The sequence below is a fragment of the Felis catus genome, chromosome D1, assembly GCF_018350175.1.
Source record: "Felis catus isolate Fca126 chromosome D1, F.catus_Fca126_mat1.0, whole genome shotgun sequence".
Classification (NCBI taxonomy): domain Eukaryota; kingdom Metazoa; phylum Chordata; class Mammalia; order Carnivora; family Felidae; genus Felis; species Felis catus.
The window spans coordinates 21,045,129-21,117,217 of record NC_058377.1 but is presented as its reverse complement, the minus strand read 5'-3'; the positions used below and the strand labels follow the sequence as shown (position 1 = coordinate 21,117,217).

The window sequence follows — 72,089 nt, the reverse complement described above, 5'->3', positions numbered from 1 at the left end:
CCCTGTCTTTTTTTTTTTTTTTTTTTTGAGAGCTCTAAGGGTGGAACAATCACGGCTTTACAGCTGGAAATGCTGACACACCATGATCTCAGTTCATTGAACCCTCACTTTAAGTTTTGACATGAATCTATAGAAAAGAAAACATCTGACCATAAACACCTCTTCTAAATTGAGGTTGTTAGAAATGGAAGAACTCGGGATCTAAATGTGTTTTTTCTCCTGACACCATCAGTCTTTCCACCAGATGCATCTGTAGTGGACTGTGACATCACCGTGGTCTCGTCAAATTCTGTCCCAGGGTTATTCACAGTTTTCCTGTTGATGTCACCAGGCTCTGAAAAATGTTTCTGCTCCTCCTTAGAAAGCAATGGAAAGCCAACCTGTCTCCCCGTCTTGCAACACCAACACCACCACCTAGGCACTAAGATACAAAGTCTGGGGAGTAAACACTTCGTGATGTGCACTGCTGTATCCTCAGTGCAGAAAACCATGCCTAGCACAGAGTAGGTTCTTAATAAATGCTTGATGAATGAAGCAGTGAACTGACTCACTCAATGATTGGTAAAATTGGATAACATTCAGTTATTTTGTCTTGTCTAAGGACTTACATGAAACCATCAGATATTAGTCCCCACGATCATAGAAGCATGATCATAGGGGCATCTGGGTGGCTCAGTCGGTTGAGTGTCCGACTTCAGCTCAGTTCATGATCTCACGGTTCGTGAGTTCAAGCCCCACATCAGGCTCCGTGCTGACAGCTCAGAGCCTGGATCCCGCTTTGGATTCTGTGTCTCCCTCTCTCTGCCCCTTCCCCACTCACACTCCATCTCTCTCTCGAAAATAAATAAACATTAAAAAAAATTTTTTTAATGAAAAAAGAAGCATGATCATATACTTGTTCCTGCTTGGCACTATTCTTCTGAATATTTAGAATTTCTCTGTTGACCTTCATGGCATCTGTACCCAGGAATAAGTTCTGCACTGTACTCTAATAGGTGACCAGACCCGAGATAAGAGCTGCACATAATCTATACTACCTCCCCCAAAGTCCTGGATGTTTTGTCAAGAGGAGTCATATATTACAGTGACTCCTCTTGACTGAAGGTGTCCAGGTCTAGGCTCATTTAGAATATCTAATCTTTTATAACCATTTTGAATCAAGCCCAAATCATTGGTTATAAAGGCAATAACAAGGGTGGAGTTTTTGAGTTGGTGGGCCAACATGATGAGTTGAAAGACAAACCAAGCAAATAATGTCCTATTTTTGTGCTTAATAGCTCCATGTTCCTATTCATCCTGAACTCTGAGACCATTTGTAAAGCAAGGACTCCAAGTTCTGCTCTCTCCTGGACATATGAGAAAGTAAAGAGGAGTAGAAAGAACAAGATGAAGATAGCACTTATTAACGTTACTGACAAGGAGGAGATTTGATCCTTTCACCATCTGTCTCTCCAGGATCTTCTGCCCAAATTTGCCTTTGATGTCACAGGGTAAACCTGGGTCAGGGATCTCCTCCCATTATCTGAGAATCCCTTTCTTCTTAGTGAAATAAACTCAGGTTAAATGACATAAAGCTGAAATGTACCTCTGTCTTCTTCAAAGATTTATTCCAAGACACTAATAGCTACATTGTTTTCTCTTACGTGGAAATGTAAATGCCCTTGGAGGCCCTTGGGATCCCATTCCTGAGTGAACTCTGATTCAAGGGGGTTGTTGAATAAAAGGAGTAATTAGAAGTAAATAAATGACCTAGTTGAAACAGAATATGTTCATGTTGCCTCTTGTGGGATTACTGCAAGGTGAACAAGATAGAATCTTATCTGTACTTTCTATTTCTGTGGTTGACCTAAGGAAGTGAGAGAAAAGCAGAGGGGTACAGCTCAATATTAGGACAAATATAGAAAGCATTTTCCCAGTTTCAGGGTATAGTAGTAGAATGAGAAGTAACGACTATATTATAGCTCAGGCTTTTAAATACCCAGTTTCAAGTACTTTCTCTTGAATTGTTCTCCATAGCTCTTCTCCTAACTTTCAGGTGTTGTTTTCTAGTATTTTGATTTAGAAATATAATTTCCACGATCAGACTCTCCAACAAGCAGCTCTGTCAATTGGCAAAGCTGGCTTCCCTCAACTAGGACTTGTTCTCCGCATGGGTTTTCTGGAATGGTATTAACATATTAAACAACAAATATTTATTAAGAGTTTTTACCACTATGCCCAAGACACGTTTGCAGAATCTGGAATTTCTCTTCTAGGAGGGGTAATCAAGAAACTTGCCACTTGAGACCAGATGCTTCAAATGTGAGAATTGTTCACCTTTCATGTACAAGAGCGTTACAGTTTTCAAAGAACTAAAAAAATAATAATAATAAAATAAAATAAATCAAATCAGCATAAATTGATGAAGGAGAGAAAGCAAAAGGAAAAGGGATCAGCAATGCTAAAATTTGGCTCTCTGAAAAGACAAAGAGAAGAGATACACATCTGTAAAGATGATCACTGGAAAAAACAGAAAAGGCACATATAAACTTTATTTTGGGGGCACCTGGGTGGCTCAGTGGGTTGAACGGTCAACTTTGGCTCAGGTCATGATCTCACGGTTCAGGGTTTGAGCCCCGTGGCGGGCTCTGTGTTGACAGCTCGGAGCCTGGAGCCTGCTTCGGATTCTGTGTCTCCCTCCCTCCCTCTGCCCCTTCCCCACTCATGTTCTGTGTGTGTGTCTCTCTCAAAAACAAATAAACTTTTAAAAATAAAAAATAAATAAAATGAACCTTTAAAATTATCAGTAGATTACGTTTACTGGTTAATTAATGAAATTTTAAAGTAACTATAATGATTAAATTTTGAAGAAAAGTCATCAATTCAGAGCAGTCTCTGTATTGGATGTCAATGTGGAAGCTGCTGGGGAGCAAGATCAGAAAGCCCCCCACTGTCCCTTGCAAGATGACCAGCCACTGGGGCTCTGTGCTGGTACACTGCATCCCTGCCCCTAGAGGCCCTGGCATCGTCTCAGCCCCTGTGCCCAAGAAGCTACTGATGATGGCCGGTATTGACGACTGCCACAGCTTGGCCAGGGGCTGCACTGCCATCCTGGGCAGCTTCACCAAGGTCACTTCCGATTCCATTTTCAAGACATACAGCTGTCTGACCCCTCACCTCTGGAAAGAGCCTGTATTCACCAAGTCTCCTTATCAGGAATTCACTGACCATCTTGTAAAGACCCACACCAGAGTCTCCGCATAGAGGACCCAGGCTCCAGCTGTGGCCACAACATAGTTTTATACAAGAAAAATAAAGTAAAGCCTGCTTAAAAAAAAATCATAAGAAGAATGGATCAATCCTAGTAGTTGTGGGGACAGATATAGAAGACAACCACAGGGCATTGTGCATATCAAAGGAGACCAAGAGAAGGGGTATCGAAGTGGAGGAGTGGACCTTCCTCCCCACCAATGCTATAGTGTTAAGTAAGTCCCTTCCCGCCCCACCAAAAAAAAAAAAAAAAAAGTCCCAAAGTTTAGAATCAATTCTGAGAAAATGAAGGATGAGGGCAGAAAGTTTAAAATAGACTGGGTTTGGGGCACCTGGGTGGCTCAGTCAGTTGAGCGTCTGACTCTTGGTCAGACTTCAGCTGGGGTCATGATCTTAGGGCAGTGGGATTGAGCCCCGCATTGGGATCTGGACTGAGTGTGGAGCCTGTTTAAGATTTTCTCTCTCTCTCTCTCTCCCTCTGCCCATCTCTCCGCTCACATGCGCGCTCTCTCTCTCTCTCTCTCTCTCTCTCTAAAAATTAATTTAAATAAATAAATAGACTGGGTTTGTAACTTGAACATAACAACTTCGCAACTTGAATATAACAAATGCGACTTGAATGTCACTGGCTTGAATGTAACTAGAATATTTTTCTAGCATTTGGTAGAAATGGAGGTTCAAGATAAAAATAAGCTTAGTTAAAGGAAAGTAAAGGAAGTGGCATTTTGCACATTGTATACAGAATGGCAAAAAAGGAAGGAAGGAAGGGAGGGAGGGAGGAAGTTAGTTTGTAGCATAAACTACAGTTTATCCTCCACATATCCTCTTAGTATGTTTGAAATCACCTTAAACTGTGGCTCCCCAAGAGAGCCACATCAGTGACATCAGTTATATGTGTATACCTAGTGATTCAAAGACCTGAGAACACGATGACTAGGAGTAGAATTACAAGGGAAGATAATAGATCTAATTAAGTTTAATAAACTTTGAAAATTGTCTGACCAGTGTGTTATTTCACTTACAACATTTTCACTGACCTAAAAGCTTATACCTCATTTCACAGGCTTGGGCAAACCGGCTTGGGTCTGTTGCTGACTCACTGGGTCCTCTCTAGATGGTCTCCATGGAAACCAAGGGTAGAAAAGAGCACACAGAGAGATAGCCTAGCAATTAATTTTAAACCTGCTGTTTCTTTTTCCTTAGATTCTTACAACAGACCTAATGCTTTTAGCATGGCTTCTGCCAAGTGAATATAAATATGTTATATAACACTATGCCATAAACATTTTAAATACTATAAAAATACCACACTATATTTAGTATAAAATAAAAATAATGTATAATATTATTATATATGTATACATACATTGTATATACATACAATATGATATATAAGAATAATTCACATTATTTTGTAATAAGATACTTATTATAAATATATAATACAATGTTAAATATTATATATTACTGATTTTTTTAGCTAAAGAAAAAAAAGAATAGCATTTTTCTTATTTTCTTGACATTTCTGTGCCTTACTTAGCCTCTCCTAAATTTTCCTCTAATGGTTACTCCATGCCCAAATTTTCAAATCCTATTGGCCAGTAAGACTCAGTTTATATGTTGCCCCCTCCTTCAGGCTCACCCTGATATTCCCACAACAAATTAACCTCTCTCATTTGAACCTACTTAATATTTAAGCTTTATTTTTCTTGACAGGTAATATATAATTTGTTTTATAGTTAATATATAAAATACATAAAGACCTCTGTCACATTGATTTTTTATTCTCCATCGTATCTGGTAAAGTACTTAACAGAGTCTCAAAGAATGTTTGCTAAATTAATACCTAATTGAATTAAAATAGGAGAAACTCTATTTAGGCTTCAGATCCCTGGATCTGATTCCCAATTTAGTACATTCATTTCCATGTGCTCATTTAACCACCTCAGTCTCTTTCCTCATTTTTGGGAGAAGTATTTATATAAGGATGCCTAAGTTCCCTTCCAGCTCAACAGTTCAATTTAATAATTATGATATACAACGAAGATATAATTATGATGCATTTAGACCACCTTTTGTTGTGTGGTCCAGTCTAAATTTTTCCCCATTAATTCTATTTGCCATTGGTTTCCAAGTAGATACACTTAACTCTGTAGACAATGAAATTGGCAGAGGACTGAGGCCCAGGCTACATAGGGATATCGTTAACGTGGGGATATCCAATTCAATATTACAAATAGTGATTGTCTTTCTGCTGTGCTCAGGCCTGTGCTGAACCACTGCATGGGACCAGAAGTATAAGACATAGGAGGCATACAGAGCCTGTTCTCCGGGCATCAGCAATCTATGGGGTGGATGAGACAAATACAGAGATCATTGTAAAAATTCATTCTAAGGCAGACAAGATCAATGGAAGATTTAAATCCTAAATCCATTAAATCCTATATCCCAATCCATTCCTTTGAGTGAAGTAACTCTAAATAGCAGAGCCCCTCACTTTGTTCTCACTGGTTGGTCCCGCGTTATTTTATGTATGTCATTTGGCCTCTCTGGGTCCTACTGTTTCATCATACATAAAATAACATAATTACCTTATGTGATACTTAAGGTCTCATCCATCTCTAGCCTCTTAAAGGGACGTTAAGACCATCTCTTTATCTTGCTAGTGATAGTTTGTTTATTGGATTTTTATGATACTTAGTTAAAACTAACAGATTTCAGGGGTGCCTGGATGGCTCAGTTGGTAAAGCATCTGCCTCTTGAATTCAGCTCAGGTCATGATCTCAAGGTCTGTGAGTTTGAGTCCTGAGTGGGGCTCTGTGCTGATAGCACGCGGGGCCTGCTTGGGATTCTGTCTCTCGCTCTCTGCCCCTCCCCCCGCCTCCTCTCTATCTCTCTCTTTCAAAATGAACAAAAATAAACTTAAAAAAAAACAGACTTTGGGGTGCCTGGGTGGCTCAGTCAATTGAGTGCCCGACTCTTGGTTTCAGCTCAGGTCATGGTCTCAAGGTTCGGGAGATTGAGCCCTGCATCAGACTCTGTCCTGACCGCATGAAACCTGCTTGGGGTTCTCTCTCTCCCTTTCTCTCTGTTCCTCCCCAACTTGTGCACACGCTCTCTCTCAAAATAAATACATAAACATTTAAAAACCACAGATTTCATTCAATCAGTATTTTATCAAAATTATCATTGTTCCCATTAATTATATGTGTGCGTGCAGATGTGTGTTTCTTTGTGTGTGTTTAAGGTAATGACATATTCCTTAGTGCCCTAAAAATAACTAAGAATGTAAAGTGCCCTAAATCCGATTTCAAAATCAGCAGGGCAGACATGCGAGATGATGAACCCTCACAGTGCACACTGATGGAAACAGTCAGCAAGGAGCCAGTTAATTCAAGCCGTGAGAACTGTCACAGTCGCTAAATTCAGCCTTCTGCATTCCCTCTTGAACTTCACTCAGAGTGTCAAATTGCTTACTCTGGCCCTGCTGTTCAGTCTAACTGCCTTGTTTTAATTCATGCTTTTCACCCTGCACTGGGCAAAGCCAGCTCTGAGCACTGAAATGTGATTGACAGATTCCACTGATGCTTCTTTAAGTAAGAAGATTCTGCACTTAGAATAGGTAGGCATTTAAAGCCTTGACATTAAAGAGTCCATGTTTTCACTGTCCGTGAAGACTGTTTAACTCATCCTAACTGGCAAGTGGCATTTTATCACTAACTCTCACAAGGAAGATAATGTCATATGATCTCTCTCTCTCTCTCAATCAATCATTTCAGTGATTTAGGAGGAATCAGCCTCATCTTGGAGATGCTAGAAAAACTGATGTGAATGGAGTTGTGCATGAGTACATGTTTAGCAAGGCGGCTGTGAGTTCTCTCTGTGTGTATGCATGTTATGTGTGTGGTGCTCACACTTAGTTTTTCCTTGGAATAATAATTGCAGAGGGGACCCAAGGCCATAAACACTCTAATAAGGCTTTTGCAGTTCCTAAGCCAGTTTCCTGTCTCATTAATTCACATTTCCCTATTACGTCACTCACAAGTGGGGAACAAAAATTAGAGGGCAAAAAAAAAAAAAAAAAAAAGCCGAAGTCATAATGAGCATGAGAAGCATCTCATAGGAATGACTTCCTTTGAGATTAATTAGCTAAAATGTTCTCGTCTCAATAATTCCCTTAGAGAAATCTTGTAGTTTGAGGTAAGCATAAGAAAAGTTTTGAAAATGTGTTTCTTTTCTGGAACTTTCCATTACCTACTTTGAGAAATAAAGACCATTTTCTGAGTTTCAAACAATGATGTTAATAGTCATGAACACAAAAAGGAAGTGTTTTTATCAGTCACAAAATGATACATTGTACGAAAGGGGCATTAGAGCTGAGCTGGGCTTGAACTGGATTGCCAGAGCTATGGTAACCAAGCACTACAGACTGGGTGGCTTAAACAACAGAAAATTTATCTTCTCACAGTTCTGAAGGATAGAAATCTAAGATCAAAGGGCTGGAAGTTTTGATTTCCACTGAGGGGACACAGAGGGATCAGTTCCTGCCTCTCTCCTTGGCTTGTAGATGGCCATCCTTCCACTGTCCCTTCCTGTGGTCACTCCTCTGCACGTATATCCCTGGGTGTCTCTGTGTCTCCAGCTTTTCTTGTGTCCTAAAGACACCAGTCACATTGGATTAGGGCTGACCCTAACAGCCTCATTAAACTGAGACACCTCTGTAGAGGTCCTAACTCCAAACACAGTCACATTTTGAGGTACTGGGGGGGTTAGCGCTGCAACATATTGAATTTTGGGAGAAGACAATTGAGCCCATAACGGAGAGGAGGCACAGTTAGCTAGCTGGAGTATGCATACACGACACATATGATTTTGACCGGGCTGCTCAAGCTCTCCGTCTCATTTTTCTGAACCGTAGAATAGGGATAATAACGAGCTGTCACTTCATAGGTTACTGTACAAATGAAATGAGTTGGGCATGCAGAGGACCCAGCCCGGTGCTTAGCTCACCACAAAGGCTCTATAAATCTCAGCTAATCACAGCAAGCTTTTACGTTTTCTTGGTATCTCAAACATTTCCTGATGGAAGTTTCAGTTCATCCTTTCCATTGTATGGTTATAATGTAGTAAGTCTATCAGCTTTCTTCTTTAATCTAAGTCCCATTTAATCCATTGGGGCGCCTGGGTGGCTCAGTTGGTGGAGCGTCAACTTCAGCTCAGATCATGGTCTCGTGGTTCGTGGGTTCGAACCCCGTGTCGGGCTCTGTGTTGACAGCTCAGAGCCCAGATCCTGCTTTGGATTCTGTGTCTCCCTCTCTCTCTGCCCCTCCCTTGCTCATGCTTTGTCTCTCTCTGTCTCAAAAATAAATAAAAACATTAAAAAAAATTAAGCTAATATAACCTTTGACCCTATATTTCTGGTTCTTTTAAATTGCTTCCACAGATTCCCAATTTCTGGGTAGTATTTAGAAGCAGCAGCGGCATTGCTGATATTTCCTGACTGCTTTGTATCTTGTTTACTTTTTTGGCAAATTGGGAACAGGATGTTTTGTTTCGTTTTGTTTTGTCTTCTTTCCTAAGTCTTTTGTTTATATCTGCCTACAATTTGTTAGCTATAGCCAAAGCCCAAATAGCTATTAGATTGAGATAAACTGTGTAATTCTGATATTAATTCCGTTATCTACAGCTTTTTTGAGATCATATACTCAAGGGTCAACAGTTCAGTGACTTCAAATGAACAAAAAATAATTGTGAGAACCAGAATTGGAAACAAAAACCTCATCAATTTTGCCTCAATCCAAAATATTACATAACTGAAAATTAATGTATGAAATGAGTGTATTACATTAAATTAAAATGCCATATTATGCACAGTATTGGCTTTTACCATGAACTTATTATATGCTAAGCCCTACACTAAGCCCTTTGCATGGATGACCATTGAATCTTTACAGTGACCTTCTGAGTTGGGTACTTATATCTTTCTCACATTACATTTGAAGAGGGCTTGCCTGACACCACACAAATGACAAGTGGCCAGCAGGGAAATTAAACCCTGATTTGCCTGGCTACAAAGCCCAGCACACTCTCAAACACTGTTCTTAAACACTGCTCTCTGCCATTAATAGTCTTGAAGAATTGTTTCCAAAGAAAAACCGTACACTGAACCCTGCTCTTTTATTTTATTTTTTTCCTATTTTTATTAAAAAAATTTTTTTCTTCAATATATGAAATTTATTGTCAAATTGGTTTCCATACAACACCCAGTGCTCATCCCAAAAGGTGTGAACCCTGCTCTTTTAAAGAAATGCATTTTTTAAGAGACAAAAAGGAGAAGGTAACATATTTATCATGTTCCAGATACAGTGTTAGGTGATTTAAAGACACATCCAAGTCAATCTTTACAATTCAGTGAAGTAGGCTTAAGTATCTCCACTTACCAATTAGAATCTAACAATTTAAGTTAGTTAAGTAACTTAAAAGACATGAAGTGCCTACATGGTAAGATAAAATTTAAACCATATCTGATTCCCTTACTTCTGTTGGCATAAACTGTTGCCATTTTTCTCAAAGTAGAACGTGAGTCTGTTCCTAGCAGATGCTTAATAACATCTAACAACATACATAGACTGAGGTCCTAGCCAATGACAAAATGTCATCTAGACTTCACACTTTGATTTATTAATGCAACAAATGAGGGGTTGGATAGTTCTGAACTGTAAGTAGCCATCTGTCTCCCTTTCTTCACCTCTCTCCATGTCGTTAGCTGTTAACCCTTTAGGGTCACATTGCCAATCTTTTTTTTTTCCACATGATGAAGTGATACTTTATGTCATAATCTAAAATTGAAACACAGAGAAATAGGAACTTCATTGTGTCTAAGATAAAGAAATTTCACAAAGAAAGTGATTATTCAGCTTGGGCTATGAAGGATGAGTAGAAGTTTTTTTAGCAGAGGAATCAGGGAAGGGCATCCCAAGATGGGAGAATATATTTATGAAGGCACAAAATTATGAATAAGTATATTTGAAATGTTTTTTGGAAGCTTCTTCAACATCTGTACAAGATTAATCATTTCTGTTTTCATTTTAGTAGTCTAGTTTATATTTTTCATTAAATATCTATTATATATTTTTTTCAATTTTTCATTTAAATTCGTCAGTTTACATACAGTGCAATATTGGTTTCAGGAGTAGAATTCAGTGGTTCACCACTTACATACAACACCCAGAGCTCATCATAACAAGTGCCCTCCTTAGTACCCATCACCCATCTAACCCATACCCCACCTCCCCCTTCCATCAACCCTCAGTTTGTTCTCTATAATTAAGAGCCTCTTTCGGTTTGTTTCCCTCTCCCTTTTTACTATATTTTATTTTAATCGTGTGTATATCTACCTCCCATGTTTAGCTATGAGCTTCTTAAGAATATGACTTAGAGATATTTATAATTCCAGTGCTTAGCATAGTAATTACTCAATACATATACGTTTAAACGAACAAGACAATAAATAAATAATGTAAAGAAGTGCCTTTAGGGGGTGACAAGGAAAGTTTAGCTAGAAAAGAGTGTGTATGAGAGAGAGAGATGTATATATTACTGGGTGAATGTATGGCTTTGAGGAGACTAAAGAGGTGGGTTGGATCTGATCGTTAATTCTACAGATACTTTACTAAGTTATTAAAACTTAACCTATAAGCAATAAACAATTGTTGGAGGTCCTAACAGAAGCATAGTAATATTGGGGCACCAGGGTGGTTCAGTCAGTTAAGTGTCTGACCTGTTCAGGTCATGATCTCACGGTCCGTGAGTTTGAGCCCTGCATCAGGCTGTGGGCACAGCTGACACTTTGGACCCTCCGTCCCTTCCTTCCTCTCTTCTTTCTCCCTCTCTCACTCAAAAATAAACATTATTATTTTTTTTTTTTAAAAAAGCAGGGTAGTATTGTGTGGTTTGCATTTTGGAAAGATGCTAGTTTAGAAGTGAAATAATTATGACCATAACATTTCTAGCACCTTGGTCCACATTCCCTCACCCCACTCCAGAGGCCACCTTCAGATAGTGCCCTTAGGTTTTGTGGACTCCCCGTGCCTTCTCCCTGGGAATAGTCTCTGGCCAAGGAACTTTATTCAGTCAACATACATGGGGCGGACCAGACACGTACGATAATTAATCCACCAACAAAAGTGGGGCAGGAATTGATATAAAAATACTCCAGATTCCTTTGCAACTCAGTAGGACAATTCAGAGGTTGCTAAACACCATTTTTCAGAGGATCTCTTGTGCTATTGAGCCACAGTTCCTCACAGTGGTAACCCATTCATTGACACTTGCTTGATTGACTGTCCTTTCCCTGTGTCACTTTCCCTCTCTTTTATCATGTTTTCTGGAATCATCTTCCAGATAAATTGTTTATCTTCAAACCTTTGTCTCAGGGTCCGCTATTGGGAAAATCCCAACTAAATACAATTTTTCATTTTCTCTTTTCCCTGATAGAAGGAAATCATAAAGGGAGGCTGGTGATGGTATCTTTGTGTCATATCTATATGTACTGAAAGGTATAAAGAACCCACCAAACATTGTGGCGGTTTAAAAGAAAAGCATTCTTATATTCTGGAAATTCACATTTAAGTTATAAGTAAAAAATAACAACAGAGAATAAATGTTGATATATTCATACAATGGAATTCTGCACCTTGGCGGTAATAAGTTAACTTCCCATGCAAAAACATTAATGTCAAAAGAGTGACATTTAAATGAAAAATAGCAAATTTCAGTAGAATTAAGTTAATATAAAGTTCAAATATTGCCATAGGCTGTTGAGAGACACAAATATAGGGGTGAAACCTAAAGAAAAACAAAGGAATAATAACCACAAAACTCAAGAGAGTGATGACTTCTGGAGGGAGTGAGGGTAAGGAATCAGGCTGGGGTCTACTGAGAACATTCAAAGCACTGACACTGTTCTCTGCCTTAAACTAGGTAGGACCCAGGTGTTCATTGTATCAGAGTTCCTTATACTTTACATATTTTTAATTATTTTCTAAATGCTTACTATTTAATAAAACCATGTTAAAAATACTTCCAACGAGATGATGATGTCTTTTTGATGTTGTCATTGATGATGATGTCATTTGATGTCACTAGGTTATTTCTCACCAATTTAGAAGTCCAATAACCACAGGCACTAATGTTCTTCTTACCCCAGATGAACTGGCAAAACATACATACTCTTTTAGCTTGAATAATTATTTTTGTAAAGGTAAAGCCAGTGTTTCTGACATACCAAAAATTGCAAGTCAAGTATTGAAAGCATTAATTTCTGACTTTTTTTTTTTTATTTCAGTCAATTTGATTTACAACACATCAGCAGGGTCCCAGGGAGAGCAAGGAACACACAGAACAGGGCTACTCCTGTGAACATGCCCTTGAACACCTGTCTTCACATCCCCCCAGGGCTGGGTAAGAGCCATCAGCTCAGCTCCACTGTTAATGTCCATACCATACGTGTCCGCTTGTGATGCCCACATCGTAGTTTCTCTCGCCAGGAACTGTAGGTAAAACAAAATACGTAAGTGAAATTCACGACGGGCATTGGTTATATGTAAAACAAATTTAGAAAGGAAAGTGACTGGAGACTACAATGGTGTGTTGCAAAAAGGGTTAGGATGAACAGGGACACCTTTCAAGAATCTAGAATCCACCTGGAGTCAGGTCTTGGATGCCACTCCTGGCCCATGCTTGGGTCCAGTGTTTCACATGACCTTGCTGCGGTAACCCACTTCTGCTCAAAACATTCTCTGGACCCTCTGCTTTAAAATTCTTGTTCTTCTCTGGCCTCGCTGCTCTTGGATCTTGATTCTCTGTCTTTGCCCCTGTGGATTAAATATTTTGCTAAGTGGCCTACCTGATTTGGGGTTTCTCAAATTGATATTTTTTCTCAAGTTCTCCTTACATTGTCCCTTCAATCATAGAATACAGAAAAGTCTCATTCCACCATCAAACCCTCCCTGGGCCTCCACACCCCAGGCTGGGCCCTGCTTAGGAGGAAAGGTGTTAGACATTACCTAGAGACACAAGAGCTGCCAGCATTATCAGGGGATGTTCTAATTAGTTGTAAATCTGTTTATTTTCTCTGGTGGACTCTGACTTCTTTCAGGTAGAATTGTGTCCTGTTCAGCTCTGCATTCCCCACCCCTGGCACAGAGTTAGTCCTCGAATGACATCTGAATGAGTGAAAACGAAACGGCATTGTGTCTCATCTTTTATTCTTACAAATTATTCTACTTTGATGATCTGAGCAGCTACAACCAGGAAACTGAGGAAAGGGAAGAGATCTTCAAATGGACTCAGAGAGGCTTGAAAAGGCTTTGGGATACACTAGATTTGAAATTACTTCAGATGTATTTCCGCCTTCCCTTTTAAGCTCTTGTTTGCTGAGAAACAAGGGAGAAAACAGCACTGAGAGGGATTTTAGGAGCCTACGAGAAGAGAGTAGGCAAGAGTTTACTCTGCCACGGGAGCTTGTACTGGCTCAGCCACAGGTAGAGGGCACACAGACCCAGTGGGACTGGTCTGGTCTGGCAAGTTCCGTGGCTGCTCTCTGATTCTGAGAAGTACAGATGGGAGAAGAGACCTGGTCTCTGCCTCTGTCCCTCCTCTTCCATTGCCCTCCGCCCAGTGGTCTTCTCTCTCTACATCACCGTTAGAATAAACGTCATCGCAACTGTATTCCCCAAGTGGAATCCTGTTCTCATTGCATCCAGTCATACAAACAATAGTCTACTATATTGAAACAGCGCATTTTTCATTCTTAGCATATTTCAGCCACCAAATGAAGAATTATAGGACTGGGGACCAAAGTCCAAACTTTTCGGTAAACAGAAAAGCCAAAGTCACCACACAATGACAGCGTGGACCCAGCATGGCCCCCTGGTGGTAGTGAGCAATACAAAGCCAAGTTCAAAGGGAATCACAGCCCAGTCACCCCTCCATGGATTCCCCGTCTGTCTTTTCCAAATCCTCATCCCATCAAAATGCTGCTCCGGGTCTAAGCCTGACAGATAGGGTTTGTAGGGGACGGTACACCAGTAAGTACCTCTGCTTTGCACAGAGACCTGCCTCAGTCCCCAGCTGGAAGACTTTCTCTTTGCACAACATGTTTACGTTTCCTTACGGTGTTACTTGAAGCCTTGGGCATGCACCCCTCCCATTTTGTTTCAACAACTCCTAGACCAATAAAGCGAGGGCTTAACCAATGTGGCATTTGAGGAGACAATCACCGCAGCCAGGAGGAAGAAGTGCCAGGGTGAGGGGGAAAGAAGAGGAGGAGGGAGTGTAGGAGGAGGCAGAAGATAAATATTGGGAAGCAGAAGGTCCAGGTTGTTTGGCCTCCTGGGGAGAGCTGCCTCCTTCCTTCATCAGCAGTATGAACTCCTCAAGACAGTAAAAGTCCCAGGGTCAGGAAACCAGCCCTAGAGTCTTCATTCTGCCATTCAGTCTTTATGGCTCCTTCGAGAAGCCACTTTAAGGCCTCAGAATCTTAGTCCCCACACTGTAAAATGGAGACAATCCATTTTATATAAATGGTATAATGCCTGTCCTTTCAGATTCAAAAATATGTGTGACAACTACATAAAATTGTTATATACGCTACCAAGTTCAGCTGAAGCCTTAACTAGTGTTCTCTCTGTACAATTGGTCAGCAAGGAAGCCCAAGTGATGTAGCACCTTCCCCAGAGAGGATATTACTTCCTTGTTCCTGAGGCTGTAAATCAAGGGGTTCAGCATGGGGGTGACCAGGTTATTCAGGATCTGAACAGTTGCATCCAGCCAGGGGCTTGGGGTGGGCCTGAGGTAGATGAGGACCACCGGCATGTAGAAAAGCAGGATGGCGGTGAGGTGGGCACTGCAGGTGGAGAAGGCACGGCGTCTGCCTTCGGTAGAGCGGATCTGCAGGATGGAGCAGACAATGCGGCTGTAGGAGGTGAGGATGAGAAGGAAGCAGCTGAGGGGCATGAGGCCCACGCTGACGAACCCCACCCTCTCCAGGGCTGAGGTGTCAGCACAAGCCAGCTTCAGCATCACCGGGATATCACAGAAGAAGTAATCCACCTCATTGGGGCCACAGTAGGGCAACTGGAAGGTGAGAGTGGTTAGGAAGGTGGCCTGAACGCAGCCAAAAAAAGAGGTCCCCACGGCCAGGATGGCACACACCCTGTGGCTCATGATTACCGTGTAGCGGAGAGGGTAGCAGATGGCGACAAAGCGGTCGTAGGCCATCACCGTGTACAGGAAGCACTCGGTACAGCCCAGGAAGTGGTAGAAGAAGAGCTGGGACACGCAGCCCGCATAGGAGATGGCCCGGCTGTTCCCCGAGAGGTAGAAGAGCATCTTGGGGGAGCTCACAGAAGGGAAAAATATGTCACACACAGACAGTTGACACAGGAAGAAGTACATGGGGGTGTGAAGCCGAGTGGAGGAGACAATCGCCAGTAGGATGAGCAGGTTCCCCATAAGAGTGAAGACGTAGCAGCCCAAAAACAGGACAAAGAGCATGGTCTCCAGGTCTTCCGTGTGTGGGATGCCCAGCAGGATGAACTCAGTCACTGCTGAGAGATTCTTCATAGCTGTGAGAAAGGCAGACCTCTGAACGGAACCCACAACACCTAAGTCTGAACACCAACATCAAATTATCAAGCTTTTCACCGATGGATGCTTTGATTGTGTTTTTAACAGGCAACACCGGCCTTCTTATGAGTGGCAAGATGTATATCAAAATATCAGGTAGTAAGAAATGCCAATTTCAGCACCACACTCCATCCCACTCCTGGAAGGAGTGTGTTAGAGAGGCTGATGGCTGTTCTCTATGATGAGATCAGAGGTTTAGAGTATATACAAAATATTCTCCTGCTGAGAAACCTTTTTCAGTTTGTTCAGTTCTCTCGTTAGTATTTCCTCTCCTTAAGCGTCTTTGTATTTTTATACTCTCATGATATCTTTGAGTAACAAACTTCCACTATTCATTATCCTTTAGAAAAATCAGCAGGTGGGGAGGGGGAGGGGGAAATGTGTTAGAAATCAGAGCATTTCATTTAAATCCTGGCTGTCTTAGTAAAGTTTATGAGATGTCTGTGAGGGCATCTGGCAAAAACATAAACCCTAATAATAAGTGCTCATTTTATGTATCTTTTTTATTTTTAATAAAATTTTTTAACATTTGTTTATTATTGAGAGACAGAGAGACACAGAATGTGAGCAGGGGAGGGGCAGAGAGAGGGGGAGACAGAGAATCCGAAGCAGGCTCCAGGGTCTGAGCTGCCGGCACAGAGCCCTACGTGGGACTCAAACCCACAAACCACGAGATCATGACCTGAGCTGAAGCTGAGCTGACGCCAAACTGACTGAGCCACCCAGGCGCCCCATATGTATCTTAAACTTCCTTCTTTAAGTGCTTTCCTTTGGTGATGGCATTCTGTAACTATTTGTAAATAAATGTTTTATGAAACGAATTACTGAAAAGACTTAGACCATATCCTCTTCAGATTACATCCCTCCCGACTTGAAAGGTCTTATAGCCCCATATCTTTTGGGTGATACTGCTCTGGTTCCGGTGCTTTTAACTTTTCCTAAGGAGACTTGAGGCAACTCTGAAATACTAAGCAAAAGAAATAGGAACAGCAAGAAAGCATCAATTTCATGTTACCGTGATGAAGAAATACAGGGACCCTTATAGTGGAAAGTCAAAGAACAGCTCAAACCATTCAAGAGCAGGGTATGGTGCCTGGAAGACACAGAGACCTCTTCCTCCCACTACTCATTTAATAACAACAACAACAACAATAATACACAGACACGTGCATATACATACATACCATTTAATGAATATTTACTGTGCTCCAAGGACTGTGCCCAACACTTTCCAAATGTGACTCATTTAAGTAAACCTATAAGAAGAAGCTATTACTACTATCCTCATCTACAAATCAAGGAACTGAAGCTTGGAAAAGTTCAGCAAGTGGCCGAAGGTTACTAAGCTAATATGTGACAGAGCTGAGACCCAGACGGGTTTCATTTCACTCAGGCTGCTTCGTACTCCTAATCACTAGGAAAACTGCCTTCTGCCTCTGCTTTTTTTTTTTTTTTTTTTTTTTTTTTTAATTTTTGGGACAGAGAGAGACAGAGCATGAACGGGGGAGGGGCAGAGAGAGAGGGAGACACAGAATCGGAAACAGGCTCCAGGCTCTGAGCCATCAGCCCAGAGCCTGATGCGGGGCTCGAACTCATGGATCGTGAGATCGTGACCTGGCTGAAGTCGGACGCCTAACCAACTGCGCCACCCAGGCGCCCCCTGCCTCTGCTTTTAAGACAGCCATCCACTGCGAGCAATGACACTCTTCTAGATGGGTTCACATCATTTTATAGTAAGATAGGATAAGCCTTCTTGTCTTACTTCTTCCTGGTTATTTCCAGTCTTGACTTTATAGCACACCTAGTTAAGATAGAATTCCGTTTTAGAGATCAGACAACAGACTTTTTCTATCCTTTTGACACTAGAACTTAATATCAGCCCCACTACAAGAGCTTTCAACCTGAGAAACTTAACAGAAACCCATGGGGGAGGGGAAGGAAAAAAAAAAAAAGAGGTTAGAGTGGGAGAGAGCCAAAGCATAAGAGACTCTTAAAAACTGAGAACAAACTGAGGGTTGATGGGGGGTGGGAGGGAGGGGAGGGTGGGTGATGGGTATTGAGGAGGGCAGCTTTTGGGATGAGCACTGGGTGTTGTATGGAAACCAATTTGACAATAAACTTCATATACTGAAAAAAAAAAGAGCTTTCAAGTGAAAGAGTCACATGCAACATGGGGATTCCAATCATAAACTGTGGCAAGTGACACTGAAAAACACGCCAAAGAGAATGACCAAGCCAAAATGAGTCATTCATATACCACCCTGCAACTGAGACAAAATTGAAGATAGCAGAGAGGGAAACAGTGACATCCTGGGGGAGAGAGGCTGTTGACAACCTGCTTCTTATTACAAATTCTAGTCATACCTGAAGGGTGTCTCCTAGCAATGCCGAATTTTTACGAGTTCTGGATCACCTCTTCTTGGTCAAAAAAAGGCTCTCAGAGGTCTTTGGTCCTTACTTATAGTTGGATATTCTATAATTCTATACTCCTGTTTGATTTATAAGTCTATTTTAGGAAAAAGATGTGCCCAGGGACCAGAAAAGCTCCTGTGTGTGGACCTGCTCATGTGTGAGGGGCAGAGGCGAGCAGTCAGATACGGGCAGCAGTCTGGATATTCACATCGTCCACCTGAGAAAACAGTCAAGTTTGCCAAAGTGTCATAACAAGACCTCACCTTTACTGTCTTGAGCAGAACACAGAGTGCTCTAACCAAAGGAGCTTCAATTCTCCTACTTATAAAGAACCGAGTCTCATAGGGTTTGTACAATCAAGATCTACACTCACTCACTCTCCCTGGATTGCTTCCTTGGAAATTTTTTTAGATTCCCTTATGTCGTACTTGAGGTATAGAGATAGCTCTGAGGGAGCAATTAGTTTTTTAACCTTATTTATCATCCAGCTATGAAATAATAGCAATAAAATCATCAGAAAGAGATGCTGTAAAGTGGGAAATAACAATGTTCCTTCAAGATCACTTACATGGTAGAATGAGCTTCAATTCTATCATTTTTTTGGTTGTCTTGTACACTCTCAAGGCTTTATTATATTACCTGTCAGTTGCTTTTGAGGTTATCTGTACATTCATGTGACTATACAGTTATCTCTAATAAACATCACTATTAAAGACAGAATAGTGATAAACATCACTATGAAAGACACTTAATGATTATTTATTATGCATCTCCTATCATGATGTGTCCTTCAGGTCAGTACTCCTAAAGAGAAATATTTACATACTAGATGCATCCATAGCAGAGGACCCGTATAAATAAAGGGGTTGGCTATAGGGCACCTGGGTGGCTCAGTCGGTCAAGCGTCTGACTTTGGCTCAGGTCATGATCTCACCATTCATGAGTTCAAGCCCCACATGGGGCTACGTGCTGACAGCTCAGAGCCTGGAGCCTGCGTTGAATTCTGTGTCTCCTTCTCTTTGTCTCTCTGCCCCTTGCTCAGTCATATTCTGTCTCTCTTTCTCTCAAAAATTAATAAACATTAAAAAATTTTTAAATAAAGGAGCAGGCTATAAACCTTCTCAAAATGATTGAGAAAAATGATTGAATAGCTAATATTCAGTTAATCCATAGTAAACATTTACCTCAAGCTAAGTACTATGCTAAATTTTAAATTCATTATTACTTTTAATCTCCAATAGAAACCTTATAAAGTAGGTGGCATTTGACAAAGAAACTGAAAAGTAGATGAAATATCTTGAAGATTACACAGCTAGAAAGAAACTGAATTGAGATTCTAATTGCAAAGACAATGCTTTCAAGCATTATGCTTTGATGAATGCCAGAGATCTGAGTTTTGTACTGAAACAGAAACAGAGATATAATGTGGTCTTCAAGTGCTTGCATGGCTGGTAGTCTTGATATACACTGTTCCATGTGATGACTCGGGAATCATAGACAGATATGGTAGAAAGATTTATTTTCAGAATAGAAAGAAAGTGTTTATTAGAAAATGTACATAGGTGAAATACGCAAGCTTATGAGATGATTAGCTCCTTGTCGCTAGAAATATCCAAGATGTGGAGAGAATCATCTTGTAGGTGTGCCATTAAGAATATTGTCAATTTGGGGGCGCCTGGGTGACTCAGTCGGCTAAGTGTCCGACTTCGGCTCAGGTCGTGATCTCGCAGTCTGTGAGTTCGAGCCCCACGTCGGGCTCTGTGCTGACGGCTCAGAGCCTGGAGCCTGTTTCAGATTCTGTGTCTCCCTCTTTGACCCTCCCCTGTTCATGCTCTCTCTCTGTGTCAAAAATAAATAAATGTTAAAAAAAATAAAAAAAAATATTGTCAATTTGGATGAATAACTTGAATCAATGTTCTTACTAATTATGAAATCATTTGGTTTTGTTTATACTGTAAAACTTTTCAATGATACTGACCTAACACAATAAAAGTGGAATGTTTATTTAATGATGATAATTCTACTAACCCCTATACAAAAGAAATGACAAATATGCCCGTAGTGGTTACAAAAGTAACTATTGTAATACCAAGACTGCTGTGAAAACATTTTTTTGAAAGGAGAAACATAGGTCATGGAGCGAGTCCAGATGCTACTCAGGCAGGGTCTCACAAGATGAGAGTGGCCTGTTGAGATGTCATAGTGAACAGACCACAGATTTTTTTATTTTTAGACTATAGTTTTAATAAAAGCTAACATTTATTGTGCGTATGTGCTAGAATTGTGTTGACTGGTCTACATGTATTATCTCTTTCAGTTCTCACTAGAACTCTATTAGGCACATAGTCTTATTTCCCCCATTTCTAGTAGGAGATTTAGCCTCATAGGGTTTAAGCAATTTAATCAAGGTAATAAAGTTGGTCAGTAGTAGAGCTGCATCTCAAATCCAAGATAACATGACTCTTTCCTTTCGGTTATCAAGAAAAATGTTCAGAACTAATTCTGACTTTCAAATACTTATTCATAACTAATATCACTTTCCTTGTGTGATTGTTTCAGTTTTCTGGTGCACTTTTATGTCATTTTAATTCTCTCAAGAACTTTGTAAGGTGGCCCTTATGAGCCCTGTTTTACAAATGAGGAGGTTGGAACTCAGAGCATCTGTGACTTTCCTAAAGTTAGACCACAAAGGAACCTAGGCATTCCCAGGCTGAGCCCTCTTTCCACTACATCATTACTGCTTCCAAAAATGACTCCATACAGACAGCAGCTGTCCCTGTGTAAGAGGAGAGTTAATAGTAGATTCATTCTCGAGATTTAGAAGAGGCTTATGTATACCCTCACAGTCATTACTGTTTTTATGTAGTGTTTTCTGACAAGATTATGGCCGTACACTATGGGAGAAAGCGTGAGAGCGACAGAGAGCAGCTTGTTCAGCTCATGTCCTATTTCATAGGGTAGGAGTCCCAGAAAGTTCAGTAGATATTCCACAAGAGAGATGTCTTGCTATGGTATATTTGCAGGGAAATTTCCCTTATATTGAAAGCATCCTTGTTTTAATCAGAGAAAACCTTGTTTAACTCCTTTTTCCTCTACTCCAGGAATTTAAGTAAGTCACCGGCATATTCCAGAAACAACTGGTTTCTCAACTAATCATTCAGCAGAACTTTCTGATTATAAATAGCAAGGCTAAGTCTAGGCATTCTTGGTCCAGTGACAGGTGCTTTATTGTTTGTTGGCAAGACTGGGGTCTGGGGGAAATGGCCAAGTGAAAATTTCTTCCCTTACTGCAAGAACTCTGGGGAAGAATTGAACTATGAGCCAAAAATGGAAAAGAGTAGGATGATGGCTAAAGGGTGATAAATTTCTTAAGGCTGATATTTTTCCTTTTCTTTCTTTCTTTCATTCTTTCTTTTCTTTCCTTCTCTTTTTTCTTCTAGTAGGAAAGTGCTCAGTTTCTTTGTTTGACCTCTTGACAATTTAATGGTTTCTATGAAAGAGATGTGATCCACCTAATAGAGGAGTTAAAGTAATAAATGTGGGAATAAAACTCATAGTTTCTACATCTTTGGTGGTGGAGAGATGGGAATGATAGAAATATCAGGGAGTTGAATACATGGAACTTTCTTGAATGATTTGGTGTCCTCAGTCATTACCAATTCCTAAGTGATTTCACATGCTTGTATCTGGTCCCCACTCCCATTATCAAAGCCTGGGACATGGTTCAGGTAGCCACATCAGGCTAGAATACTGGAACAGCTTCTGGATCAGAGATAGCAGACAGATATTAGTGGAATTATCACTAATCTAGCAGGGTCTGAGATATAGCCCCATCTGCCAAGCAAACTACAGTATCCAGTTTCCATGGGATGAGCATATAAGTAGGTCAAGGTTCAAGAAAAGTAAACTTTCTAGTAAACAACATATATCCTAGAAGAGACAGTATAGCATCCTTACAAAAGGGGGAATAAAGAATATATATATATATTAAAATATATATATTTGAATATATAAAAATATAAATAAATATATATTATATATATAAACAAAAACCCAAAGACGAAGAAAAAACTTGAAAGAAGCCTGAGTGGGGGAGAAACAACTTACCCTTTAAAAAAAGAAGAAGAATTATAGTAGATTTCTTATCAAAAACTACACAAGCAAGGCAAGAGTGGGGTGAAATATTTAAAGTGTTAAAATGTTTGAAGAGCATAGGATATACTGAAACCAATATTGCACTGTAAACTAACTAAAATGTAAATTAAAAAAAATAAGGTATAGGATATAAAATTCTTCCAGTAAAATTTCCCTTCAAAAGTGAAGAAATAAAAACTTTCCCAAACAAAAATTGAAGGAACCCATTTCCGGCACACCTGTTCTGCAAGGAATGTTACAAGGGATCCTTCAGGAAGAAGGAAAAGGATCTAGGTCAGAAATTCAGATCAACATAAAAAAAAAAAGAGTGTTGGAGAATAAATAAATAAAAGTGGAATAAATGTTTTCTCTTAATTGATTTAGAAGATCAATTTTTTTTTTAATTTTTTTTTTCAACGTTTATTCATTTTTGGGACAGAGAGAGACAGAGCATGAACAGGCGAGGGGCAGAGAGAGAGGGAGACACAGAATCAGAAACAGGCTCCAGGCTCTGAGCCTTCAGCCCAGAGCCCGAGGAGGGGCCCGAACCCACGGACCGCGAGATCGTGACCCGGCTGAAGTCGGACGCCCAACCGACTGCGCCACCCAGGCACCCCTAGAAGATCAATTTTAAAGCAATAACAATAACAAAGCATTGGGTAATCATTAACATTTATTTATTTTTTGAGAGTCAGAGACAGAGCATGAGCAGGGGAGGTGCAGAGAGAGGGAGACACAGAATCAGAAGAAGGCTCTAGGCTCTGAGCTGTCAGCACAGAGCCTGATGCAGGGCTTGAACCCATGAACCGTGAAATCATGACCCGAGCCGAAGTCAGTCACCCAACCAACTGAGCCACCCAGGCGTCCCGGGTAATCATTATATATATATGGGTAGGAGAAATGAATAGCAGCTATACCATAGTGGTGGGAATGGAGGTTAAGAAAGCTCTGTTATAAGGTGCCTACACTACACAGAAAGTGGTATAGTGCTATTTGAAGATGAACTTCAAGTTAGTTTCAAATGTATATTGCAAGTTCCAGGGCAACAATTTTAAAAATTAAGAAATATAATTGATGTTAAGAGTAGAGATAAAAGTAAGTCACATAAAATGCTTAGTTCAAACCAGAGAAGGCAAAATAAAAAGGGGGAGGGGAGAATGCAACATATAGAAAACAGTTAAACACGATAGATATAAATCCAATTATATTAATAATTACTTTAAATATGGTAAGTATGTAGGGGCGCCTGGGTGGCGCAGTCGGTTAAGCGTCCGACTTCAGCCAGGTCACGATCTCGCGGTCCGTGAGTTCGAGCCCCGCGTCGGGCTCTGGGCTGATGGCTCAGAGCCTGGAGCCTGTTTCCGATTCTGTGTCTCCCTCTCTCTCTGCCCCTCGCCCGTTCATGCTCTGTCTCTCTCTGTCCCAAAAATAAATAAACGTTGAAAAAAAAATTTTTTTAAATAAAAAAAATAAATAAATATGGTAAGTACGTCAATTAAAAGATAAAGATTGTCAGAGAAAATTAAAAAAAAATGAGCCCCAAGTGTATATGCTGTCTATAGGAAACCTACTTTGAATATAAAGATGTACATAGATTAAAAGTAAAGGGGTGAAGAAACACACACCATGCTAATGCTAATCAAAAGAAAGCTGGCACAGGGTGCCTGGGTGGCTCAGTTAAGCGTCCAACTCTTGGTTTCAGCTCAGGTCATGATCTCATGGGTTCGTGAGATCAAGCCCCACGTCGGGCTCTGTGCTGACAGCACAGAGCCTGCTTGGCATTATCTCTTTCCCTCTCTCTCTGCCCCTACCCAGCTCTCTCTCTCTCTCTCTCAAAAATAAACATTACAAAAAAATTTTAAAAGAAAGAAAGAAACCTGATGAGGCTATACTCATTTCAAACAAAGCAGATTTCAGAACCAGGAAACCCATCAGGGATATAGGTGTTACATACTGACGAAAGGGTGAATTCTCCAAGAAGATGCAATTATCTTAAATGTGTACACAATCTAACAAGAGATCATCGAAATATCTGAGGCAAAAACTGATGAAGCTGGTAGGAGAAACAGTACATGGGCTTAGCTCATTGCATGAGATTTTTCTTGGTTTTCTTCTAGTCAATCAGATACTAGAAGCACATGGACTATTTTTGAGGAAGCAACGGCTCAATTGGGAGAGGAACGGCACATGCTACATGATCCCAGCGTGACTATGCTGCAACTGGGGAAAAGAGGCACTGGGTTTCATTAAGTCTATGTAGAGAATGGTACCCTGCTCTGGAAGGTACTGGGCTCACTGTGAGTGGAAGAATCTCGAGGTAGTGCTATCTGCCATCCTCCTGTGGCCAAGTCTCTGCAGCCAGGAAAGAGTTGCAGGGTGAGGACGCCCAATGGGAGTTGAGCTCAGTTTCTCTCCTGGGCTCCTTGCCCAGATCATCAGTTCCTGAAAGTACAGATGGTGCTTTCTATTTTCCAAAAACATGAAGCACCAGCCTTGAAAGTGGGCTTCGATAAATGTGCCAAAACATACTTGTTGATTATGAAGACCGACACTTGTTTAAATTTGAGGAATTTACAGTTGGCACAACATGTTACTGCATGAGCTCAAATGCAAAAATAAAACCATCCTACTTTAAAACTATAGTCAGTTCTGTATGTTAAAGAAGACACATGGAAGATTGCTTTTGTTGTTATTGTTTTGTTTTGTTTTTTGCTCTAGAAGTTCCCAAGCTCTAGCCTAGTCCACAAGCTGAAGGGTAAGAAAAAGGGAAGGGAATAATACATGTAATAAAAAAAAAATGATCTGTACAATAAATGTAAAGGGCCATATTTTTATGAGGGTAGGTCTACAAGTTGCATGGTCTTTAGGAAGCTGTCTCTTGTCACAACATCAATCAATAGGACCTATCTAGATGGCAGCCATGGATATAAACAAGCTATTTTATAAAGACCAAGCCCTCACTTCTGAAATTCGAATGTTCACATGAATTACCTGGAGACCTTGTTAAAAGGCAGACTTTAATACGGTAGTTCTTGGGGTTGCCTAAAACTCTGCATTTCTAGCAAGCTTCCAGGTGATGCCACAGCCCTATTCTACAGGTGACACTCAGCCATAAGCAGACTTGTGAGAAAATCCTGGGAGATCGGTCTCCACTATGAAGTCAGGCTAATGTTCCTGAGGTTCACTCAACAGCTCAACAGAACTCAGGTCTAGGCCATTCTCTACATAAGTGAACAGATACTGAGGTCCTCCTCAGTATTCTTGAATATTCAAGATGAAAGTGACAATGGAACTCAAGTGTAATCCCAGTTTTGCATATAGGGATACTGAGCTCCTGGGGGTTAAATCATTTGTCCATTATCACATAACTATTTAAGTGTATTGTCAGGATTCTACTAGTGGTTTTCTGATCAGTGTCCTTTCCTTGCCTCATGTGAGTCAGGAAATCAGCCTACAACGGAAGATGAGGGGACAAGACCCAGTGTAAACCGTGCAGGCATCAGCAACGTTGGGAGGGAAAATAAGGGATAATAAAACCAATGCAGGTTCAAAAAATAAGTCCACAAAAGATCAGACCCAAGAAAGTGCAGTGTAGAGACAGCCATTTTAATATTGATACAATAGTATCATAGGGGACACCACGTCAAATAGGGTCATTCCCACTAGGACAGAGTATGTGGGACATGAAGGTCAGAAACAAGCATGGGCTGAATGATCCAGTCTCAGGTCTCAGGCAAAGCTACCTTTAAACCCACTTTTTCCTTTATTATAGATTATAGAGCCTGACTTTGAGGCCTCGTGGGTTCAGGCCAAGACGAAAGATTCCATTATTAGCTTCTTACTAAGATGTTTAACAATTAAGGGGTGCCTGGGTGGCTCAGTCAGTGAAGCATCCGACTCTTTATTTTGGCTCAGGATCTCATGGCTCATGAGATCAAGTCCTGTGTCAGGCCCCACAGTGACAGCATAGAGCCTGCGTGGATCTCTCTCTCCCTCTCTCTCTGGCCTTCCCTAGCTCACCCTCTCTCTTTCAAAATAAAGAAACTTAAAAAAAAAAGTTTAACAATTAAGGAGAAACATCTGTCCCCAAAAGGTATGATTCAATCCCGTCTCTTAGGCAGTGGGAGGACCCGTGGAGTCTCTCTCTTTGTGATCTTGAGGTTATACTGATCCCGATGCTGGCTTTCAACCTCCCTTCCAACTCTTTGTCCTATCTTAGAATAGAAAATTGGATAGCTCAGCAGTCTGATCATGATGAGTATATAAGATCGAAGGGAATAGGGGTGCCTGGGTGGCTCAGTCGTTAAGCATCTGACTTCGGCTCAGATCATGATCTCACAGTTCCCACACTGGGAGTCCCACACTGGGTGAGCTCGAGCCCCAGTTCAGGTGAGCCCCAATTCTCTCTCTCCCCTGCCCTTTACCCCTTGTGGGATTCTCTCTCTCTGCCCCTTGCTCAGTTGCACCATGTCTCTGTCTCTCAAAAAAAAAAAAAAAAAAAAAAAAAAAAGACCAAAGGGAACAGGCGAATATAATGCACTGAATTCTCTTATTTAGGGATCTCCTACATCAGTGCTGTACCCGTTAGTCTGGAGTCTGTGTCACCTGTTTTTCATGTGGTCATTCTGGAAAACCCGGAAGGAATGTAAATATCTAAATATCTAAATGCTTTAAATTCCTCCAAGAAAGGGAATAGGTTCTGGGACCATTGGCACTTGGCTGAGGGTACATGTTGGGGGGGGGCAGCGGATCGCCCTACCCAAAGGGAACCGGGAACAGAGAGGCAAGGTGGGATGGGCATCCTTCACTTGTATGCCAAGAAACTGACAGGCCAGGTGTAAAAGGAAAAACCACAGCAGGAGAGCGTAAAGGAAAAGGCAGCAGCAGGGGAGAGGCACTTGTTTCTCTGGACAGTCTCCTCAGATCCCAAAGACAGCAGGGTCCACGGAAGACTTGGTAAAAGCAATAGCAGCTTTCACAAGCTTTTTCTTGATGGAGGCTGTTAGGAGGAGAAAACAAGAATTAGGCTGAGGAATCACAATGACAAGTGAACGCTCTTCCCCGAGTCTCCCCTAAACTGGCCTGCTCGTCTCCCCGGAGTCCGGCTCCTGTCTTTCCTTAACACCCCTGACTTTCCTCTTCCTACTGCCCAGATTCCCTTTCATCTTCTCAGACCCCGGAAATACTGAGCAGCAGTGAGCTAATAAACCCCCGAGGGGTGAGAGCTCCAGCCCAGCCTTACACTCGGTACAGTACCGAGATGGTGAGGAGACTAAACACCATGTCATCTCCTTCTCACAATTCACAGTCCCCATCCTTGTCCCTTTCCCTCTTTACTTACCTCCCCTTCCCCCATTTAAGACTGCACTCTCAGCCCCCTCCCCCAAGGAAAGAACTATGGGGGAGTCCAGAAAAGGTCTGAACCGGGAGAGAACCACAGGACCTCTCTCTCAGTCATCTTCTAGCAGGCTTGGAGGCTCAGCCCCTGGCAAGATGGCCAGCTTCCAACGGAGGGAAGGAGATGGGGTCTTAGGACTGAACTCCTACCTGCATTACTGTTAATCCAGGTTCTGGCCTTCTTTTCCAGAAGTTCCCACTCACACTGCTGGTGCTTAGCCTTGGCATGTAGCCAAACCACCGCCAGGACTGTGGCCCAGCTTGAGGAATCTGCATCCTGTACAACACACAGAGACTTCCCTGAAACCTCCAAGTTGGAGCAGGAGGCCCCTCGAGGGGACACAAACACCTCCTCACTCACTTTGCTCCAAACCGCTGTTAAATGTGACGACCTGCTCTCTCGGAACCTCATCTGCTACTTGCAAGGCGTAAAGCCAGGCCCTGAGCCTCAGGGCAAAAATTGTGAGTCTTAGAGTAGAAAAGTCTTAAGTTTTCAATCCAGCAGAACCACCAGGGCGGTGCTGAAAACTCCTACAAAATCCCCAACAAGCATTCCCAAGCTATGATAAGAGAATACGTGCATAATTTCTTTATATTTTTATAAAGTATTGAATGTTTTATTTGAATATTTGCCAAACCAAAAGAAAAAAAAAGAGGAATTACCCATAATGACATTTTTCAATTAAAAAAAACAATTTTAAGTTTATTTATTTATTTTGAGAGACAGAGAGAGCATGAGTGGGGGAGGGGCAGAGAGCTAGAGAGAGAGACAAAAAGAGAGAGAGGGAATCCCAAGCAGTCTCTGGGCTGCCAGTGCAAAGCCCCATGTGGGGCTTGAACTCACAAAACCATGAGATTATGACCTGAGCCAACACCAAGAGTCAGCCACTTAACCATTGAGCCACCCAAGCGCCCCACCAATAATGACATTTTTGAGACAGAAAACTGATTCATAAGAAAGTGAAATGATTTGCCCAAAGTTGGCCTTCTAGCAAATGACACAGCTGGGACTGGAGTCACACTGTTCACTCAAGAGAGAGTCTCAGGCAGAGAACAGAAAATGAGTTTTAGGGATGCCTGGGTGGCTCTGTCGGTTAAGGGTCCGACTTTGGCTCAGATCATGATCTCACCAACAGTGAGGTCAAGCCCCACGTCGGGCTCTGTGCTGACAGCTCAGATCCTGGAGCCTGCTTTGGATTCTTCCTCCCTCTCTCTCTCTTCCCCTCCCCTGCTCACACTCTGTGTCTCTCTCAAAAATAAATAAACATTAAAAAAATCTTTTTTTAAAAAAGAAAGAAAGTGAGTTTTCACCCAGGGTCCCACCTTCAGTTTATAGACACAACAGATCAAGAAAAACTGTTCTTTTAGATCATGACCTTTAAAATTTGGAAACCGCTATCAGGTCCTCTGTGAGGAGTCCTGTCAATCAAAATTCTCAATTCCTTTCATTCTTCTTTAAAAGAACTGCTAATGTCAAAGCAATAAGAATCCCCATGCTTGATCTAGTCTAGAAACAAACATCACAGTGATGTTTAAAATATACCTCCTTAGGGGCACTTGGGTGGCTCAGTTGGTTAAGCATCTGACTCTTGATTTTGACTCAGGTCATGAAGTCGCGGTTCATAGGTTCGAGGCCTGCATCCGGCTTTGTGCACTGACAGTGTAAAGCCTACTTGGGATTCTCTCTGTCTCCCTCTCTCTCTGCCCCTTCGCTGCTCTCTCTCTCTCTCTCAAAATAAATCAACTTAAAAAATAAAAATTAAAACTAAAATACACTTCCTTAAGTGGTCACATATGGAGGTCAGTGAACTTATGAAATTCTATGACCACAGCCCCAAATACATAACACACACAGCTCTTCTGAAAACCCTGTGCCTTCCACTGATCACATATCACATGCGTTGGTTCACATGAAGTTTTCAGTCACCCCAAGTCTCCATGTTGCAATAGGTCTTAAGTCATTTTGCTTCTATTCTCTGATTACAAAATTGAAGATTTAGAAGCAAAAAGAGTATTTTGATTCCTAGTAAGTTTTTTCCCCCCCTCAGGAAAAGTTACAAGTCATTCATTGTTCAAGGTCTTTTGGGATCTCAATTTTGTTACTGTTCTATCTCCCAGTTTTGGCAAATTTACAAATTTAGCACTGGATCTAAATATTCATTGAAAATATAAACCTCCAGAGAATGCAGAGCCTGGTGGCTCCAAAAACCTGTTGTAAGTTTGAAAAAATTCATTATTCAGTGCAATGAATTTTCAGTGAGTTTGTTCTCAGTCCATATACTCATCATTTAAAAAATTCAAATTCCTTAATGAAATTCAGATACCCCAGGGTTCCTGACTCCCTGGATTGGTTGGCCCAGTTACCATGTCGAAGAAGGAAATGTTAGTCTGACATGTCATTGGTTTCCCAATAAAACCGAGTTAGAACATCATGATTCTTATATCTTTTTCCAATGGTTTATAAATTATCCTTTTAATTATTTGTTCTAGAACAGTTTTTTTTTAGTAGAAATATAATGTCACACACACATATAATCCTAAATGTCCTAGTAGCCATATGTAAAAATATAAAAATAAACAGGTACAATTATTTTACTAATATGTTTTATTTAACCTAACACATTAAAAATATCATTTTAACATCAATATAAAAATAATTATTAATGAATATTTGCATTTTTTACAGTAAGTCTTAAAATCAGCATGTGTTTCACAATTACATCCCATTTTAATTCAATTAAGAATTTGGTTCCTCATTTGCATTAGCCATATTTCAATTGCTCAATAGCCATGGGACAAGTGGATACTGTATTAGTTGATGCAGGTATAGGATTTTTGAGGGGTTTTTTTTAATCATTTAAAAAATTTCTTTTAAGCTTATTTTGAGAGAGAGAGAGCATGAGTGGGGTATGGACAGAAAGACAGGGGAGAGAGAATCCCAAGCAGGCTCTACGCTGTTAGTGCAGAGACCCGTGTGGGGCTTGAACTCATGAACCATGAGATCATGACCTGAGCCAAAGTCAAGAGCCCAGTGCTCAACCAACTGAGCCACCCAGGTGTCCCTGAGGTTTATTTAACCACCTTTCACATTTTGAAAATTCAGAACAACACCTGTCCTTCAGGCTTTTGGTCTTTGTCCATATTTAACAATTTCCCAGAAGATTTGGTAAGTTGCCTTGAAATTCTGGAATGAAATTTGTCCTCATTGGCAGACTTAGACACATTTGAAATAACTAGGTGATTCCTTATTAATACCTGTCCTGACTTCAGTGAAATTTTGCTGATTTGTGGGCCACATGCACAAATTAGTAGCAATGTAGATTCTGAAGACAGTTCTAGAACTGAATCCAGCTCTGCCACTGACTGGCTGGGAAAACTCAGACACAGTATTATGGTTCTATATAAAATAACAATAATGTGAATAGGATTTACTTTAATTATTATGATGAATAAGTCAGTGGATGTTAAGTGCTTAGCATGGTGCCTGGCAGAGAGTAATTGCTCAAAAAATGTTAGTTATTCTAACTAAGATGACTGATGGGGAATATGAAGTGAAAGAAGATGTTTGCTTTCCCTTTGTCATCCATCAACTCCCACCAACTAGGCTCTTAGTTCCTTGTTCGTTCTTCTCTAACATACCAAGAAAAATCTTCAACATCTATTTATTAGAAATCAATTTAGTCTATGGCCTCCTATAGTCTCCTTCCTCAGATGAGTCATGAATCACCCCAATCTCATGACCGACCCCAACCCCTCAAAAACATACATACTCCTTTTTCTTCTCTGAATCTTACCTTGACAGGGAGTGCAGACCATAGGTCTTTCAAACTTATACCTAGGATCCTGGCCAGATCTTCATCTAGATCCCAGGAACCATCTGCATTTTGGAGGGATATCAGCTGCACCAGATAAGTCTCTCCAAAGACTTTGGGGAACAAAAAAAGAGCGTGAGAAATTATAGAGCTACGATCCCTTAGTATACCTGAGAAAGACAGGTCTTAGCATACCTGAGAAAGACAGGCTATAGTGACAGCACAGAGCTAAGCAGATCCTACCAAGATACCTGTCATAGTCCTTCCCCTGGGAGGCAGGTATTTTCTCTGTGACAATGTAGGCCACCTGAATGATATACTAAATCTAGGGGAGCTACACTTAAAAATTTAGCAACAAGGAAAAGATACGAGGAACTAAAGAACCCACATGATAATGCTGCTTAAAATTTTATCCAGTCCTATTTAAATGGGCCTTAAAACTTGATGTATATTAAAAAAAATTCTACACCAATGTAGCTTGAATTTTAATTTTAAAAATTTTCAAAAGAAAGCAGATATAAAGGAAGCACCTAGCAACGTACCTCAAAGGGTAGTCTAGTGTCTTATCTGGGTGCTACAACAGTTGCTTAAAGACCACACAGAAAGTATCTCACATCTGGTTATCTATCATATGTGATGGTATACTTAGAGCAACTTGGAAATTAGCAGGTGAGAAAAACTATACCTAGAAAACAATTCTACTCTAATGGGGGAAAAAATCTATAGCTCTGAATTTCAACAGTCTTAGTTTGAACCTCAGCTTTGCTAACACTCAAAATGTACAAAAAGTATGGAAGGCCCTTCCTTGGTTCCATACAAAAAGTAGTTGCTAAATAGCTCACAAAAACCAGAAGCTCACCACTGCTAGGTAACTTTTCTTTCATCTTTGCTAAGAGGATGGTCAGAGCTGGAATATTCTAAGTGAGGAAGGCCTAGGAAACCAACACAAAGTAAAGCTACTCTGTGGCTACCATGAAGAATTTTCTCAAAGTGGCCAAGATGGCAGAACAGCATGGAAGTTCTTTTGCATCTCTCATCCCTGAAATGGAGCCAGATCAACACTAAACCATCTTGCACACCTAGAAAACTGACTTGACGACTAATACAATAATCTGCACAACCTGAACCACAGAACTTGGCAGGTACGCAGTGCAGAGAGGTGAACTGGTGGAGAGAGAAGCTGTGGAGGGCAGAGAGCTGTTTTTGCTTGCAGAGAGAAGATGGAGATGGGGGGGTGGGGAGAGTATGGGAAAGCACCCCCCGCCAAAAGCGGCTGGAGAGAAAAGGAAGAGTATGCAAGGGACTGAACAAAAAAGGGAGAAAGGAGGAAGGAGAAAGGAGAGTGTTTAAATTCCATTAAGACACTATAAACAGGGAAGCATAGAGTCTGAAACTCTACAGCTCGATACCTGGCGGTGCTCTGGTGGGAAGGTCAAATCCCCAGGAGCCAACATCAAGGTCCTTCAATTCCTGGGGCGTTATGTCTTGGACAGGCAGTTTCATTGCTTGGAAGATATTTGGTGGAGGCTGTGAACCATGCCTACAGCCAAAGATCCTAGCAGACCCTGGAGAACAACCACATTCACTGGTGTTGGAACAAGGATGTTAAGAGGGAAGCCTGGTGCCAGATGTGTGTTGTGATTTGCCATAATCCCTGAAATGCTGCTGCTACACAACTGCATGAAATTTTTCATGGGTGGACTGGTGCCTAGTCACAGTCTCTGAGCATCAGCAGCGGCAGAGTCTCATGAACATTCCTTGAGGAGGGCTGGCACCAGGCCATTGCTCAGCCAGACCCTCCTCCAGAAGGCCAGAATGGGTCAAAGCCACAGTCCCTCAGAAGTGAGGGGCTGGGAAACACAGCCCCATCTGAAATAAGACTCAGGAGGGAGGTGCCACCTGGCAGCCTGACAGCTTCGTCACAGACAGTGTAAAAGCGAGAAGTGAACAGAAGCCGGAGACAAAGGAGGGGTGCTTGATTGCTAGTCGGGGAGAGCACAGAGCTCCAATACTAGAGACTAGGTAGCTGGGCAACGCCATTTTCATCCCTCCGCACACGGGCATAAACGCCTCTATATGCCACAACAATCCACCCCTGTGAGGTAAGCAGTGCCATCTACTGGAGAATGGAGCTGTTATACTAAGCCCCGCCCAACTGGGCCAACAGAGCTCTTGAGGAACACCAAGAGTCTCTCCATGTGCTTAGTCTATAGACTATAAAGTGATTCACAGTTCGACTAGTAGGGGAGACTGATGTAATGTCAATCGTATTTCAGTCTGTTTGCTGGTCAATCTATTCAATTTTTTTTCTTTTTCTTTTCTTTTCTTGAATACAGAAAGAGAAAAAAAATATTTTTCTTTTCCATTATTAAAAATATATCTTTAATTTTTTTCTAAATTTTTAACTTTTTTGTAAATTCTTAAAATTATTACTTCCATCATCTCGTTTTATTCTATTTTATTGTATTCATTTTCTCAAATTTTCAAACATTTTCCTTTTTTCTTTTTTTTCTTATATTTCCCTTTTTTCTCTAATTTATCAAGCTCCTTTCAACAACCAGACCAAAACACACCTAATTTCTAGCATCCTTTATTTGATTTCTTTGTGTTGTTTTTAATTGTACTTTTTTTTTAGTTTATTAATTCCTTTTCTTCCTTCAAAATGACAACACGAAGTAATTCACCTCAAAAGGAACAACAGGAAGAAATGACAGCCATGGGTTTAATCAACACAGATACAAGCAAGATGTCTGGACAAGAATTTAGAATCACAATAATAATATCAGCTGGGGTTGAAAATAGATTAGAATCCCTTTCTGTGGAGATAAAAGAAGTAAAAGCTAGTCAGGATGAAATAAAAAATGCTATAACTGAGCTGCAATCTCGAATGGTTGCCACGGCAGCAAGAATGGAAGAGTAGATAAAGCAGAACAGTGAATCGGCGACATAGAGGACAAACTTATGGAGAACAATGAAGCAGAAAGACGGAGACTAAGGCAAAAGAGCATGATTTAAGAATTAGAGAACTCAGTGACTCATTAAAAAGGAGTAACATCAGAATCATAGGAGTCCCAGAAGATAAAGAGAGAGAAAAGGGGGTAGAAGGTTTATGTGAGCAAATCACAGCAGAAAACTTTCCTAACCTTGGGAAGGACACAGACATCAAAATCCAGGAAGCACAGAGGACTCCCATTAGATTCAACAAAAACCAACCCTCAACAAGACATATCATTGTCAAATTCACAAAATACTTAGGTAAGGATAGAATCATGAAAGCAGCAAGAGGAAAAAAAGTCTTTAACGTACAAGGGAAGACAGAGCAGGTTCGCAACAGACCTATCCACAAGAAACTTGGCAGGTCAGAAAGGAGTGGCAGGATATATTCAATGTGCTCAATCAGAAAAATATGCAGCAAAGAATTATTTATCCAGAAAGGCTGCCATTCAAAAACAGAAGCAGAAATAAAGAGTTTCCAAGACAAATAAAAATTAGTTTGTGACCACTAAACCAGCCCTGCAAGAAATTTTAAGGGGGACTCTCTGAGGGGAGAAAAGATGAAAACAAATAAATAAACAACCAAAAAAAAAAAAAAAAAAAAAAAAGACCAAAAGTGACAAAGACTAGAAAGGACCAGAGAACACCACCAGAAATTCCAACTCTACAGACAACATAAGGCAATAAATTCATACCTTTCAGTACTCACTCTAAATATCAGTGGATTAAATGCTGCAATCAAAAGACATAGGGTAACAGAATGGATAAGAAAACAATATCCATCTATATGCTGTTTACAAGAGACCCATTTTAGACCTAAAGACACCTTCTGATAGAAAGTAAAGGTATGGAGAACCATCTATCATGCTAATGGTCACCAAAAGAAAGCCAGAGTAGCCATACTTATATCAGACAATCTAGGTTTTAAAATAAAGACTGTAACAAGAGATGAAGAAGGGCATTATATCATAAGTAAGGGGTCCATCCACCAAGAATATCTAACAATTGTAAACATGTATACTCCAAACATGAGGCACCCAAATATATAAATCAATTAACACAAACATAAAGAAACTCTTTGATAATAATACCATAGTAGGGGACTTCAACACCCCACTTACAACAATGGACAGATCATCTAAACAGAAGATCAACAAGGAAACAATGGTTTTGAATGACACTGGACCAGATGGACTTAACAGATATATTAAGAACATTTTATCCTAAAGCAGTGGAATACACATTCTTCTCCAGTGCACTTGGAACATTCTCCAGAATAGATCACATACGGGGACACAAATCAGCCCTCAACAATTTCAACAAAGATCAAGATCACACTGTGCATATTTTCAGACCACAATGCTATGAAACTCGAAATCAACCACAAGAAAAAAAATATGGAAGGATAACAGATACTTGGAGACTAAAGACCATCCAACCAAAAAATGAATGGGCTAACCAAGAAGTTAAAGAATAAATTAAAAAGTACATGGAAGCCAATGAAAATGATAACGCCACAGCCCCAAACCTCTGGGACACACAGCAAAGGCAGTCATAGGAGGGAAGTATATAGCAATACTTCAGGCCTTCCTGAAGTAGGAAGATGGTCTCAGATACAGAACCTAACCTTACACCTTAAAGAGCTGGAAAAAGAACACCAAATAAAACCCAAAACCAGCAGAAGACAGGAAATAATGAAGATTGTAGCAGAAACCAATGCTATCAAAACCAAAAAAAACAAAAAACAAACAAAAAAAGAAAACAGTAGAACAGATCAATGAAACCATAAGCTGGTTTTTTGAAAGGACTAACAAAATTGATAAACCCCTAGCCAGTTTGATCAAAAATAAAAAGGAAAGGACCCAAATAAATAAAATCAAGAATGAAAGAGGAGAGATTACAACCAACACAGCAGAAATACAAAAATAATAAGAGAATATTATGAGCAATTATAAGCCAATAAGATGGGCAATATGAAGAAATGAACAAATTCCTGGAGACATATAAACTACCAAAACTGAAACAGGAAGAAATAGAAAATTTGAACAGACCCACAACCAGTAAAGAAATCAAATCAGTAATCAAAAATCTCCCAAAAACAAGAGTCCAGGGCCGGATGGCTTTCCAGGGGAATTCTACCAAACATTTAAGGAAGAGTTAACACCTATTCTCTTGAAGCTGTTCCAAAAAATAGAAATGGAAGGAAAACTTCCACTTTCTATGAAGCCAGCATTACCTTGATTCTAAAACCAAAGACCTCCCTAAAAAGGAGAACTACAGACTAATTTCCCTGATGAACATGGATGCAAAAATCCTCAACAAGATACTAGCCAACTGGATCCAACAATACATTAAAAGAATTATTCACCACGACCAAGCTGGATTTATACCTGTGATGCAGGGCTGGTTCAATATTCACAAAACAATCAATGTGATACATCACATCAATCAAAGAAAGGACAGAAACCACATGATCCTCTCAATAGATGCAGAGAAAGCATTTGACAAAATACAGCATCCTTTCTTGATAAAAACCCTCAAAAAAGTAGGGATAGAAGGATCATATCTCAAGATCATTAAAACCACATATGAAAGAACAACTGCTAATATCATTGTCAACGGGGAAAAACTTAGAGCTTTCCCCCTAAGGTCAGGAACAAGACAGGGATGTCCACTCTCACCACTGTTATTCAACATACTATTAGAAGTCTTAGCCTCAGCAATCACACAATACAAAGGATTAAAGGCATCCAAATCAGCCAAGAGGAAGTCAAACCTTCACTCTTCGCAGATGACATGATACTCTATATGGAAAGCCCAAAAGATTCCACCAAAAAACTGCTAGAACCGATCCATGAATTCAGCAAAGTCACTGGGTATAAAATCAATGTACAGAAATCGGTTGCATTCCTATACACCAATGAAGCAACAGAAAATCAAGGAACCAATCCCATGTACAATTGCATCAAAAACCATAAAATACCTCGGAATAAATCTAACCAAAGAGGTGAAAAATCTATACACCGAAAACTACAGAAAGCTTATGAAAGAAAGTGAAGACACAAAATAATGGAAAAAATATTCCATGCTCCTGAATAGGAAGAACAAATATTGTTAAAATGTCAATACTATCCAAAGCAATCTACATATTCAATGCATTACCTATCAAAATAACACCAGCATTCTTCACAGAGCGAGAACAAACAATCCTAAAATTTGAATGGAACCAAAAAAGACCCCAAATAGCCAAAGCAATCTTGAAAAAGAAAACCAAAGCTGGAGGCATCATAATCCGAGACTTCAAGCTATATTACAAAGCTGTAACCATAAAGACAGTATGGTACCAGCCCCAAAACAGAAACTCAGATCAATGGAACAGAATAGAGAATCCAGAAAGAGAACCACAAATGTATGGCCAACTAATCTTTGACAAAGCAGGAAAGGATATCCAATGGAATAAAGACAGTCTCTTCACATCTGGATGGCCAACAGGCACATGAAAAGATGCTCAATGTCGCTCCTCATCAGGGAAATACAAATCAAAACCACACTCAGATATCACCTCACGCTAGTCAGAGTGGCCAAAATGAACAAATCAGGAGACTATAGATGCTGGAGAGGATGTGGAGAAACGGGAACCCTCTTGCACTGTTGGTGGGAATACAAATTGGTGCAGCCACTCTGGAAAACAGTGCGGAGGTTCCTCAAAAAATTAAAAATAGGGGCGCCTGGGTGGCTCAGTCGGTTAAGCAGCCGACTTTGGCTCAGCTCATGATCTCGTGGTCTGTGAGTTCAAGCCCCGCGTCGGGCTCTGTGCTGACAGCTCAGAGCCTGGAGCCTGTTTCAGATTCTGTGTCTCCCTCTCTCTGACCCTCCCCTGTTCATGCTCTGTCTCTGTCTCAAAAATAAATAAAACGTTAAAAAAATGGTTTTTTTTTTAAATTAAAAATAGACCTACCCTACGACCCAGCAATAGCACTGCTAGGAATTTACCCAAGGGATACAGGAGTGCTGATGCATAGGGGCACTTGTACCCCAATGTTTATAGCAACACTCTCAACAATAGCCAAATTATGGAAAGAGCCTAAATGTCCATCAACTGATGAATGGATAAAGAAATTGTGGTTTATATACAAAATGGAGTACTACGTGGCAATGAGAAAGAATGAAATCTGGCCTTTTGTAGCAACGTGGATGGAAGTGGAGAGTGTTATGCTAAGTGAAATAAGCTATACAGAGAAAGACAGATACCGTATGTTTTCTTTTTTTTTTTAATTTTTTTAACGTTTATTTATTTTTGAGACAGAGAGAGACAGAGCATGAACGGGGGGGTGGGGGGTGCAGAGAGAGGGAGACACAGAATCTGAAACCGACTCCAGGCTCTGAGCTGTCAGCACAGAGCCCGACGTGGGGCTCGAACTCACGGACCGTGAGATCACGACCTGAGCCAAGTCGGCTGCTTAACCGACTGAGCCACCCAGGCGCCCAGATACCATACGTTTTCACTCTTATGTGGATCCTGAGAAACTTAACAGAAACACATGGGGGAGGGGAAGGAAAAAAAAAAGAGGTTAGAGTGAGAGAGAGCTAAAGCATAAGAGACTCTTAAAAACTGAGAACAAACTGAGGGTTTATGGGGGGTGGGAGGAAGGGGGGGTGGGTGATGGGTATTGAGGAGGGCACCTTTTGGGATGAGCACTGGGTGTTGTATGGAAACCAATCTGACAATAAATTTCATATATTGAAAAAAAAAAAGACAGTCTCTTCAGCAAGTGGTGCTGGGAAAACTAGACAGTGACATGCAGAAAAATGAACCTGGACCACTTTCTTATACTGTACACAAAAATAAACTCAAAATGGATGAAAGACCTAAATGTAAGACAGGAATCTATCAAAATCCTAGAGCAGAAAGCAAGCAAAAACCTCTTTGATCTCAGCTGCAGCAACTTCTTATCAACATGTCTCTGGAGGCAAGGGAAACCAAAGCAGAAAGGAACTATTGGGACCTCATCAAAATAAAAAGTTTCTGCACAGTGAAGGAAACAATCTGCAAAACTAAAAGGCAACCGATGGAATGGGAGTAGATATTTGCAAACGACATATCAGATAAAGGGTTAGTATCCAAAATCTATAAAGAACTTATCAAAATCCAGTGAAGAAATGGGCAAAGGACATGAATAGACACTTCTCCAAAGAAGACATCCAGATGGCCAACCGACACATGAAAAAATGCTCCACATCACTCATCCTCAGGGAAATACAAACCAAAACCACAATGAGATACCTACTACCTCACACCTGTCAGAATGGCTAATATTGACAACTCAGGCAACAATCGATGTTGGCGAGGATGCGGAGAAAGAGGATCTCTTTTGCGCTGCTGGTGGGAATGCAAACTGATGCAGCCACTCTGGAAAACAGTATGGAGGTTCCTCAAAAAATTAAAAATAGAACTACCCTATAACCCAGAAATTGAACTACCAGGTATTTATCCAAGGGACACAGGTGTGTTATTTTGAAGGGGCACATGCATCCCAATGTTTATAGCAGCACTATTGACAATAGCCAAAGTACGGAAAGAGCCCAAATGTCCATTGATGGATGAATGGATAAAGAAGATGTGGTGTATATATACAATGGAGTATTACTCGGCAATCAAAAAGAATGAAATCTTGCCATTTGCAACTACCTGGATGGAACTGGAGGGTATTATGCAAAGCGAAATTAGTCAGATAAAGACAGATATCATACGACTCCACTCATGTGAGAGATTTAAGATACAAAACAGATGAACATACATGAAGGGAAACAAAAATAATATAAAAACGAACGGGGACAAAACATAAGAGACATACAGAGAACATATGGAGAACAAACTGAGGGTTGCTTAGAGGGGTTGTGGGGGGGGGGATGGGCTAAATGGGAAAGGGGCATTAAGGAACCTACTCTTGAAATCATTGTTGCACTATCTGCTAACTTGGATGTAAATAAATAAATAAACAAATAAATAAAAGAATTTTCTCATGACAACCCTGTGAGGTCAGTAGTTGTGCAGCTGAAGGAACTAAGGCTCTGGGAAGTGAATTTAATTTGCCTAAAACCCCACAGTAGTTGGGAGGATGGGGATCTGACTCCACCTGAGACCATAAAGTCCTCTCTTTAACTAGCAGCCTAAAGGGAATGAATAAGTAGAGGGTAAATGGCAATGAAGATGTTTCAACAATTAAACAACTGTATACCACAAATTCTTGCTACAAGAATCAGAGACTAGAAAGAAGTTGCCTTTAAGCCTATTTTAGTAGAAAAGACACGTCTTAGTGGCAAAATGTACTTTGACTCAGTTTGTCCTGTACGTGAGAAGTCCAGCTGCTTGGAACACAGCTGGTGTTCTGAGGAACACCCTTTGGTGACAGAAAGAAAGTGAGTGGCCAGCATCAGGAAGATCTACTCTCAAATCCAACTTGCAGAAGACTGACCAGTGCAGCGGGGACCCAAACAGGGTGGCAGCAGAGTTCTGCAGCGGGAGGGCGGGAGAGTTCTGCAGGCCAGCTGGATGAGCTGAGATGGCAAAGGGGGTGCGTTCAGCCAGGCCTTAGCCCACACTCTGCTGGGTAGTTTCAGGGTCCTGTATTGTAGAGTAGTGAAGGTGGGCTGACCCTAGCAAGCATAGGGACTGGACAAATCTCATCCTCTGCCTGCCACTTTTCAAACAGATTACCTCCCGGCTAGAGAAAGCCAGGGAAGCAGAAGCGTTCAAGATTAGTTCTTTGGTCCCCATAGATCAGAGCAGAGCAATGAGTCCCATCTCACCTGTAGGGTGAGTCTCCAAGTTGGTCCTATTGGTGGGACAATGAGCTCTTTCCATCTCAGGAGAAGTCTCTTTGAGCAACATGCATTTCTTCTCTGATCTACGACCCAGAGGGCTGAGTGTGTCTAGTCTTATACATGTGATAGACAAACATGGGTGACGAAAAGTCCCTGGAAACATGCTCACCTGGAGAGCACAGGCCCTCGTGAACCATGGGCTTACAGAGACTTTTGTAAACATTCAGCTGACATGACATGCTCAAGTACTGATTGGTCCGTGTGGGCCGAGATGCACGAGGTGGGTAGGAGGTCGAGGCCTTTAAATGAGCTGAAAACCACCAGTATAGACATTGAGACTGAGGCACCGTCTGCTCTCTGCTATATAGGCAAAGGGCACTGAGAAAGTGGGACACATGTCCTCCTATGCATGTCTGCCTCAGCCACCATCTTTTTCCCTTCTCCTGTGAGCCCACCTCCTGCACACACACCCTTACCTCCTGAGCCCTTCCTGCTGTGTCCTCTGAACACTCGATACCCGACAATGATCTTTCCTGCATCTTTCATTTCATTACAGGAGGCTTCTTCCAACTACTTATCTTAACTTAAAACTAATCTTCTTCTTCCCAGAACTGTTCTCTCTCTGTCCCTCTCACATGGCGCTCTCCTGAGGTACCATAGTCTAAGTGCCCAGGTTGGGGAGGTGGGACTGGCAACCTCGTTAGTCACAAAGGTGGCTTCCAGCTCATTACTCCTCCACCCTCACCTGGATTACCTTCCTCATACTCTTCCTGCTGTCAACCTCCAACCTTCTCTGTCACTTCCCATTATTCACAAAAGCATCTGAATGCTAGTTTCTAGACTCCCACTTCATTGCACAGCCTGCCATCATCTTGAGATTTCAGTACCCTTGTAGATAACCTATCCAGCAGCCTCATTCAAAGCGTCTTAACTTTCTCAAATCAAATGGCTGCAACCTCAGCCACTCCCTCCCAAGCCAGAATCTTGTTATCCAGCAGAATTGTTCCACCTGTACAAAAAAAAAAAAAAGCAAATTGAAAAAAAAAATCCCACTTTTTAAATACAGTATCCAATCTTTGGAGCCTTCTAACTCAGAGATCTCTATTTTGCCTGGTCTTTGACTTCATCTGGACCTCTAAATCTGTGTCGCCTCTGCTTTTTCCCTATAGTCCACTTCCTTTTATCTTCAGTCTCTCTCCTATTTAGCTTCGGTTCCAGGTCCAACACCTAACCACTCTCTTCAACTCCATGTCCCTGATTTCCTTTTCATGACACCCATCCGGTAATACCCCAACCTTGAAAGTACATCAACACTCTGCTGCCTTTGTTCTTACACCAAAGCCGCTGAGTCCTGCCGAAATGAATCACACGGACTGTGCTCCTCTCTGCTAGTTTGGTGCCACTAAAAAAGGCAAAGAATCAAAACTAAACTGGACCCTCAACACTCCTGGGCAAAGGCTTTATTTTTCCCTGGGAATTGCACTAATTGTCCACAGAGCTACTTGGAACCCTTTCCTCAAACTCTCTCTTTTACCTCTTTTTTCTCAGACTCAGTAGCTAGTCTTGCTGTCTCTTTCACTAAAACTATAGAAAACCTATCAGACGGAAACTCTAAGCACCTGCCTCTCAGTTTGTGAACTGGAATCAAATTCCACCACCTTTCCTCTCCTTCCTGGCAACAGTGGGCGAGTGTCCTAATACTTGTCCTTCCTGGATTTCACTGCTGCTCTAGAAGTCATCGTCTCCCACTTCCTCAGACACCCGTCTCAGGTAGCTACCTCATTCCCCCCGCCCCAAAAGTGTCAGCCCTCCCTGCTGACACTCTGACTTGGGCATTACAGCATCCTCAAATCTCCCCCATTCTGAATCTTTAAAGAGATAATAACACACAAAATTCCACCTCAACTCTATAACTTCTGTAGACACCACTCTCTATTGCCTTCCCTTTCCAGCTTCATGTTTATCAAAAGTGTCTATACATTCATTTCCTACCTCTCTTTACTCTTTAACGTCCTGTAATATGGATTCTTTCCTGACAGAAGCCAATGAAATCGCCCTTGATTACAGCAGCAAGAACTTCTCTGATAGTAACCCAATAGTCCCCCTTCAGTCTCTACTTTGACTTGTCTGCAGTATCTTACACTTTGATAATTCCACTTTTTAAAATCATATTTCATTTGTTTTGGATGTGCACTCACTTCTTCTCATCCTACTTCATTCCTTTTCATTCTGGTGTGGGGAATCCTCTTACTACCCATCCCTAGATACTGGGTTTTCTTCAGTGTTTCCATTTTGTCCCCCTTTCGTCTCACTCTGTACATGCCTTCTGATAATCTTATCTCTTCTCATGACTTTAGTTATTATTTACATGTTAAATACTGCCAAATGTGTATCTTCATCCCTGAGCTTTCCTCTGAATGGCAGAACCATCTATCTATCTTTCTACTGGACATCTTCATATGAATATGCCATAGGGATCTCAAGTTCAAAGTACTCAAAAACAATTCAACATACTACCCTCTACACTGGCTCCTGTTTTTTTAGTTACTCTATTTAAATAAATGGTACCACTAAAACAAAAATCTGGGCGCAGCTTGAAGCCTGCCTCTACAACCAACATCACACATTCCCCTCTGGCCACAGAATCCTGCCCAGGGAATTTCTCTACCTGACCCTAACCTTCAAGCCCCTAATATCTGTACTCAAGCCCACCTGACTGATGCTTGAGACACCCATTCCCTAACACTACCAAATCACTACCATCAGCCACCTGTATAATCATTACCCATCTAATTCTCCATAGGCTACATCAGCCTCAGATTTAGACTGTGTAAATACTCAATGTGTATGTGTACTTTGTTTTCATTTTTCTTGTTTTTTTCCCCCTTGGATTATTTAAAATCTCCTTGCCGGTGGGATATTTTCTAGTCCCCTAGAAAGGGACCACAGCATCCGGAAATCCTAGATGTGGAGAGGCAAGGAAAAAAAATTGAAGTTCACAAGCTTTTACTTCAAATGACGTGTTTACGTATCTAGGGCCCCTTGTGTCACATGAGTTCAAATGGGGTAAAACCCACTCACCAACGCTTTTGCATTGTGGCATCGGCGCAGCAGCACCCAGCAGAACCGGCCTTGGAATGTCCCTACAAGCCAGGGGCCCCTGAACTGGCTTGTTGATATCCTTGTTGATGGCAATGAAAGCTGTGTGGGAGCTTATGACTCCACAGTCAATGCTGACTTTCAGCACATCTTTTTTAGTTTTTGCTGGAGTCTCCCCGAAGCCTATGTCCATGCTCTGGAGAAAGGCCTTGGCAGCAAGGCGGTGAATAGTGAAGCTAGAAGAAAAGAACCCCTGTGACTTAGGGAAGAGCACACACATACCAGTTCCTCAGGGCCCTCAAAAGTTAGCCTTGGCAAAGGGGCGAAAAAGCCAGATAAAGGGAGAGAGAAGACTTGAATGGGTCGGAAAGGAGAAGTGTTTGTAGGGACACAATTGAGGCCCAAATTAAGAGAGAGAAGTCAACCCTCAAGGATGGCAGAGACCCCCCCCCAAAAAAAAATAAATAAATAAATAAAATAAAACAGTGAAGGAAAACTGGATTCTCACTTGTCATCAAGCTTGGGTTGTAGGGAAAAGGTCACCTTATTCTCACAACTCTTGCCCTGGAGTGTGTAGTTGAGGCAAACTTCTCCTGTTCCCTCTTCTGGCTGCAAAGTAGAGAAGAGTAGACGTGATGGAAGGGAGAGGTCACCAAGAGAAAGGTCACAACTGGGGCCCCTCCCAACCCAACACATTAAAATTTCTGACTAGGACCCAGGTAGCTCAGGAAATCAGAAACTGAAATCATGGAGAAGGGGGTAGGTGGGCTCCACCCAACAAGTGTGATCATTTGATGAGACTCCACCAGTTTTAAGAAAATTGTCTAGAGCAGAGGTCGGGGCCGTAACTACCCTGACTAGAGGAACAAACAAGAATTGGAACTCACCGGCATGGTCCCGGTCAACTGGGCATAGACAATTAACCTCTGACCCTTATAGAGGACAGTCTGTTCTGGTGAAAGCGTTTTAGCAGACAGACCACGAGGCAAATCCCAGTTCACAGAAATATCCTCTACTGCGGGCTGTAGAGCGTGTTTCAGGGCCCTAAGTGCCTGGTGGAAGACAGAGAACAGACTAAGCAAAAAAATAATAACGGCAATAATAACTACTATCAGCTGAATACTTATTATGCACCAGGTGCTATGCAACACTGTATATGTTATGCCTATTCCGTAATATTGTCCTAGGAGGCGGTAGGGGTAAGGGAGGATAAAGTAAAGGATGGCAGCACCCCGGAAAGAGGAACTTACAAACATAAGCAGAGGAAGAAGATGCCTTCCCTTGTGTGCACTGATCAAATGGGAATATGAATTGACTGCCTCTGCCAATCTACCAGACATACTACATTTCGTCCTTCTTGTTCTCTTTGTCTCATTTGCATGGAGGATAGGATAGAGCACCAAAGTGTTCCTTGAGCACGCATCTAGAATCCGGATCATGACGGTCACAATCCTTAGTTTCTTTCTGGTCTTAAACGCAAAGCCCTGAACTCCTCTGGCATCTTGTCTCTGGGCTTCCAACTACTAGGACCAGATGCCATTTCTCCAGAAACTGCAGTAGACCCCATTTACATCAGGTCAAAAGGAGCCCCACTATGTATTATAGCCCAAGGCGTTACAGATATAAGAAAATGAATTCTGGCGTCAAGATGTTGCCTCTGCCCTTGCGGCAGTGTCTCCCCCCGACCCCCACTCCACACTCCCTCTGGATCGCAAGGCCCTCTGAACACAAGGCCTGTCCTCACCTTGGCCTGCATCCTGTCCTTGCCTGTGATAAATTCTGAAGTGCCACCTCCTACCCGGGCAATGCCTTTTATGAGGCTGGTGGAGGCTCCTTCTCCAATCCCAAAGGAGAAACATCTGCAATTGTACAAGGATGAGAGGTTAGAGACAGACACTACAGAGGGAAATTATAAATTAACACATAATAGTCAAAAATACATAAAGAGGGGCGCCTGGGTGGCGCAGTCGGTTAAGCGTCCGACTTCAGCCAGGTCACGATCTCGCGGTCCGGGAGTTCGAGCCCCGCGTCAGGCTCTGGGCTGATGGCTCAGAGCCTGGAGCCTGCTTCCGATTCTGTGTCTCCCTCTCTCTCTGCCCCTCCCCCGTTCATGCTCTGTCTCTCTCTGTCCCCAAAATAAATAAACGTTGAAAAAAAAAATTAAAAAAAAAATACATAAAGAGATAAATAGCTAGTCTAGTTCCTTGACCCAAATCAGGAGACCAAATGCCTTAAATTAATGATGCAATTTAATCATCACAAAACTCCTAAGAGGCAGACTTATGCTTCATTTTGCAGATAAGAAACTGAGGGCCAACAAATTGAAGAAATAGGCCCAAGATCACACACCTACCAAATGGTAGAGATGACATTTGAGCACTGGTCTATGTGACCATAAGATCCCCCTGGCAAAACAATACATATTACGCTGATTCTAGAAGCAGAAAAAAAAAAAAATCTTCGGACCATATCCTCATCAATTATTTTAATAATAAATCCAAAGAACGGTGGGAGAAAGTGGGACAGGTAAGATCAAAGAGACACTATCATCAGCGCCTTGCTAACATTGTACTAGGGCCATATCTGCCCTGGCAAGACCAGTCCTAGGGTGGGAAAGGGTACCTCCTGCTCTTCTAGCTGGAGAGTTCTCTCCCTGCCATAATCCATGTGCACTAAATAGCTTTTTAATTACAATTTGGCTTCCCAACTAAACTGCCTATTAGTGGCAACACTAATATAAGCATTTTTAGAAGGCATGACAAGGAGATGTCTCATTGTAAATTAATGCACTGAAATTTTGGCTTATGCATCAGTCTCTTTTGAATGGGGTTAGTGTGAGTCCTCATCCCCAATTCTAGTGACATCATAACATTCTGAACTTGTAGGGCTAAGAACCAGACTTCTAATTAGAGTGACCGACCTGTGACAATGCCCCTAGAGACCACAGCCTGCCAGCATCTTGATATTATCATCTTTAAATTTCCAATGTGGCATTGCAACAGTAGCCTACATTCCTTATGGCTTATGAAGGGCTTTTATGTGCATGTTTAAGTGTTGTATGTGTAAAACTAAAGCTAAACAATAGTTATGGATGGCTAACAACATGCCTAGGACTTACTTAAGTGCTTCCTATGGGTGACAATAATAAGGATAGTAATTACAATAATGGCGACAATTTATCTAGCACATGTTGTATGTGAAGCACAGTTCCTAATGCTTTACTTAGGTATACCCTTTTAACCCTCACAGCAAACCCATAAGAAAAATACTGCTATTGTCTTTATTTTCAAATGAGGAAACTGAGATAGGGAGCTTAGCTGATTTATCCAAACAGCTAGCAAGCAGGTGAAATGGAACTTAAATATATGATATGGACCTAAAGGAGAACACCATAGGACAGTACTGCTTGCAGCAAAGCCAAAGTTGTTTCAGCCAGTAGGGAACTGGAAAAGCTGTATACAATATTCTTAACCATCTTTTTGAAAACATCAAATGGCTTCAAAGACAATAGGAATGTACGGGCCATGACCTGGGAGAGGAGAGAGGCCAAGAGAGATGGGACTGGTATCTGGTTACCTGTTACCCTTGAAGATAGTGCCAAGTACAAAACAGATGGTTCGAAAGACTGAAAAACTAAGCGGTTTCAGACTTGGACTTTCCAAAGAGAAGTTGCCCTTACAGACACCTCAGGGCTTTTTTTTTTAACACAACCCTGCAGAACTACTCCCCAGAGGTAGAGATGAATCTGAAAGGAACCAGCCGTCAAATGTCTGAAGCTCATTTGGCTCTAATTGGACTAGGATGCTCTGCTTCTAGTCTCCCAACCTGTCAGAAGGAAAGAGTCAATCCTCGCAGAGGGAAGAGAACATCATCTAGAGGCTCAGAGGAGTTCTAGAACTTTTCATATAGAATATCTGACACCTAACAAAGGAATAGAAAATCCCCAAATATTGGGGAATTACACGTGATACTTCTGAATAATTTAGGCTTTAAAAAATTGCAATGATACTACTCTTACGTGGATGCCAATGGAAAATGACAGATCCCAATTAGGATTCAAATATATATGTTTAAATGTATACATCTAAATGCATGCATTAGAAAAGAAAAGTCTAAAACTCAACTGCTTGAGCATCCATCCCCAGATGTTAGAAAAAGAACGGCCAATAAACCCAAAGAATTTAAAGGGAAATGAAAATAATAAAGATTGGAGTGACATTATTGATAGAAAAAACTACCATACAATAGAGAGGGTTAAAAAAAAAAACACCTCAAAAGTGCTCTGAAAGGATTATTAAAATTGACAAACATTTAGGGCAAGGAAAAAAAAACAAAGAAGACACAAATACCCAACATCAGGAATGAAAAGGTAATATATCACAGATTCTACAAAATTTAACAACAGCATAAGGCAATATAGCATAAGAGAATTTTATCCAAAGACATTTAAAATTCAGAAAAAATATACAAATTCCCATAAAAGCAAAAATGTATAACAGTAGGAATAGTGCATTTCAAAAAAAAGATATTTAAAAAATTTCCCACAAAAAAGGCCTCCTGACAACTTCTAGTAAACATTTAATAAAGAGGGGTGCCTGGGTGGTACAGTCGGTTAAGCATCTGACTCTTGATTTTAGGTCAGTCATGATCTCATGGTTCATGGGTTTGAGCCCCGCATTGGGCTTTGCACTGACAGTATGGAGCCTGCTTGGGATTCTCCTTCTCTCTCCCTCACTCTCTGCCAAAGCAAATAAATAAACTTAAAAAATTGTGTTTTAAAAACATTTAAAAAAGAAAATCTTTCAGATAATAGAAAAATAGACAATTTTAGCTCATTTTCTGATGCCAGAATAACAATGACATCAAAACCTGACAAGAGGGGCGCCTGGGTGGCACAGTCGGTTAAACGTCCGACTTCAGCCAGGTCACGATCTCGCGGTCCGTGAGTTCGAGCCCCGCGTCCGTGAGTTCGAGCCCCGCGTCGGGCTCTGGGCTGATGGCTCAGAGCCTGGAGCCTGTTTCCGATTCTGTGTTCTCCCTCTCTCTCTGCCCCTCCCCCGTTCATGTTCTGTCTCTCTCTGTCCCAAAAATAAATAAATGTTGAAAAAAAAAAATTAAAAAAAAAAAAAAAAACAACCTGACAAGAATAGTATAAGAAAATATATGTTGACGTTTCTCATGAAAATATATGTAAAAATCCTAAAGTTGAAAAAAAATCCTTAAGTTACCAGGCAACTGAATCCAAAAATACATAAAAAAAAGTTAATAGATCACAACTAATTTGGGTGTATTTCAGAAAGGCAAGGTTGGTCTAATACTAGTCATTATAAGTCACACGTGAAAAGAAAAAAAGGATAAAATCAAACACTCATCTCAACAGATACATAAAATGCATTTGATGTAATTCAACAATCATTCATGGTTTTTGTTAGAAAAAAAAAAGAAAGAAAAAATAACCCTCAAAATAAATAAAATTTCCTTAATCTGATGATATGTACAAAAAAACCTATAGCCAACAATCATACTTATTGATGCAGTGTTGAACATGTTCCCTCTGAAGTCCAAAACAAGCAAAGAATGCCAGCTATGACCACATCTATTCAGGTTTATACTAAAGTTCTTTTCCATGGCAACAGGGAAGGGAAGAAAAATAAAATCTATAAGAATCTGCAAATATACTATTAGAATTAATATTTAAATAAGGCAAAGTCACTGAATAAAAGGTCCATGTAAATTTTAAAAGCTATTATAATCAATTTCTATTTAGAAATAAATGCCCAGTAAATAAAATGATTTTAAAAATGCTATTTAAAATAGCATCTAGGGCACCTGGGTGGTTCAGTCAGTTAAGTGTTCAACTCTGGATTTCGGCTTAGGTCATGATCTCACAGTTTGTGGGATCAAGGCCCATGTCTGGATCTTTGCTGGCCGTGTGGGGCCTGCTTGGGATTCTCTCTCCCCTTCTCTCTCTCTGCCTCTGCCCTCCCCTCAAAATAAATAAATAAACATTTAAAAATCAAAAGAGTATCAAACACCTAGGGAAAAATCTAATAACAAACGCATGAAGACCTCTACACAGAGAATTATAAAACATTACAGAGAGATTTTGTATGTATTGTTGGATTAAGGAAATGAGCACATTTACTAATTTTATGGGAAACCAGGTCTGTCACCATAGAGGAAAAAAGGCACAAATATGGAATAGAAGAAAAAAGAGAAAGAATGTTATGTTATTACCTTGGAAGTAGGGGTATCAGTTAAAACAAATTCTTTTAATAGTTGCCAGTTCAGTCTGCCAAAAATGGCTACAATCAAGAACAGCCCCGTAACAGAGTTATGCCTAATACTCAAATATTGACCTCTATTTGTCATTTTCACTGAAAGAAACTAGGCTTCTTGTAGAAATAACTGGCGATAGGGATGGAAAAGTATAGATGAGTCTGTACTCTTTTATAAGAAAGAAAGGAAATATTCAAACACCAAAAAGACACATGAAAAAGACATAGGAACAAGTGAAACACAGCTCCCACTGGCCAAAACTGGAATTTTTGAAAATCTAAATGAAAACTGAAAATAATGAACCTTAAAAAATTGAAAAACAATCCAAAAATTTGGAAGAATCCCAAAGTATATATTCGCACAACAAAAGGAAGGGAGGGAGGGAGGGGGAAGGAACATCTTTTTTTTTTTTTTATGTTTATTTATTTTTGAGAGAGCACAAGAAGGGGAGGGGCAGAGAGAGGGCAACAGAGGATCCGAAGCAGCCTCTGCACTGAGAGCAGTAAGTCTGACGTGGGGCTCAAACTCATGAACCGCAAGATCATGACCTGAGCTGAAGTCAGATGCTCAACCGATTGAGCCACTCAGGCACCCCAAGAAATGCTTCTTTACAGTAAGATGCCAACTAATCTGGAAAAGTTAACAGAACTTAAAAATCACCATTTGCAACCACTGACAGTAATAACATTTGGGTAATAATCATCAATGAATGCTGGATCTACAGAGTAAACATCTGTTGAGAACAAGATGTTTACAAAATTTCCAAGTTTTCCATCAGATACCACCTTTTAACGAAGTGGTCAAACCTATCAGCAGATTCAATGTTACTTTTGGAATATTTCTTCCCAAAATATTTAATATTAACCTAAGCGTGAATTTAAGTAATCAAACACAAACATAAATTGAGTCTTTACAAAAATAACTAGATAGTCCTCTTTAAAAATATCCGTGTCATGAAAAATAATGAAAGTCTGAGGATCTCTCCCAGAGTAAAGAAGATTAAGGAAACATAACAATGAAATAAAATGTTTGGTCTTAGATTTCCTCTGGGAACAAAAGCAAAGACAAACAAAGAAAAATCTGTAAAGGACAGTATTAGAAAGCTTGGCAAATATGGCCTCTATTTAGATAGTATCATCTCAACATTAGATATCCTGAGTTTAATAGTTTCATTGTGGTTATTCATCAGGATGTCCCTGTTCTTAGAAGATAAGGTGTGTTATTATTTGCATATGAAGAATTACAGTATCTGTGGTTTGCTCTCAAATATTTCAGACAAAAAATAGGTGAGGCAAATGTGCTAAAACACGGACCCCTGGTAGAAGGGTATATGAGTGTCTATTGTTCTATTCTTCCAACTTCTCTACAGGTTTCAATTTTTAAATAAAATATTGGAAACACACATTCAGAAGAATCAAGAAAGACCTAAATAAATGGATGGACACACCATCTAAATAGATTAGACTACTCAATATAACAAACACTAACTTGTCCCAAAACTGATCTATAAAATCAATGCAATTCTCTCTCCTTTTTTTAAGTAATCTCTATGCCCAAGATGGGGCTTGAACTCATAACCCCGAGATCAAGAGTCACATGCTCTACTGACTGAGCCAGCCAGGCACCCCTAAAGTCAATGTAATTCTAATCAGTATCTCAACAGTCTCCTTTTTTTGGTGAAAACTGACAAATGAATTCTAAAATACAAATATAAAGAGTCATGAGCAGCTGAGTATCTCAACAGTCTCCTTTTTTTGATAAAAACTGACAAATTGTATCTAAAATACAAATATAAAGAGTCATGAACAGCTGAGACAATCTTGAAAAAAAAAAACAAAGTTGAAGACTTACTCTATTGGAAATCAATATTTATCAGAGAGCTACGTAAATTTATCTGGTATAGTACTGGCACATGTCTAGATAAATAGACTAATGGGATGGAACAAAGGATCCAAGAACAATTACTACATGTGTAGATGTTTATCTGTGACAAAAATGACACTGTACATCAGTGAGAACTTTTCAATAAATGGTACAGGGTCAATATGATATCAACATGAGAAGATAATGAAAATTGGCCCCTACTTCACACAACACACACACACAAAATCCATGTGAACTACAGATCTAACTCTCTCTCTCTCTCTCTCTCTCTCTCTCCATATATATATATATATATATATATATATATATATATAAATACATACATACACATACAACTATCTATTATTCTATGGAATACTACACACCAATGAAAATTAACCACGGCTCCATGCAAAATAGGTACGAATATCAACATACTACTGAGGGCAAGAAGTAAAATACACAGAAACAAAAACATATTGTATAACCCACTTATTTTTATTTGAAAACAAGTAAAAATAATCCATGGTGTTACAGGTCAGGAAAGCTATTTCCTTTGGAGAGGTAAAAGTTGGTAGTGATCAACTCTGTGATTCACCCAGCTGTATACTTATGATTTGTGTATGTTTTACTTTGATAAAAATGGTTATAGTTTTAAAAAAACTGTCTTGGGGCACCTGGGTGGCTCAGTTGGTTAAGTGTCCAGCTTCGGCTCAGGTCATGATCTCACTGCTCGTGAGTTCGAGCCCTACATCGGGCTCTGTGCTAACAGCTCAGAGCCTGGAGCCTGCTTCAGATTCTGTCTCCGTCTCTCTGCCCCTTCCCCACTCACTCTCTGTCTCTTTCTCTCTCAAATATGAATAAAACATCAAAAAATTTTTTTAAACTGTCTTACTATTCAATTTTTGTTTCCATATGGTTTAGACATTATTTAGAAAATGACTTTTATCTTTTACTAGAGAGGGGAAAATGATATAGAAAAAGCTTTTTAGCTAGTAAAACTAAAATTCTTGAATCGCTCTCTCCTCTGAAAGGAATGTCAACCCTGGTAACAATTGGCAGTAAACTACATGTGCCACTACCCGGGTCAGTCACCCAGAACTCACATTCTCTTCCTACCTGTGCCTCAGTCTGTGGTTCCGAACTTCTTTAATTATACTGAATGTGTCAGTAACTTCTCCATCTGTGAAGACAAAAAGCTGTAGATAGAAAGAAGACATTCATCAAATCTCTGTGAAGATCATTTTTTAAGACGCCAGAATTTGCCCTTGGGAAAAATCAACTGTTTCATTCCAGAGACTACAGCCCCTTCAGACGTGTGTGAGGTCCCTAACGTTCCATGGTCACTAGCACCACATTCTCACACGGCTTGTTCGGGACCTGGGATTTTCATCACCTCCCCCTTCTCGTCTCATCTAAAACTTTTGTGGGAGTCCACAAAACAACTTCCACCACCCGCCGCCCACAGCACGGAGCTAAGGAAAGGAATTCTATTAAACGCTTCTTGTCTCTTGTCTTATTCTCTTCACTATATGATAGAAGACTCTGAATTTTATGTCCTATTTTAACAAACCTACAACCAAGCTCAGGGGGATGGATTCTTGAACAGAGATTTCATTCTCTCTGTTGCCTTCTGCTGGCTCTGTTCCAGGTGTTCCTACCTGTAGGGGGTGGCCCGGGGTGGAAGGTTCTCTGTAAATGACCTGGAGCGGTGTCAAGATTTCCGTGCCCCCTAGGTCCGCCCGCATAAGTTTAACTCTCCTCAGTGCCTCTTCCATGGTATCCTGAGTGTATTTCACACTATTCCTGAGAAAAACAAACACACCCAGTGATACAATAGCTGCTCAACACCACCCAGTATCAAGTCCCTGAACTGAGATACCCCCACTATAAACAACCTCACCTGAAACACCCAACGCCAAAGTCAACTGTGCAAGGAACCCCTCTAACAATCTACTTCTGTCTTTGAAGTTTCCTTTTGGACTCTCTGTAGGCTTTCTAGAAACTTACGGAAAGAATGCCTCGAAGGAAGATCCAAATGCATAGATATTGAAATAACAGTTTACAGGCAAACTCTTCAGCAGCAAAATCAGTGTTTCCTGAAGGAAGAGAGTACAAGGAGACAGTGAGAGAGGCTCCTCCCAGACACACAGACCCTCCCAGTGTAATTCTTACAGGGGTGGGCCTTCCCACATTTCATGACTCCAGGCCCTTATATCCCAAGGCTATTCTCAGAGTGGTCATGTTAGACGTAGCTCAGAAGGGGAAAGTTCCAGATGGACCCCAATTTAACTCTTGCGATTCATCCTCCTTTGTGCATGTGACCAGAAAAAGAAAGTAACTAGCTTTACCTTGGCTGCCTCTATGCGCAACTGTGATTTATCCTGTTTACTTATGGGGCACTGCATACTCCCTGAGCAGTCCATGAGGAAGACGAATTCTCCACAGATAGCTGATGGCTCAACTTCTGGGATATTTGGGTAGAAACACACCATCGCAGATGGATCTTTCATCAAACCATCTAATTTGAAAAGATAACGACACCAGAACATGAAAAGGAACCCAAGAATACCGAAGACCCCAAGAATCGGTGTAGTCAGTTACATGGGGAGCTGAGAAAATCCAAATCTAAAATGCTATTTGCTCTTCATACTGTATATCCTGGCAGAGGGTTTGGGGTGAGTTATAAACATATAAAAGATAGAGAAGCAGAAAAGATATGGAAGAAAAAAAGAAGGTAGAGGTCACAGGTACAACCAATAATTAAAATATATAATTGGATGCTAGTTTCCTAGCAGGGAGGTAATTGAGTGAAATGCCTGAAGTTAAAATGTTCTGGAATCTTCCAGAAGAATCGAGCTAATTTATTGGCAGGGACACCTTCTCTTCAGATCAAATCAATAGGAAATGTTTTATGTGGGTCCTTGTTTAGGTCTTTAATTATACTTTTGAAATAATGAAGGCTCATGGGCAACTCCTATGTTGGCAGTTTGCAAGAGCTGAAAGTATAAGTGTCATACACACCAAGGAAAGTCCTCTGCTTTGGGGATGAAACATTTAATGATACTCTCCAGAAGTGGGATGTGTGTTAGACTCTAACAGCATCATCCAAGCAATACTGTGAAGGAAACCATGGGAGTCTGACCCATGTTACCAGGCTGTCAAAGCTTTGGTTTTATTTTGAGGAACAAGTGAAAACTGATGCAAGAACTGAAATGTTAGTATTGAGACAGAGATGAAGTGAGAATGGCTGGGTGATTAGATCCACTCCAGTTTTACAGTTCAGAGAATATAAGAGGACAAAGAATTAAATTCCTGTGCCTGACTGTCATAAAGTGATTCTAGGATTTATAGGTTTAAATACTCAGTAGCCTTGGGATTCAATATGACTACAGGATGTGGTTTGTTTTAATCTCTTACCCTTGGGATACCCCAATAACCAAACTGGCTTCCAAATGAAATGGTCGCAGCTCATCAAATATTTGCTTGAATGCTAGTTCAAGAATAACTTCTAAAAAATCTAAATCGCTGCATACAGAATGGAAGGGTAGCTTTTTTTTTTTTTTTAATGGGCAAGGTAAATTCCATTCTATTTAAAGAGGCAGCTTATTGTAGTGGGATTGGCACTGGACTGGTAAATCAGACAATCTACCGTGACAATGAAACAGGTGCATATGTTTAATGTGTTTAGAACAATGCCAGATATACAGTATGCACTATCTAGGTATTTCTACTATAATTCCTTTGGCTTGGCTCAAATTATTTTCACCTTTATGAGTCTCTGCTTCCTCATTTTTAAATAAGACATTTCAAGCCCTAGCTCTTCTGCTTGCTGGCCTCAGTTTCTTCATCTGAACAATCCAAGTAGTAATACCTGACTCAAGATCATGTTATGGGTTCACTGATACATGTTTAAGGAACTGAATCGAGGCCTTAACTCAGGTTAAGCTCTTAATAACAATTTTGGAAAATTATTTACCAACTTTTTATGCTATTTTTATTAAATTATACATATAACTTTTTAAAAATCATGTTCTTAATATGGTCAAGTATATTCTAAGTTTAAATATATATATATATATATATATATATATATATATATATATATATATATATTGGGGGGCGCCTGGGTGGCTCAGTCGGTTGAGCGTCCGACTCGTGATTTCAGTTCAGGTCATAAACTCACAGTTCCTGGGTTTGAGCCCCACGCTGGACTTAGCACTGACAGTGCAGCTGGGGGTTCTCTCTCTCCCTCTCTCTCTGCCTGTCCCCAGATCATGCGTCTCTCTTTCTCAAAATAAATACACTTTAAAATATGTGTATACATATGTACATATGTATGTAAAGTACTTTCATCATGTGGTAGTATGCTTCATTTTGTAGAACTGTCAGTGGGTTTAGTGAGCCAAGCTGCCGGTTGTCATTTTCTTCCTTGAATGAATGGGAACAGAAAGTCATCTTGACCAGATATATGATCTAGAAAGTGAGATTTGAGTGGCCCTGCTAGAAGGGGATTCACAAGATCATAAAGGCTTCCCCTGATATCCCGCTCTGGCCCGCAGAGCCCGTCATAGAGAACAGATGAGGAATTCCGCCTAGGGGCCAAGGGAACTTCTTGGAAGGAAAGGAACTGAGATCCTAATCCATACCTTTTAAGATTCAGCGCTATAAAACTTTCTCTGGTGGATTAGAATAATCCTGACTGAAGACCAGGTCGCTACTGTGGGCGTATTTCATGGGCACCCAAGGGGGAGCCACCAAAGGGAAAGGACAAAAAAACAGCACAAAAGGACAAAACTAATGTACAAAGACAGGGCATGGAGCTTAGTGGAAGAAGAGCTGGAGCAAATCTGGTTGAGGCTGGGAGCCCCTCTACCGGCTTTAGCATGGACAACTGGCCCAGAGAAAAAATGGTTGAACAAGTGAGGGCAAACTAAGGAGCTCTAAATCGACCTTGGCCAAACATTAACAATGGGAGAGAAGGATGGCCTCTGGAGGACCAACTACAGGAAACTGTCTTCATAGCAGTGTAGTTACAGAAGTAAGAACCTAACCCAAGCTATAGCATTGTGACTATGACTATCCCCAAACAACTTCCATTCCACCAACGTGAAAAAAGCTTCAGAGGTGGCAGTACCTCCAGTTAGACTTTGGTCCCTGCAATCCAGGGACATGGCTGCCCAGGAAGGCCCAAGACAGCAATAGACTCCTATGGGTTATACCAGTTATAGTTATAAGGAACAGTACACACATGGTAAGGAAAATTTAGAAAATAAGGGAAATTAAAGAAATGAAAAAACTATTAAGAGACTATATCCAGTTTTTAACATACTTAGAAATTAAGATCCTAGGGTGAGATGAAAAATCTCTGGAGATGAATGATCAGGCATTATTGGATTTGGAAATCTTTGATAATTTGAAAAGTGAAAATGTCACATCATTATTTTCATTTTATTTTTTCCCCACAAATGAATATTTACTTTTTCATTGAAGTATAATTAACACGCCATGTTATATTAGTTTCAGGTACCCGACATAATGATTCAACAATTCTATACATTACTCAGTGCTCACTACAATAAGTCTATTTGCCATCTGCCACCAAACGTTATTACAATCTTATTGACTATATTTCCTGTGCTCTACTTTTCATCACTGTGACGTACTTATTTGGAAACTGGAAGTTTGTACCTCTTAGTACCATAGATAATAGATAAGGGGATATATAAAAGAAATAAAATAGACTAGAAATAGATAAAAGGGATTCGGAGGTACACATTTCCAGTTATTTTTATTTTATTTTATTTTATTTTATTTTATTTTATTTTATTTTATTTTATTTTATTTTATTTTATTTTTATTTGCACTTGTAGAGACTGATCATTGCCATCTATGTTTGTAAACTAGTTGTGTTTCCTCTTGTGAATTATTTGTCCATGTCCTTGATCTCGTTATCTACTGATTCACTTAAATTTGCCTCTAGGGGCGCCTGGGTGGCGCAGTCGGTTAAGCGTCCGACTTCAGCCAGGTCACGATCTCGCGGTCCGTGAGTTCGAGCCCTGCGTCGGGCTCCGGGCTGATGGCTCAGAGCCTGGAGCCTGTTTCCGATTCTGTGTCTCCCTCTCTCTCTGCCCCTCCCCCGTTCATGCTCTGTCTCTCTCTGTCCCAAAAATAAATAAACGTTGAAAAAAAAAATTAAAAAAAAAAAATTTGCCTCTAAGACACAACCACATGATACTCATTGTATCTAACCGTAATATAAGCTCTTTGAATGTTTTACCTACTACTGGACAGAAGAAAAGTAAAGTGAGGGTAATTTGAGGGAAATTCCAAGACAAGAGTTACCCTTTAGGAGGTAACTACAAAGGGAGAAAGAAAATACCTGGGTTGTTTTTAGGATTCCCCAACTCCACAGCTACACTGGGGGTATGCACCTCCCTGTAGTAAATCAGGAGTTCCACATCTCGATCAAATTTGTGTCCATCAGCCAAGGAAATCTGAGTTTGGGAACAAGCAAAAGAGCCATGTTAGAACTATCACTGCTTGCTGCCTGGGGCTGAGGTCAGAGCTGCGGGCTACAGGCTTCTTCCTTGAGTGAGCATGATCAGCGGCAGGGGCAAGAATGGAGAGAAGGCTCTGGATAAAGAAGGAACAAAGTAGGATTCCCTCTACTTAGTAGGGAAAAGTGAGGAACATTTTGGAAAGACTGAGTGAGGAACAAGGTCAGAACCCAAAGAACAGGGGTGCTGGCAACAACATTACTTTCTTATGAATTACCTGGGCAGAAGTCTTCTTATCTCCAAGGTACTCAATAGGACTCAAGGGGCAGTTGGACTGGATCGTCTCAATGCCATGCTGGGAACTGACAGTGGCAGTCATGCTGAACGCATAGGGCAAGTCATCCAAAGGGACTATGGGAGTCTTCAAATCAAGGCAACTGTCCTCAGGCGATCCTACAAGAAGTTACCTTAGTTCTGTTTTCCCTTCTCATATTTTTTAGCACCCCTATGACACTTGAGGGGGTTTCCCAAATTATATAACCCACCACCAGTATTCAAAAGGAAAGGATACTCACCAGAGCAACGGTATCGAGGATTCAAGACAGCTGGGAGCACATAGCGCAGGGCCCCATCCGCTTCCAGGGGCAGCTCCTGCACGTACTTCAGGGTGAGTGCCACCTTTGACCCAGGTTGCAAGTTCCCCACATTGCAACAGAAGACGTCCCTGGAGCACTTGTCCTCTTCCAGGAGGAAAGCTTGGTGGCGGTGGCTGATGGCACTCTCATAGATGATGTGGGCCTACGGATAACAGGGAAAGGAAGGTGATACCAAAGGTGGCATGGCTAAATGAAGAGACGAGCGGTACGGAAAACAGAGACTGATGGAGAAGCCCTGTGATTGGTCTTGCCAAGGTCACAGCTCTACTGTGAATGCCTGATGGACTATTCCCCCCAGATGATTTTAGGAAAATAGCAGCTAGAGGGGAATAGCAGAAAGAGCATTCAACATCAGCATTTTTTGTGAAGTTGCATATGCTCGAGATCCTAAGAGTACGCATTAAGGAAATAAGAAGGGAGGAGATAATCTACTCATCCCCAGTACCTTCTTCTTATCCTTTAATTCTGCTTTAATTGTCTTCCCATCCACCATGGCCTCAAAGCTGTAGACAGCTGAATCTTCATCCATGGGGAACACAAAGAAGGTCTCCAAAGGAAATTTCTCTTCATTTTCATAGTTTAAGGTAGCAGCCACACCAGCCACAAACTCACGAATGGACAAGGTCACACAGATGCTCTTCAATGGCACTAGAGATAGACCAGAGTTCAAGTGGTGAACAAACTTTACCAGAAGGCCTCCTGCATGCCAGGCATTGGGCTAGATGCCAAAGATACAATGGCAAGTTAGGGTCATGAATCATGCCTACCTGGTTCCTCTTGGCGGGTTAGTAGGCCAGAAGGGCGCACCATGGTGATGCAGGGTTACTGTGGAAAAGACACATCATAAATACAGTGATATGTTGGGGATTATCTATTCAAAGACCAGACCTCATGTGCTCCTGTCTGGCACGAGAATACATTCAGAGGATTAATGGGAAGGAGAAAGAAGCTGTGAAGAAGGGGACACAGATGCCAATAGTAATACTCCTTCTAAATGCCAGACCCAAGTGGTAGACTGTAAGATTCACTAAGTACCCAATCAACAGGAAGTCTCTGAAACACCCTGAAGCTGGTTCAAATACCAGTTCCACTTTTTCAAATATACCATTCCTTAGATACTGTATGTGGAATAACTAAAATTATCTTAACCCCTTTGAACCTCAGTATTCTCTTTCCACAATGAAAACCATATACTATTTGTCATATATGCATATATGGATTTATATATATGAAGTCCTTAGAATAGTGCCTGGCCTACAGGAAGCGTTTAATCAATGATAATAGACTTGTATTGCTCCTGCTGTAATTGTTAACAGTTGTTAAATAGACCTTGCCTGTTACTTTGGATCATGCTAAACAGAGACCTGCAATGAAGAAGCATCTTGATCCATAACGGTCCCCTGCAACTAAGATCACTTACCTTATGACTTTTCTTTTGGGACTCACAATTGAAACCACTGTTTCCTCCATCCAAAGTATTCTAAGATATATATATATATATATATATATATATATATATATATATATATAAATAAATATCACATATGCAACATGACCTCCATTTTATTTTTTATTTTTTTTTAAATGTTTATTTATTTTTGAAAGAGACAGAGACAGAATGCAAGTGAGTTAGGGGCAGAGACAGAGGGAGATACAGAATCCGAAGCAGGCTCCAGGCTCCCAGCTGTCAGCACAGAGCCTGACGCAGGGCTCGAACTCACAAGCTGTGAGATCATGACCTGAGCCAAAGTCGGATGCTCAACCGACTGAACCACCCAGGTGCCCCAACATGACCTCTATTTTAAATCATGCCATGCTAACCACATATTCCAAATTTTATTATAATCTTAGACACCTATTTCGTGTGATATGGTAACAAGAAGATACATTTACATATCTAGATTATGATTTACACTATGATTCTTTTATCCAGAGAATCAGTGGGTGGGTCTGGTCCTAGTCATTGGCCCTAGTACCCATGGAAGCTGCCCTCTGACCATTCTGAACAGAATCATTGGTCACCTTGCCTCTCCCTGCTCTGTCAAAGGGTGACATGAGCTACAATCTCCAGCACCAGTTAGGGGGCCTTTCACTGAAAACACAACTTAAGGAGCTAAAATGGAAGTGTCTGGTGTACAGAGAATGCCGAAAAAAACAGAAACTTATGTACTTATACAGAGTCCCAGAAGCAGACGAGTCTCTGGGAAGTCCAACCTTCATTGAGGAACCCACAGGCCAGAAAAACATGTAGGCTCATGAGAAAGGCAACTTTCCTTCCTAGAACAACATCCCCCTCAAGGATTCTGAAGCTTCTGGAGGACTACTTCTAGGCCCTCTATGCTCATCCCAATCACCATTTAAAACCTCACCCTACTCCCATCCAGAGCAATGTCCACGTCGCTCATCCATCTGATGGCAATGGTGCATCTTGTACACCATGCCCCATGTCCACAGATCAGCGCCAATAAATCAGGGTCTTCGTTCCGTGTTTGGTATTTCGAAGAACTGGATAAAAACTGAGTGTGGCGGGGTGCCTGGGGGGCTCAGTCGGTTAAGTATCCGACTTCAGCTCAGGTCATGATCTCACCATTCGTGGGTTCAAGCCCCACGTCAGGCTCTGTGCTGACAGCTCAGAGCCTGGAGCCTGCTTAGGAATCTGTCTCCCTTTCCTTCTGCCCCTCCCCCACTCATGATCTCTCTCTCTCTCTCTCTCTCTCTCTCTCTCTCTCTCTCTCAAAAATAAATAAACATTAAACAATTAAAAAAAACCTGAGTGTGGCAAAATGGCTCCCATTTGATAGAAACACAGAGGGCAGTAGCAGCTGTGGGGAGAGGAAAGAATGGTCAGGAAAAGGACTTCCATGCAGACGCTTGACTGAGGTAAGATCTGGTAGGACGGGCTGGGGTTAGGGGAGGGAAAATTTTCTAAAAATATCAGTAGGAAGCTTACAACAGGAGGAAGACCCAGGACCGTCGACAACTGAAGAAATGTGTCAAGTAACCCAATCTCTGAGGCTTGGCAATACTCACCAAGGATGGCTTCCAGGTGAAGGGAGACAGAAGCAGAGGGGTATCTCCTACAAAGAAACAGTCTTATTTCCCAATTCTAACCCCAGAACAAATCCTTCATTGAGGGAAATTTGCTTTTCTGCACCTTCTCCCCCACCCTTCTCCGTACAAACTATGGTGGTTCAGAACTAGTTCTCTGCCCCCCAGGATGCCATTTCAGAAATGCACCTGGCAACACTGACCACAGCAGCTGACCAAGGTCAAAGCGTTGAATCTGAGGCGGCTGGGAGAATAGAGGGGGGGCCCATTGAGCCGGAGGGCTGCGTGTTAAGGTGGACCCTCAGGAATCCAAGAGTCCAGGCACCTAGCGGTTCAGCCACCCACCTAGGAGAGGGCGGAGCCAGCGCGCTCATGGCGCAGCGGGCCACACCCCTGCAGCCTGTTGCAGGGGACAAGAGGGGAGTGGAGCTCAGATAGAAACAGAAAGTGATTTAATCTTTAAAATTTCAGTCCTAGATTTGCAGCCTCCAAGTATTAACAGAAGGGACCAGAGTCGCTTTCTTAAATTTCTATAGGGAAGGGTTTAGAGGCTGCAGTCCTACTGGGGTCGGGGGTGGGGGGAGGTTTGAAACTCCATTTCCACAGCAGAAAATCCGATAAAATTGAGAAAACATCAATCTTCTACAAGAAAGAGAGAGAGAGAGAAAGAGAGAGAGAGAGAGAGAGAGAGAGAGAGAGAGAGAGAGAGAAATAAGTAAAGTTAAAGAGAAGGAAAGTAAAAAGAAGAGGGACCTTGGGAAAATCAGCAGATGCCTAAATCCCCTTTCCAGCCCCCACCCCCACCCCCACCCCCACCCCCACCCCCCACAAGATCCCCCTAAACTGCCAAACCTGCAGAAAACCCCCGGGAGCGAACACCAGGATTAAATTCCCCCACCCCTTGGGTTTGCAGTTAAAACAAGCCCCAGCGGGTTTGGAGATGGGGAAAGGGAGCTGGAAAGGGCGCGTCTTGGCCGTCAGGGTTAAGGGGTGTGATCCAGCCCCAGCGCGGGCTGCGGGATCCCCTACCTTCTCCCGCAGTCTGGGCGCTCTGAGTCACAGCCGGGGGAAAACAGCTGCAGTCAAAATTTCCAGGAAGACCCGCCCCTTCTAGGGACCGGTTACAAAGTGGCGACTACTTGATTAAGGGATCAATGGAAAATTCTTCAACCCTCGAACGTTTGCTGTTTTTCCAACGCCTAGTCTCTGCTAAGGACCAATCAGAAGACAGGCAAAGGGAAGAGACTGTTTTACCAGTGAAGTGCTTTCGCTGTAACATCAACAATCACATCAAATCACATCATATTCCTGTAACAGATTGAATTACCCAGGACTTACTGTGCACTAGGCCCTACTAATAATACTGTATGATAGGCCCTGAACTTTATGGGCATTATCATTGACTTCTAATCTCTAGTTTGAGTTATTTGTCCCAAGACTGCATCCTTCCTAACAGCACAGGGGGGGAGGGCCTGGAGACCCGACAATGCTCACAGGGACCAAGTCTTCCAGTCATGGATCACTTATGGATTTTTCATCAGGATCATAAAAATAAGGTGTTTGGTTTTTGTTTTTTGGGTTATTGTGGGTTTTGTTTTGTTTTTTTGTTTGTTTGGTTTTTTTGTTGTTTGTTTGTTTTGTTTTTTTTTTGGTGCTGGGGCTAACAACATAAGTAAGGTAGAATATCTATGCTCATTTTGCTGGCTAAGGAACACTAGAAGCGATGAAGTTTCCTATGTCTTCTTTATTTCAAAATGATCTGTTAAGTGTGAGGCTTAAAAAAAGAATTGTATTGCTATTGAGAATATGTAGAGGGTAAAGAAACATAATACATATGAAAACTCAGGTTCATTTTGGTCTCTGCAATGTATTCATATTTACTTTCTCTGAGTTTGTTGTCTTATCTGTAAAATGGAAATAATGGCACACTTCCCTCCCTGGGTTGTTCTTAAAGATTCGGTGGATCTTGACGTGATGTGATGTGTGTATATACACATGTATGGTAAAGCACAATATGAGCACAGATTCTATTTTATCAGTTTTAGGCTCTAGGACTATGTTCTTTACATGTATGAAACTAATTGTGAGAGGGAATGATCCTTTTCTCTTGGTAGAAATCACATCTGGTATTGTTTCTCCCGACTACAACTTCTGTTGGCCGAAGTGTCTGGTCAACAAAAGGAAGAGGCTGGAAGAATGGGCAGAGTTTTCATCTTCTGACCCGGTTGGACTAGAGAGGTTAAAAAAAAAAAAATAGTTTGCTACAGACGGTATATGGCAGCTGGGTTGGAAGGAACTGAATCAGGAAACATAGAGATGATGCTGGTTATTGGAAGGACACTTATACGAAAAGCCTCTGAATCTGGCACAACGTACATAATTAAGTAGACCTTAATAGCTGTTAAAAATATGAATGTATTTTACTGATCTGTTTATTGATACTTCGTGTAAGCCCGATGAATAATTCACTCTTTGCATATAGGCAATTTAATAAATCCAATGATCAAATTTTGAAAGAGAACATGCAATTCATTCTTTTTTAAAAAAAATTTTTTTAATGTTTATTTATTTTTGAGAGAGAGAGAGAGACAGAGCGTGAGTGAGGGAGGTACAGAGAGAGGGAGGGACATAGAATCCAAAGCAGTCTCCAGGCTCTGAGCTGTCAGCACAGGACCATGAGATCATGACCCGAGCTGAAGTCGGATGCTTAACTGACTGAGCCACCCAGGCGCCCCTTGTAGTTCACTCTTTGAGTCAACATATAATTACTGGGCTTCTACTGTATGCAAGGCATTGTTCTAGACATTGGCATTTTGGCAATAACAAGACACAAAGACCCTTCCCTATCTGGAGCTTACATTGCAGGGGGAGGAAATAGTCAATAAACAAATACGAAGGAAATAAAGAAGAAAATATCTGGTAGTGTGAGTGCTTAAGGAAAACACGTTTGTAGTGTAATAGAGAATAAATACAATCCACCTTAGATTAGGTGTCTCCACCCAAAATTCTGTCCTTGAAACTTTAGGTTGCTCAGTAATCTCTAATATCATTCTCAAGTTTAGCCCAAGTTTAACCAAGTCTATGGTCTTTCAGAATAAAGACATTTCCTAGCCTCCCTTAAAGCTACGTATGACATTATGACCGAGTTCTGGCCAATGGGAAACAAAAAATGATGTGTGCAACATCACACCATTCCCTTTCAAAGCAAAGAGTATGGGGCGCCTGGGTGGCTCAGCTGGTCAAGTGTCTGACTTTGGCTCAGGTTGGTGGGTTTCAGCCCCATCTCAGGCTCTGTGCTGACAGCTCAGAGCCTGGAGCCTGATTTGGATTCTGTGTCCCCCCCTCTCTCTGCCCCTACCCCACTCATTCTCTGTCTCTTCCTCTCAAAAATAAACAATAAACATTAAAAAAAATCAAAGAAAAGAGTATGGCCACCTCCTCACTTTCCCCTCTTCCTATTCACTGATAGAAATGCACCACCAATCATAACTTATTCCTTTTCCTTCTCTTCAGGAAGGTCCATTCTTCCTTAGCTCTCCCTTCCACCTGTCAAGTACATGCTTTTCCCCCCAAGAAGAGACAATAATGAGTCACCAGCAATTATGAAGATATTCAAGGCTCATCTTATCTCTTCTAGTTCAGGAATTAGATACCCTACATTTTGATGTGCACCTAAATTCCTTTCATTAGGCATGGACTCTCAAGCTAACAGGAGGCTCGCTATAGCCATTGCTTTCCAGGATTAATAAAAAGAGGCCTAAAGTAGCCTAAAAACAAAAGGAATCATTTCAGAGCATTCTTTTTTTTTTTTTAATTTTTTTTTTTTAACGTTTATTTATTTTGGGACAGAGAGAGACAGAGCATGAACAGGGGAGGGGCAGAGAGAGAGGGAGACACAGAATCAGAAGCAGGCTCCAGGCTCTGAGCCATCAGCCCAGAGCCTGACGCGGGGCTCGAACTCACGGACCGCGAGATCGTGACCTGGCTGAAGTCGGACGCTTAGCCGACTGCGCCACCCAGGCGCCCCAAGAGCATTCTAAAATCCTATTCAAATAAACACACTTCCTGGATGCTACTATTTTCTAAGTTCTAGAGATATAGTGCTGAACAAGAATAGACACAATCTCTTCTGGAACTTATACTCGAAGTATGTCTATAAAATAATTTCCAACTTTTCATTCAGTTACTTATCTAACAAATATTTAAATGCCAACTCTTTACTAGCACTGTGATAAGTATTGTGGATTTAATGACAAATTATGATGCTTACTCTCAGGGGATTTACAGTCTAATAGAACCTAAATTCAGTTCCTTTGGAATTTCTTTTGTATATATGAATAGTATTAACCTATCTTACCACTTCCAATTTTTTTAGAAGATAAAATTATCAATTAGTAACTATTAATTATAGAAGACGATTGAAGAAATCAATCAGGAATTATAATTGGAAGTCAGGAAATTATAATTAGACAATTTTCATATACTTCGGATCTCCATTGAATCACGAAAGCCAAAACTGAAAGTGAGAGTATCACGCATGCTTTTATGGACAATTCACAAGCACCTTTGAATCCTAGCCTTGTAACAGACAGCTGACCACAACACACCCTGGTGGCAATTCCTATTCTCAACATATTCTGTTTTGTGACTTTTTCCTTTAAAATAAAACAAATAGTTACACACATAGAAGCAGAGTGCAGAATGGTGGTTGCCAGGGGTAAGGATGAGAGAGAAAATGGGGACAGAACCAAGGGTATAGAGTTTCAGTAAGGCAAAATGAATAAACTCTAGCTGTACAACATCATGCTTACAGCTAATAATAATGTATTGTACACTTAAAAAACTGTTAAGAAGGTAGATCCCATTGTAAGTTTTCTTACCAGAAAAAAATAAAAATTAAAAATTTTAAAAAGCAGAAAACACAGAACAGTTGCATTATTGAAATCCTTTTGTTGCACTAAGGAGTCAAAAATTCCAGGTGTTAGCAAAGATTCAACACCCGTATCTACATCTTTATGGGTGATGTAACTTTACTAAAACCTACCTTCTACATAATACAACTTAGCTACTAATCTTTAGGCAATTTAAAACCCCAGGATCACATCCAGATTTATCACTGATAGTTTCTTTTCAGTCAAATGAACATTGCTAAATAAGAAAATTCTCAAACTATGGAATGTATTCAATTAGAATAATACTAATACAATTCAAATTCTAATGCACATTGTACTGAATTGCAATCGATTATTGTCGTCAAAGGTGTGGGTGCCCACATTAACCTTTGACGAATATTTAGGGTATTTGACCGTGTCTTTGATTAACTGTAGACATGTTCTGAAAAGAAATCAGGAGGAAGTGGCTTCCAGGTTAGTCTATTTTAGGGCATGTATTATTGTACAATTGACTGTGGATGTTAAATTATGTTCATCTGTTCAATATTGAGCTCTTTGTTCTCTTAGCCCATCCAGTATTTCACCATAGTAATGTTTCATATCGCATTGTATCCATGTTCATTAAGGACGATGACATCCCGTGACATAAAAGCATGCACTCTATTTGCTTCACTGTCCTCTAAATGTCTTTGGCAGAAGCCTAATTCTTAATTTCAGCACCATATTTATGTTTAAACAAAGCTTGGGCCACCTGGCTGGCTCAGTCAGTAAAGCATGTGAGTCTTGATCTCGGGGTTGTAAATTTGAGCCCCATATTAGGTGTAGAGATTACTTAAAAATGAAATCCTTTAAAAAAAAATTTTAAATAAACAAAGATTGATGGTGATGAATGTCCTGGTATCGTGTCTGCCTTGAGTCATTCTCCACATTCATGCTTTCACCGTCTATCTCTATCCAGACCTCTGCTCCGGGAACATGAGGAATCACACAGAGTTCCAGGAGTTTATTCTACTGGGAATACCTCAGACAGAGGGACTGGAGACTGTGCTATTTGTCATCTTCTCATTTGCTTACCTCTTCACCCTGCTTGGCAATTTACTCATCCTTACAGCAATTGTTTCTTCCTCTACCCTTCACACCCCCATGTATTTCTTTCTGGGACGCCTATCTATTTTCGACACGTTGTTCCCATCTATAACCTGTCCCAGGATGCTATTTTATCTCTCTGGCCAAACCCAAGCCCTTTCTTATAAGGGCTGTGCTGCACAGCTCTTCTTCTACCATTTCCTGGGGTCTAGCGAAGGTTGTCTCTATTCTGTGATGGCCTATGACCGCTTTGTGGCCATCTGTCACCCACTGAGGTCTGTGTCAGCTTAGTCATGGCAGCCTGGCTGGTGGCTTGTCTCCACGCCACCATCCTGACCTCCTTCACCTTTCGGTTAACCTACTGTGGCTCCAACCGGGTGGAGTACTTCTTCTGTGACATTCCTGCTGTCTTACCCCTGGCGTGTACTGACAGCTCCCTGGCCCAGAAAGTGGGCTCCACTAATGTTGGTTTTCTGGCTTTAATGCTTTGGTTCAGTGTCTGTATCTCCTACACACGCATTGGGATTGCCATTCTGAGAATCCGATCAGCAGAGGGCGGGCAGAAAGCTTTCTCTACCTGCAGTGCCCACCTCACCGCAATCCTCTGTGCCTATGGACCTGTAATCATCATCTATCTGCAGCCCTCACCCAACCCCTTGCTTGGTGCTGTGGTGTAAATATTAAATAATATTGTCTCACCCATGCTGAACTCGTTAATCTATTCCTTAAGAAACAGGAAAGTGAGGGGTGCCTCGGTGGCGCAGTCGGTTAAGCGTCGGACTTCAGCCAGGTCACGATCTCGCGGTCCGTGAGTTCGAGCCCCGCGTCGGGCTCTGGGCTGATGGCTCAGAGCCCGGGGCCTGTTTCCGGTTCTGTGTCTCCCTCTCTCTCTGCCTCTCCCCCGTTCATGCTCTGTCTCTCTCTGTCCCAAAAATAAATAAACATTGAAAAAAAAATTTTTTTTTAAATAAAAAAAAAGAAACAGAAAGTGAAAAGATCCCTGAAAAGAGTGTTCTACAATGTAGTATTTATTTCTCTGGCATAAACTATGGGGTTTCTTAAATGGATTTTGGAAATTTTTGTCTCAACATCATCTACTTATTTTCTCCTCTTAAATACATAAGAAGATAATAGAAAATGCTTCCTTGAAAGTGTTATATTTTGTTTCCCTAATAAGATTTTCTATGCATGTCTCTGTAACACTTGGGGCCCCCAAAATTATCCCCCTGATATTATCCTCAGTGCCTTATTCCTGGGTAAGGAATCCATGGGGCATAGCAAGCAGCTGGAGACAGACTTCTTATCTTCAAAATGCAACCAAGTTTGTCTTGTTGAGGATAGTGAGGATCGGTGGTGGTCCAAGAAGCACCCCTCAACAGTCCATCTCCAGGCTAAATCACCCTTCACTTAATTTCTCTTGCTGCATTTGGAACGTTCCTCTTTTCTGCCTATAAACATTTTCAGTTCCTCCATGTTGCTAAGAATAGTATTGACACATATAGAGAATGATCTGCTCTGCAGGCACCATGATGAGCATTTCACAGTATTATCTTATCTAATCTTCGCATCACCCCATACAGTAAATTTCCCATTGTATAGAAAGAAAAAAAAAAAAGGTTTTGAAGATTAGAGACCTCAAGTAGTGGACTCAAGTTTGCACAATAAGCAGTAAAGCAGACCTAGAACTCAGATCCAGGTAACTCAAAGCCCCTACTCTTAATCTCTTTTTTACATGACTCCCTAAAAGTCCTGCTTGGCAATTTGCTCATCCTTATTACCTCTCTCCAGTGCTCATGATGCATAGAAAATGTTCGATAAATAACCGGGAAAATATTCCCTGGCATCGGTCATGCTCACATGTTGACTTTACTATTCTCTCTCTTTATTCTGTCACTATCCATTCTCCCGTATGCAGATAGTGGCGCTGAGAAATCGCGATCGTTGTCTTGCCCTTTGTAACACATCTCGCTACGTGGTAAAGCCAGGCCTAGACCCAAGCCGGGCTTGGGTCTATTAACTCCTATTCACTATTAACTCCTATTAACTCCTATTGTTCTGGTTTTCCTTCTACCCCATCCTGCCAATGTTACTCCTTAGTATGAAAAGGTGGGGAAAGCCTTCCTCCTGTCCTGTGTTGTTTGAGGAGAAGAAGGCCTAATTATGAGGTTCAATCACCAAGATCATCTGGTTCTCCCACCAAGTTCCATTTTCCAGCTTGGTCTCCAATAATACTGGAGTTGATCATTATTTTTCCATTTTTTTTTTTTCCAGAATCTAAGGAGAAAGAAGGGTGTTATTTGCTGGAGATCTCACAGACACAACAGCCCTTAGTGTTCATGACATTTTGGTGATTTGTAGTTTTTATATTCCATTCTTATTCACAAAGCTTCCCAACCTACTTGAAAGCATTTAAAACAAAGCAAAAAAAAAAAAAAAAAAAAGTGAAAATCCTAAATAAAAAAATATATTACTGCCCTTACAAAAGGCATAAAACAAAAAGGACAAAATGAAGCCCATTTAAGTGTAGATAAATGACTTAAGGTGCAGTATAAGGATTCTGATGGTGAATGGATAAACACAACGTGATATATACATACATGGAATATTGTTCAGACTGAACAAGCAAGGAAATTCTGACACGTGCTACAGCCTGGATAAACTTTGAGAACATTATTTTAAGTGAAATATGCCAGTCACAGAAAGGCAAATACCATGTGATTCCAGTTATACGAGGTATTTAGAGTAGTCAAATCAATAGAAAAAGAAAAGAGAATGGTGGTTTCCAAAGGCTGGGAGAGGGGAAAATGGGTAGTTGTTTAATGGATATAGAGTCTCAGGTTGACAACAAGTTTTGCAAAAAGTTCTGGAGATTGATGGCGCACCAGTACAAAAATACTTAACACTACTGAACTGCACTTGAAAACGGTAAAGATGGGGCGCCTGGGAATCTCAGTCAGTGAAGCGTCCGACTTCAGCTCAGGTCATGATCTCACGGTTCACGAGTTCAAGCCCCACGTTGGGCTCTGTGCTGACAGCTCACAGCCTGGAGCCTCCTTTGGATTCTGTATCTCCCTCTCACTCTGCCCCTGCCCTACTCGTTCTCTCTCTCTCTCTCTCTCTCTCTCTCTCAAAAATAAATAAAACATTTTTAAA

General features: G+C 41.0%; 3 protein-coding genes across 7 annotated transcripts; 1 reads left to right on the top strand and 2 right to left on the bottom strand.

Moving 5' to 3' along the window:
• Window positions 1-14,922: 14,922 nt before the first annotated feature.
• LOC101096260 (olfactory receptor 149-like) lies at window positions 14,923-15,925 on the bottom strand. Its single transcript, XM_003992509.2, has one exon. The coding sequence runs from the start codon at window positions 15,874-15,876 to the stop codon at window positions 14,923-14,925; it is 954 nt and encodes a 317-aa protein (XP_003992558.1). The 5' UTR covers window positions 15,877-15,925.
• Window positions 15,926-26,070: 10,145 nt separating this feature from the next.
• Window positions 26,071-64,098, bottom strand: VWA5A (von Willebrand factor A domain containing 5A). Of its 5 annotated transcripts, none has more exons than XM_045038463.1 (19): window positions 63,988-64,095; window positions 62,941-62,987; window positions 60,678-60,735; window positions 60,356-60,558; window positions 59,830-60,052; window positions 59,532-59,707; window positions 59,137-59,251; window positions 55,106-55,275; window positions 54,765-54,853; window positions 54,416-54,560; window positions 53,874-53,953; window positions 46,357-46,471; window positions 45,500-45,664; window positions 45,121-45,221; window positions 44,595-44,848; window positions 33,104-33,259; window positions 31,677-31,807; window positions 28,033-28,159; window positions 26,071-27,484 (listed from the first exon to the last, which is right to left on the bottom strand). In XM_045038463.1, the coding sequence occupies exons 3-19, from the start codon at window positions 60,718-60,720 to the stop codon at window positions 27,405-27,407; spliced, it is 2,373 nt and encodes a 790-aa protein (XP_044894398.1). In that variant the 5' UTR covers window positions 60,721-60,735; window positions 62,941-62,987; window positions 63,988-64,095; the 3' UTR covers window positions 26,071-27,404. The 5 variants fall into 5 exon arrangements, 4 of the variants coding, with proteins under 4 accessions (XP_044894398.1, XP_044894399.1, XP_044894400.1 ...); XM_045038464.1 differs by lacking the exon at window positions 63,988-64,095 and adding an exon at window positions 63,162-63,184; XR_006586071.1 differs by lacking the exons at window positions 26,071-27,484; window positions 28,033-28,159; window positions 31,677-31,807 and adding an exon at window positions 41,499-41,823 and having other exon boundaries at window positions 33,128-33,259; window positions 63,988-64,098.
• Window positions 64,099-68,740: 4,642 nt separating this feature from the next.
• LOC101095766 (olfactory receptor 148-like) lies at window positions 68,741-70,953 on the top strand. Its single transcript, XM_045039079.1, is given in 3 exon segments — window positions 68,741-69,207; window positions 69,210-69,676; window positions 70,852-70,953. Coding segments are annotated over 3 exon segments (951 nt in total). The 5' UTR covers window positions 68,741-68,825.
• The last annotated feature ends 1,136 nt before the right edge of the window (window positions 70,954-72,089 follow it).

Bases quoted from the DNA above. Each gene is read 5' to 3' on its own strand.
- LOC101096260 (XM_003992509.2), bottom strand. From the start codon at position 15,876: ATGAAGAATCTCTCAGCAGTGACTGAGTTCATCCTGCTGGGCATCCCA.
- VWA5A (XM_045038463.1), bottom strand. From the start codon at position 60,720: ATGGTGCGCCCTTCTGGCCTACTAACCCGCCAAGAGGAACCAG. The intron at 28,160-31,676 runs GTAAGATTCAGA...TGTGTTGTACAG, and splicing joins GGTCTGCACTCCCTGTCAAG to GATGCAGATTCCTCAAGCTG. The intron at 27,485-28,032 runs GTAGGAGTTCAG...TCCTCCTAACAG, and splicing joins CTGGATTAACAGTAATGCAG to CCTCCATCAAGAAAAAGCTT.